We start from the raw sequence: 50,534 nt of genomic DNA on the forward strand, positions 1-50,534 counted from the left end.
CTAATTTCTAGACAGGTTGAAGACCTGAGAATTGCTCGTTGGTGATCCCACTTGTGACTCCCTACGTCATGTTTGCTTTCAAAAGCCCATTTCAAAGAGGTGGTTTTTTGGTCTGTCTTGAAAGTGAGAGGTTAAGGAGAATTAATATTGTATAATTTCGGATTTGCTTAAGATATGTTAATAGATTGTTGAGTGTTGATATAAATTATATGTGTGCAATATAAATTGATTTAGTAGACAAGTGGGACTGTGTTCTTCTATGTGCTTTTTAGAGGAAATTTGATATGCATTTATGTACTTGTTTCTCATATCATGTTTGATTTCTGTACAAAGAGTCTAGTTGGATTTGTTGCAACTCTGTGGATGATTCTTTTTAGTATGTTTCCTTATCCTTCTATTTACTACTATTTGTTTGGTTAATTATGTAACTTTGAGGATCTATTTGTTTGAGTTTGAGGTCTTGACATGGAGGCTGCATTACAGTTTTTTCTCTTAAACTTATTTGTTATTTGCTGTACAGTGAGGGGTTTATTTTCTATCTTAATTTCAAATGGAAAATTAAAAAAGCTCGTTGTACTTAAATAGAGGATTCTTGAATCCCACTGAAATTGTTTTCTAAGTGAACTAGAAAATGTAGTTAATTTTTAATTTAGTCTAAGAATACTACACTTAATTACGTAATTCTCTCATGTCTTTCAAATACTTCTTCCTTTTTCCACTGTTGCTTACTTTTCTCACCTTTTCTCTTGGTAACAATTCTCACACTCTCTCAAAGAAAAAACTTATTCTTCCCTTGTTTGATCCCACATGTTCTCATCAGTTTTATTTTTTTTTTTTTATACTTTCAAACTCAACCTTAATTACACCTCTACTCTTATTTGTGTTTCATTATCATACTTAAGGGTTGGAAACCTATTGTACCAGCATTGAGTAATCCACATTCTTCTACGTTTTACCAACTATTGTAGACTAGTCATTCTTTTTTTGAAATTCCCTCTAAGGTTTACATTTCTTACTTCATTAGTGTCTTTTCAAAGGCTTCATAGGTTCACTTTACAAATATCTTATAGAACTTGCTTGAGGTCAACAAACATTATTGCATTCCATCTCAATGATATCACAGCTTAAAATTAAACTTATATTGGCATACATATATTACAGACATACTCTCATACGTCCTATGTATCAATTTCACAAGACTTTTCTCCTATGAACAAGATTAAGATAGACTACATTCGCCGAAAACCAAAAGAAGATTAAGACATATTTCTTTTTATATGAACAAGACAATTAAAGATCTTTCATGATAGTACCCAAGCTTTACCCCCTTGTAAGGTGAACTTCTTTAGCCTCCTAAAAAACATCACAAGAATGAGAATAGACTTTCCCTTTGCATTCCACCTACCAACAAAGCCATACCATTTGTCTATGCAAACACACTCAGGTTCCAATTGTCGTTCACAGCTGTAACTGGTTGAAAACCCAACATTTCCATATGCACTGCAACATTAAGATACAATTCTTACATGTACTATAATCAAATTAAACTAATAATAATAACAATAAGAAGGAACATAACAAGGTTATCTCAATATTGGGAAATTTTGATTTATGAAAATCATCGAATTCTTGTACTTGGTATAATATTGTAATAAGATGTAATAAATTGACTACCATATTACCAATTGTTTGCTTTACTGTCGGATCTCTACTCTGTTTGCTTGAATTATGAAGTAGGAAAGTTGAAGTCTGCAATAATATTGATATTTATATCTTCAATTTTCTTAGTGTATTTATTTGTACCATTTTTTTTTCCCCAATAGAGAAAATAACTTTTCCAGATTTGCATTAAGAATGTTATGTTTAGGTGAGTTAAGGAGCATTTTAACAAGACCTTTTGATATTGTTAAGTAGTATTTTTGGTGCAATCTTTTATTCTTCAAACTATGACATATGTTTCCTTTTGTGGTATGCAATCAAATGCATATGACTGTATTAGAGCAGGAATACTAGTCGAAGTGAAAGTTTAAGAGAAACATACCTTACTATCTCAATGATGACGTTCAATACGTTGAAATTGAGTGGATCTTTCTTCATCTTTGCTCTCTATGTGATACAGATAAGAATTACAAATATGGCCACATAAAAGAGTGGTGGATAAGAATTACAAATATGGCTACATAAGAGAGTGGTGGGAATACCATACACTCAATGAAAGTTTTCCATCCTGAGGCAAAGTCGTTTTGTCTTCTGCTTTTTGATAACTTATTTTGATCGTTTGTGCTAAAAAAATGATATATATGGTGGGAGGTACTAGAAAAGATAAAGCACGCATTGATCAAATAGTTATACTGAACTATTATGATATTTTTCTTTTTTTGGGTAAATATTTTGTTATGACTCATTGACTCTCGCTAACTCGTTATGAAATAATATTATAGCTATCTATATATATATATATATATATTTTATAAAAGGTTTGGCAAAACTAATGCAATGTCATTGTGATGATTCAACTCAATCAAAGAATTATCCAAAATATTAATAGCACATGTATATATAATATAACGATGATAGAGAAAGTCCACTTGCCTCTTTCTCTCTCAAAGACCAATTAAATCAAAATATGCACAACTTTATCATTTGTATATACGATATGAAATTGTGGCTATGACTATTCATAATTTCATATTTTCTTTTTAACTTATATATGTATGCACACACATAAGGGAGGACAGAACCTGATTCTAGCATATAATTAGGCACTTCATTCAAAAGAAAATCTTGTAATTTGATCACTCTTTTGAAGATTAAGACTTTTCAAAAATCTTATCAAGCATATTCTAACCATCCAAAGATACCAAAGGTGAGAATCACCAAGCAGAGAAAAAAGCTTTCTATTTTTCTTTCTTATCGATCAATTAGTTTCTGCCTTTCAAACTTTCAATTCAAAGATAAATAAGAGAGAAACTGGATGGCAAAAAAAGAGTGAAATTTATTTCATAGAAGTAAAATATATGTAGTGCACCAAATTGTACTCCAGAATATCAAGCAACAAGCAACAATAATAGCTTTTTGAATAGGAGAGTCAATAGCAATCAGTGGAATGCGGACTGGACAAGCAACTGGACACCACATGTGAAGATTATTCTCTAGGACCGCACCTTTTCAAATTTCGCTAGTGGCACATATAATTTTTGTAACACTTTGGTATCTTTACCTACATTAGTTGCGTTTTATATGTAGAATATTATTATCCATCTCAAACTGTGAAAATTCACAAGAGGCAATATCTATCATATTATATTCTGATGCATGAAAAATTAAGAACCACCTTAGGTTAATTGTGAATTTCATTGTTCAAAATAGATAACAATGCTAAATTTTGTTATTATTATATGCAAAATCATTTATACGTGTAGCACTATATGGACTAGATATTTATACATGTATGAACAATGCATATAGGTAACTTATAAGGAACTTACATCATTAGGACAACAAGCACCAAAATAGGTGGAGTAATAGTGGAGAGACCGAAGACCGATTCGCCTGTACGTCTCGAATTCATTATCTCAAAACAAGGAAGCCATTAATTTCTGGTAAGGATTCAGACCATCCATGATTTCCAAGTTCCATTCTAGAGTACAGAACAGTACGAACTGCACTAACATGAAACCGAACATGGTCACTGCAAGAAGAGAAGAATGAACAGCAGATAACAAAGAACTATATCCCATCTCTTTGTAGTTTCTTAACATGTAATTGAACTTCGTTCTCTTTGTTGTTTTCCACAAAACCCATATTGAAAACCGAAGGCAACTTGGATACAAAGTGTTACCAAGGAGGATTTGAAGAATTAGGATAAGCAAAAGCCCAGAATTCTTCTTGAAAACGATCATCTTTTTGTTGGTGGGGATGAAACCGCAGTTTGCGAAGGTAGATACTATTGTAAAGGCTGCAAACGTTGGTATTTCGATGGCTTTGTTTTTGAGAACTCGATTAGCCGATGGAACCCAGGTTGTATACTTGGTAACCAAAATGTAACCCAATGTATGGACCACCAGAAGATAACCCAAAACCACAAAGCCTAAACATTCGATAGAATTGTACGTGGTAAAACTCTTATAATCAATAGAACTAGTACTACTAGGATCAGTGGCTTCAACTCTGTCACCATTACTTATGTGAAGCTTGAATCTTGAGAGTTGAAGTTCGAGCATGGAAACGAAGACCTCACCACCTGTTAACATCAAAATGGTCATGATAACAAGCTGAATGTTGGAGAAGACCTCCATTTCCACCGTTCCCATGCTCAAAACCATGGTGGAAGACACGGGTGTGAAGAAAAGATCAAGGTCTTTGGGTTTCAAAGAAGTTCTTGGTTTGGTGATTTTGAGAGCCACATAACCAAAGAAAGATAAGATTACAAAATAGGCAAGTTGGATCCAAAAAGGGTTTAGATCAAAGACTAAGAAGCGAAAGAACAACCTAATTAGATCCTTTATGGACTGGCGATTACGTGCTATTCTGTTGCATGAAGGAGAACTCTCAAGGTTATTGCGACAAATTAAACTAGTATCAAGGTTGTTGTTGTTCATCTTTATTTCTCTCTTTCTCACAAATGAGAAAACAAAAATGGAAAGACAACGTTCGTGTGTTGTTAAACTAGTATCAACATTGTTGATGCCTCCTTTTTTGTTATGGAGCTCCCCCACTATCGTGGAGTTTCCCTATTGATGGCGTGCTAGATGCTTCGACTTGGAAAGTGAATGGTGTATTATTTAAAACAACAACAAAAATTGTGCCGTTCAAGCACAGTTTTGTGATGTTAGATTTTGACTTTTATATATTTCAGTTATAGTATACCTTTCCTATACTATACCTTTCCTATACTATACCTTTCGGTGTGATTTGAGATTTTGACTTTTATATATTCTGGTCCTCATTAGGCTACATATCCCATTAGGGTGTGTTTTTTACACCGACTAGCCAGGTCAGGACAGCCCACAGTCTCAGTCAGGTGTTTGGTTGCTCAGTCTATCCCACTCGAAGGGGACTGGATCGAGCTGACCCACTGAGATATTTGGGTATCTTTTGTCCGACCTCTCTTCGAAGCATCTCTAGCCGACTGTTCACCATTTCTCCTCTGATTTCTCGTCAAACCGATCCATGGGTCTCTTCGATTTGAAAACCCCGGTGAGTACTACTCGTCTTCTTTGATCTTCCTTCTTCTTCTTCTTCTTCTGTGTTTATTTTCTTCGATATTCTTCTTCTTCTTCTTCTTCTTCTTCTTCCTCCTCTTCTTCTTCTTCTTCATTTTTCTAGTGATTTATTTACCTGAAAAAATTAGGGATTTTATTTGTTTTCATGTGATTTGTTGATCTGCGTATTAAGGCCTCCATCTATAAATTAGGGCTTGATATTCATGAGGAAGAAGGCTTAATTTCAGAGATGTAACTAGAGCTACAACATCTAGTTTGGAAGATAAGTTTTCTATTTTTTCCTATTGTTGATGTGTTGCTTATGATGTGTTGATTATGTGTTTGACGAAATACTCTGTGTGGGCTAGATTAATATAAACCGTTTTTTAATTGCTTGTGTTTGTTTCATATGTTGATTTGAGAATTCTGCATCTGTTTGTGATGTTGCTTTGAGATGTTGCTTTTCGATGGAAGGCACATTTTGATTTTAGGATTTTTTTTCTTTGTACTCCTATGTAAGATAAATGTATATGGAATGGGATAGATTTGTTAATAAATTATACAAAACTTGTTAATAAATACATAACTTGTTAATAAATTTAATAAAATTAACAATTCATATATTATACAAAACTACCATTGAGATGTTAGAATTTTTTTTTTTTTAAAGTCTAATAAGCATTCTGCAAATTCATTACCATATATGATTGGCATGCATATTGAATACCATTAGAAGACACTTTCGGTAGCTTGTCTGAAAATCGATGGGTGTTAACCATGTTAACGAGGTTTGACCTATGGTCTTAAGGGTAGGTTTGAAGTTGATTTGATGTTTAATGTATGTCAGGACTCGTCCAAAATTTCTCACCGGAACCCTAGACAAGTCCTGATCCCAGGGAAACCCTACCGGACCCTCCAATGGAAAATCCGGCAGAACCTCCCCTAAAGGTTGGACTTACCACAACTTTCCTGCACTGAAAACACACTTCTAAATTCATCCCCTTATTCCTCCCACATACTACAAATTGAATTCCACAATTTTACAGCACTTCACATGAATAACAGTAAATCAGTGCATAATTAATAACTAAATGTCCAATACAGTATACAGAGCATTATACAAATAAATATGAAATTAATACGATGACAGATAAAGAACTAATACAAGATGGAGAGGAAAAAGGGAAGAAATACTTCTTGGACTTTCGGCAATGAACTGAGACGTCGGGCTCGCCCCGGACAATCAACGTCTCCCAACCTGGACCTAGGGGAGGGGAATTGAAAAACATAAGATGCTAATCATCTCAGTGAGTGACCCTATCTACTGAACACTTTTAATATTAATAATATAACAAATGAAGGAAATTAATTAATACCAACAATTAGATAAATAATAAATAATAAACAATTGAAAGTAATAATTTCTCTCAAAACCCTCACTATTCACTCCGTTGGAAATGTTTCCTTTTTAAAACATTTTCACAAAACCCGATATTCGTGTTTTCCGAAAACTAAGGGATCAATTAATTTAATAAACAATAGATAAATACCCTAAATATAAATAAAATGTAATAAAATATAATAAATAATTTTTGAACACTTTGGGGTTTGAAATTTCCATCTGAAAATTTATACTTGACGCACCACACCATATACCAGTGATGCCCTCCGATACCCAGTGTCCCAAGCACCGACTGGCAGGAGATTAAAGAGAGAAACTTGCATACGGCACTTCGGCGTCCCGACAGTACCGCTGCTGAAACCGTCATCCCGGCCAAGGAGGGGGGCCGCTGATGCGCAATATATAAGACTTGCCTGCCCTCGGTCCAATGGCAACTCACGGGAGACATAATACTTGCGCACTAACCACATATACACCAGAACACCAATACTGTATAAGTGCGTCTAAAATAATTATTAAATTAATTATTACCGTACCGATTTTCCAAAATCACCGTGGAAAATATACCAGTTTTCAAATTCACCATCCCACATTTTCCTTTAACATTTCCGGTACGAAAACATCGATAATAATATAAAAATAATTTTTCTCGTAACACGAGATCCAACAAATAATATTCCATGGGCATAATTATAAAATTTAAACCACCAATTTAAACAAATAATTTCCTTAAAATATTTAAACCAATTATGCCCACAAAATAATATAAAAATCCAGACACAAATTAATTTATGAAAATACTTTGCTCATGTGTAATAAATACAATTAAATCACAATAATAATAATAGTCGAGAATTTCTTAATAACCCAAAATTCTGTTTAGCACCAACAACATATACGTACTTATAAAATAATAATTTTTCACAATTATAATTAAATTGCACCACATAAGCATAATTCTAAATATCAATTAAACACCAATTAAATATAATTAATTACCCAAAATATTTTTTTAAAGGTGGGTCACTCACCTGGAGCACGCAATTAATCCAAGATCCTCCATGGGATCAATTCCACGACTCACCCGTGCTCCTAGAACAACAACATTACACATCTCAAATAAATTAATATTTTATTCAGGTAAATAATACCCGGTACCTAGGGGGTCTAACACAAACGTTAACCAAAATTGACAAATTATATACCGAATCGAAGCTTGAGTGACGAGGATTATGAATCCGGTCTTACTTCCCGGAGATTGGACCCGAAGTGGCCGGAATCTCGTCGGAAAGCTTTTGGCCTTTAGAGACTCAATTCTCCAAAACCGTCGTGAATTGGAGGAAAAGGACACTGGATTTGGACTCAGGGGGTCAGAATTAGTGGAAAGGGACCGGCGATGCAACTGGGTACTCACCGGAACAGTGATTTCCGGTGAGCCGCCGCGGTCACAGGCAACCGTCACCGGCGGAGGCGCGTCCGGTGGCCGATGGCTGAGATTTTTGGGAGTTTTGTAGATCGAGGGGAGAGGGTTCCAATGGGACAGGCGGTGAGGCAAACGGAGGTCGGACGGCGAAGAGATCTAGGTTTGAAGATTTTCGGCCCCTCGCTAGAAAATACTCCGATCCCTGCTCGTCGGAGGTCCCGTGGCCGTGAAATTTGGTGGGTAGGCCGGAATTCCCATGGGTGAGAGACGGTCAAGCGCGTGTGGCTTGGGGTGGCCAGAAATTGGCCAAATCGGCGGTGGCCGGTGGTGGAGGAGAAAAATCACCGTCACCGGAAAACGCTCCGATCCGAGCCCGTCGCCGGTCGGTTGGCCGTGAGATTTGGGTGGTCGGTCGGAAATGGAGAGGCGCTCCTGCCTGAACGACACGTGTGGCCCTCGAGTGGCCGGACGGTGGCCAATCGATGGTGGCCGATCGTTTCTCTCTCTAGCTCTCTCTCTCCTCTCTCTCCTTCTTTCTCTTTCCCCCCATTTTGCCAAAATAAAAACCATCGTGGGTGACACTGTTCACCCACGTGGACCTCTCAGATGTCGACACTCGGCATTTCACTATTCATCGATTCAAAAACATTAAAATATTATGGTAGTCGGAAAACTTCGCACGTCCATAACTTTTTAACCAGACGTCCAATTTAAGCGTGCCGCTAGTCTATGAACTAGTATCGACGAGCACTTTACAACCATGTATGATTTAAAGCTCATTTCCCCATAAATAAAAAGTCAACTCCGGCACCCTTGGACAGTTTGGACCCCAATCTTGTTTTGCTCATATCTTTCAAACCATAGCTCCGTTTTCAACGTGCTACTAGTCTACAAACTCGTGCCAACGCGTACTTTGTAACGGTACCTCATTCAACCTAGAATTCCATCCAAGTCAAAAAGTCAACGGTCAACGGTCACCCTTGGTCAAATTTGAGAAAATTCTGGTGTACTTTGGGACGGGGTGTTACAATGTAGGTGAGGACAACAGATACCAATGAGACTGAAATTCCATGAGGAAAACGTAGGCAAAAGCGGATGAAGTATTTCAAGTAACTCGCTGCATCTTAGCTTTATACAAGTCCCTGATTCTAAAGCATGCTCCTACAAGATTCTGTTTTGGCTTTGTGTTTGTCTTCTAGTGGAGTATTATTAGTACTGTGAAAAAGTGTTTCGGGTTGCTACCAACCTATGATATAACTTAATCCTTGATTATGACGTTTATAGTAATGAAAATATGCTTGGCTCACGATCCCACCATTCTAAGCGTGCAACGGGGCTGTGCGGTGCTTACTCACCCCTCGCGGGTAGTAAGCCAACCGTTAATGTCCCTCATAAGCAAATAACCCACACGATATTAGTATTGTACAAGCACCAAGCAAGCAATAAAATAAAGCATGTAATCACAATCATTAGAAAATGGTCAGTAAACAAGGCAACAACATAATGAAATGGAAATGCGTTCGTTTTATTCGGTCTTGATGGAGAGAACAACAGAGAGGTTTACAAGCATGCTATCAAGAGTTCTCACCTATGCTAGTGGTCTAGTCCAACAATTCGCCGACTAGCCACCCCCCTCTAAAGAGCTTATTGAGCCATTTTCATTTCAACAGGAATATATATCAAAATATGCGAGGAATCATAATGGCACTATTTCGTATAACAAAAGCTAGAAATCCAAGCAAGTGACCATGGACTTGACTAATGACCCTGGAAGAACTTGGGCTAGTATTTACAATCAAAATGCGGAGGTGTGTGTGTCTCTTACATCTTCCCCCACTTATTTTATCGCGCCCTCGACGACTCAGCTGCTTTGAACTCCTCGATTTGCTACTTGTAGGGTGCCAAGTTAACTTCCTTCTCACAGCTGGTTTCTTCTTCTCCTAGCCCCCTCCACTTGATGAGGTACTCTCATACTAGCTGTCGATGCACGTGTCTAGTTCTTTCTGCAAGGATCTCCTCCACTTCCTTAGTTGTCTTCGGCAGCTTAGTTTTGACTTTGGCTCTTACCGAAGTGTTACGCGCTGGGTCCTCCTTGTCGGCGTAGTATGGCTTGAGATTGCTGATATGGAATACTGGGTGCACTCTCATCCATCCTAGGGTAGCCACCTTATATGACGCCCTCCCTACTTTAGCGATAATCGGCATTGGTCCCTCATATTTTCTCATTAACTTGGGGTCTCTATCCCTCAGCCAGCGAAATTGCTCTCGAGTTAGCTTAACCATCACCATATCCCCCACATTGAACTCTAGGGGTCTCCTGTCTTTCTCTGTCCATTTCTTCATCTGATTTGCCGCTTTCTCCAAGTAGGCCCTGGTTATTTCCATGTTGTTCTTCCACTTTTTGGTGAAGTTGAATGCCTTTGGGTTCTTGCCTTAATACTCATCGACTGTGTGTGGAAGTAAGGGCCTCTGGCCATTAACTATTTTGAATGGGCACTTACCTATGGGAGATCCCTTTTATGCGTTGAAGCAGAATTTAGCTACATTAAGGAGTTACGCCCAAATCTTCTGGTTGGCACTAACAAAGTGTCGTAGGTACTCCTCCAACATGCCATTGAATCTTTCCATCTGCCTATCCGTTTGCGGGTGATAACTGGAGGAAATGTTGAGCTGGGACCCAAAAAGCTTAAATAGTTCTATCCAAAAAGATCTTATGAACTTTGCATCTCTATCACTGACAATGTGTCGAAGCACACCCCAATATTTTACCGCAAACTTGAAGAATAAGTGGGCGATTTCCTCGGCCGTACAATACTTTGAGGCAGGGATAAAGGTTGCATATTTTGAGAATCAATCCACAATAACCAAAATACTCGAAAGATCCATGATCTTTGGAAGGTTGGTGATGAAATCGATTGACATGCTCTCCCATAGGCGTGATGGGACGAATAGAGGTTCCAACAACCCTGGTGGTTTCTACCTCTCAACTTTGTCCTGTTGGCACTCAAGACAAGTTCGAATGTAGTCCGTAATATCGTCGCGCATCTGTGGCCAATAATATCCCTGTTTGATTAAGACATACATCCTTTGCCACCCTGGATGTCCAACACACAGAGTGTCATGGTATTCTCGTATTAACATCTTCCTTAGTTCTCTAGCCTTTGGGACAAACAACCTATTTTCTTTTGTCCACAGTAAGCCATCCTCCTCCCAAAATTGATGAGTTTTTCCTTCCTTGCATGGTTTGAGGATATTCTATGCACACTGATCTCCCCTAGATGCTGCTTTATCAGCTCTCGCATTGAAGCCATGTTAGCTAACACCTTTAATGCTGCAAGCTTCGTCTTACGACTTAGGGCATCCGCCATCTAGTTTTTGCTCCTCGCTTTGTGCTCGAAATGAAGGTCAAACTCCCCAATGAATTCCTACCAATGAGCTTTTATTGGGGTTACTTTTGATTGTGTAAGGAAGTAACTGATGGCTAAGTTATCAGTCTTCACTATAAAGTTTGACCTCAATAAGTAGTGCCTCCAGGTTCTTAGACAATGAATTACGACAAGCATCTCCTTTTCTTGAGCCGCATAGTTTTTTTCTGCCGCTAACAACTTCCTGCTTTCGTAGGCGATATGATGACCATCTTGGAGTAGGACTCCACCTAAAGCGAAGTCGGATGCATCAGTTCAGACTTCGAAGGGTCTTGTGATGTCCGGCAGGGCCAACACCGGGTCTTTCATCATAGCTTCCTTTAGATTGTCAAATGCGCCCTCGCATTCCTTGCTCCACTCCCAAAGCACCTCCTTCTTTAGCAATTCCATTAGGGGAGTTGCTTTCTTTAAGTACCCTTTTACGAAACGATGGTCGTAATTTGCCAATCCCATAAATGATCTAAGTTCTTTCACATTGGTGGGAGTTTTCCACTCTTGGATGACTTTTACCTTCTCCATGTCGATACGGATCTTCCCCTCCTCGATGATGTGTCCCAGAAACTTGATTCGTCTCATGCCAAATGCACATTTTTTCTTCTTCACAAATAATTGATTTTCTCAAAATCTTTGGAATACCATTCGAATGTGTTCGGCATGTTCTTCCAAGGTAAGGTTAAAGATTATAATGTCGTCAAGGTACACCATCACAAATTTGTCAAGGAAGTCTCGAAATATCAGGTTCATGAGAGTGCAAAATGTTGTTGGTGCATTCGTCAATCCAAAAGGCATCACTAGGAATTTGAAGGCTTCGTATCATGTAATGCTGGTGGTTTTCTCTTCATCTCCTTCAGCAATTCTCACACGATAGTATCCCGATCTCAGATCCAATTTAGTGAAAAATTTGGCTCCACTTAGCTAGTTGAACAAATCGGCTATTAAAGGGATCGAGTATTTATTTCGTACTGTGACCTTATTCAACACTCGGTAATCTACGCATAGGCATAAACTTCCATCTTTCTTCTTCTGGAATAATACTGGAGCACCATAAGGTGCCTTCGAGGGTCTCAAGAACCCTGCTTCCAAAAGCTCCCTGAGTTGCTTCCGTAGTTCTGCCAGCTCAGGAGGGTCATTCGATAAGGTGCTTTTGCTGGAGGTTTCGCTCCCGATATCAGTTCGATTTTGTGGTCAATATCTCATTGAGGAGGTAGGTTCTTCGGTAAGTTGTCTGGCATCACATCGTTGAAAGATTTCAAGGCATCTAGCACTATAGGAGGGGTAGTTTCATCATCTTCACCCTCCCTTGCTACCACCAGTGCTACGTAAGAGGGTTATTTGCGTCTCACCCCTTTCTTGAATTGGAGAGCCGATAGAAGTTTGGGGTTGTTCAGTTGCTTCCTCTGTACAGGTATTACTCCCATTTGTTCCCCCATCATCAATAGGCTGTTAGCGGTGGGAGTAGGGATAGCCTTCTTCTTCACTAGGAAGTCCATTCCCAAGATGACATCAAAGTCATCCATTGGTACTACAATCAAATCCACCCAGTCCTCCTAAGTTCCCAGCTTGAAAGGCACTTGTTTTGCCAGACCCACCATAGGTAAGGCTTTGGAATTTACTGCTTTCATTTGCCCCACGTCTTTTTGCAAGCGTAGGCCTAACCTTCGAGCTTCAATCTTTGAACAAAAGTTGTGGATGGCATCTGTGTCCACCATCACACTTTTTGCGGCCTTCCTATTTATCGCCGCATCCATGAACATAAGACCTTTCTCATTGGTCTTCTTGGCCTGAACGACCTGTCCATTAAAGGCATTCAAGAATCTCAGCGCTCCCACTTGTGTGCCATCTTCTCCCTCTTCTACTGCCTCCTCTCGCCCTCCCTCATGCTCTTGAGAGCGAATAGATGCTTGTAGAGTACTAAGAGCAGTCCTGTGAGGGCATTCGACCACTCTGTGGGGATCATTACATAGGAAACATGTCATAGGTTGGGGTCTAAATCCGAATACATTGGGGTTCCACGGTGGAGGCTCTCTCATGCTCAAAGGTTTCTTGTTGTCGCCTCCCCCAGGTCTTACCCAAGTCTTATGAGATTGGTAAGCCTGAAGGGTCTACCGCTATTGGCATTCGAAGGAGGCGGTTGGGTCTTCTATTGATAGGACTTTCTGTTGAGTAGTCCATTAGGCGCTCTGCTGCCCCTAGCACTGAGGCTAAATCTTGTACTTTCTGTCGTTGAAGTTCTGTCCTGGCCCAAGGGTGTCAGCCCTTTTAGGAAGTAAAAGAGCTTATCCTTCTCAGACATGTCACGTATATTGAGCATGAGTGCCGAGAACGCTTTCACATAGTCCCTCACATTACCGGTCTGTCTCAACTCTCTCAAATGTCGATGGGCAATGTAGTCCATGTTCTAGGGAAGGAATCGGTTTTTGAGTTCCTTCTGTAGTTGGTCCCATGTGTCAATGAGGCATCTGTTGTTTTTGATATCTTCGTATTTAGATCGCCACCACAGCTTTGCGTCATTGGTTAGGTACATTGTAGCCATGGTCACCTTCGTTTCCTTTAAATCTAGTTTTATCGCTCGAAAATATTGTTCCATGTCAAACAAAAAGTTTTCAAGCTCTTTCGCATCGCGTGCCCCTCCATACGCTTAGGGCTCAAGCACTTTCATTCATCCATAGTCCCTGCCCATTGGGACAGCAGATCGATTTTCTACCGCTCGCATGGTGATGGCAAGCTTGGTATTTATTTGTCCTATTTCCATCTTTAATGCTTCCACGGTAGCTTGAAAGTCCTCCGTCAGTTCGTACACCATAGCCATCAGGCTGTCTATGGCCTCTTCCAATACTCCATCTCGCTCGCCCGCAGTGGAGCTTGAAGGGCCAGTATTCCCCCACAGGGTTTGTTTCCTCTCGAGTGCGCTCACTCAACTAGCTATGTCATTGATTGTCTCCATCTTTTCAAAGACCTCCTGCCAGTTGTGGCCTTTGATATGTGCATCTAGAACTCCAGCAAGCTCCCCGAGCTGCTGGTCGATGGTATCGAACCGCATTTTGTTTGTCAGCTTCGGCATCCTGTACGAGTGACTTCCAACCCTACTCTAATACCAACTGTCACGGTCCCACCGTTCTAAGCGTGCAACGGGGCCGTGCGGTGCTTACTCGCCCCTCGCGGGTAGTAAGCTAACCATTAATGTCTCTCATAAGCAAATAACCCACATGATATTAGTATTGTGCAAGCACCAAGCAAGCAATAAAATAAAGCATGTAATCACAATCGTTAGAAAAGGATCAGTAAACAAGGCAACAACACAATGAAATGGAAATGCGTTCGTTTTATTCGGTCTCGATGGAGAGAATAGCAGAGAGGTTTGCAAGCATGCTATCAAGAGTTCTCACCTATGCCAGTGGTCTAGCCCAACAACTCGCCGACTAGCCACCCCTCTCTAAAGAGCTTATTGAGCCATTTTCATTCCGACAGGAATATATATCAAAATATGTGAGGAATCATAATGACACTATTTCGTATAACAAAAGCTAGAAATCCAAGCAAGTGACCATGGACTTGACTAATGACCCTGGATGAACTTGGCTTGGTATTTACAATCAAAATGCTGAGGTGTATGTGTCTCTTACACTTGGCATACATAACCATCGCACTTTTTCAAAGTCATAGCTTTTGAGTTTGTTAGTTTACATGATATCAGAACTTTGACAGTGAAGTCTTGAGTTGTTTTCTTGTTATGCTTCTCGTATTGGAGTGTCATGGCTTTACCTCTCTTAATTTTCCTGCAGTAGACAGCTTTCCAATGCTTTTCTTGATTATTTCAACACATTCCAAGGTAAAGCGCTATATGGAATTTCAGACAGACATACATATTGAATCCTCAAAAGCCTTCAGTAAACTAAATCTCAGACTTCCTTTTCTTAAAGTTGAACGTAGATGCTGTATATGAGAATCATTAAAACCAACGTGTATTTAATGTATATTTAATATTTAACGTTCTACTATATGGCCTTTTCCTAGAAATATACATATTTCTTGCTGTAAGAAATATACCTATGTTGGATTCAAGGTAGCCATTTATTTTTTAGAAGAATGAGATCCAGGTCTAAGTATTAATTTCACTTTTCTGTTTTAATTATTTTATCAAGAATTTAGTGAAGAAACATGCTAAATGATGAACCTCCATTTGCTAACAAAGTATAATAAATTATCTTAAAAAAACATTTAAAAAAAAAGTATAAATCCAAATTCATCAATCTAAGAACTTGACCACTAAGATTTAAAACTAAATCTTATAATAAATTATCTGTAATGCAATTTTTTCTTGCTGTAATAGTGTTATGTTTGCTTCTTCACTATCTCATGTAAAGTTTGTAGTCCATGTTGAGCTGATGCTCTGCTTTCCATTGAAATTATCCTTGCTTTTCTTGCCATAATCATTGCTGTTACCAGCCAAAAGAGGAAAGCTGAAATAGCCTTCCCACGCCACTCCCTGTATTGGCAAATTATTGTAAACTATGTCTCTAACTTGAGCAATATAGGAAGATGCTGTGAAGGAAAAGGAGAGATGCTGTGAAGGGAAAGGAAAGATGACAACTTTTCCTCTGGCCCTTCATGTTTCTAAATACCGGTCTATCTGCTTCCAATTCAGTTGCTGTTTTTACCACTTTAGCATATGATATGCTGGCTTCGAAGTTTTTTATCAGCATGTGCTTGCTTTTCTCCACTTTCACCTGCTACCACGGGGATCACCTTCTCCCCATTCTCTTCCAATTTTAATTTTTTCTCGTCGTATTTCAGTATCTACGTTGAAAATAACTGTAGCCCAATTTTTGATATCATATTTGACTAATTTTGTAAGGATGATAATGCAAAATATGTTTATTAATGTGCAAAATTAAATAGTATTTTCTAGTATTCAGTTTAAAAGAAATAGTATTTTTTCTATATTCAAAATAATATATATGTGTGTATATATATATATGGTTCAAGCAAACAGGCAATGTTGTCGTGTAGAATGAGATTTTACATCATAAAGCTCATTTTTTAACAAACATCCCAAATGTGCCAGAGGAAATATGCATTGTGCAAGAGAACAAGTAAGCATCACAAGTGTATTGGAAATTAATATTACTTTGGACGACGATTAATTTCTAAATGCATATAGACAAATATTTAACTACAAAGTTTAATAATGTGTATATATATATATCAATATATATAAATAACGTTAAATCATTTTTATTTTTAATTAATTATTATTTATGGAATACTATGTTATAATTTAATTTTAATATATTTCTAAAATTATATATTAATATAAATTGTGGGTGTAAAAAGAATATTAAAATTTTGTATGTAAAATATAAATATACAAATTTACAACTTTAATTAAATATAATGTTTTTCTATAGCTATAAATATATCATTTAATAAATATAATGTTTTTCTATTACCATAAATATACCATTTAACTTTTTCATTTTTAAAAATAATTATTTTAAATAATTATAAAATAATTTAGTCCAGTTTGATCTTGCACCAAACATAGAATAACTAATTTACCATTCAATCCCAAAATTTACCAAATAAAGAACTGTAATATTTTGTCCTGTCCGATTCAGATTTATCCTGTCTGATTTGAGCCTATCCTAAACAACCCTTATAGTATATCTTTTTTTTAATAAAAAAATCATTATGGCATACTTTTTTTGCTAAGGAACCATTATTATACACTTCTTATTAAGGGTGAACCTATAAATTCATTTGTTGGTGGAAAGTTGTTGAGAAATGCCACTAAAACTTGACATGTCACATTTGATAAAATAGAGTTTTACTGCCCGGTTGAGCTAAACTAAGTTGGAATGGTAGGTAATAGGTTTTGTTATTACATTAAGAGTAATGATTGGGGCATGAAAAAAAATATATATATATGTTTATCATGATGATGTGATTGGAGATATGTTTTTATTTTATTGGTTGAAAAATTAATATAATTTAAAATTTAAACAAACAGATTTTTGAAAAGATGAATATAATTAAATATAAATCAATTAAACAATGAAACCTTATCACTTAGTAAACATGTTTATAGATTTACACCTCTAACATTACTTTTACATTAAAGGCTAGTGATTTTTGCCCCTTTTTTTTTAATCAACAATGACTCACGTTTGAAAGCCCCTATCTTTAATTAAAGAAAACAACAAGAAGAAAAAGGATATAGGATAATTTACATATATATGCTATGTATTAATTGCTTTGAGAGCTAAGCTTAGTTTTTCATAAATAATCCCATCTTCTATGTATGATACTTTTACACTATCAATCCGCTCAATTTTTCCAGTTTTAAACAAATATATTCGTATTTCTAGTTCTAGATATATAGGATAGTTTGTAACAAAGTTTAAAAAATAAAACTTTTCATAAAAATTTCATCAAAATATCCATATTTTCAAATGGTAAGTAAGAAATATTAGTGCCAATAGAAACAGATAATATTTTCAAAACTTCTATTGTTATTTCCACAAAATTTTCATTGAAATTTTCATTAAATATGTACATCAATTCCTTCATATTTTTGTCAAAAAATTCATAATTTTTATGATAATTTCTATTAAATTTAATTTTTTAAAGTTTTTTATCAAAAAATTAATAAGTATTATTGATGTTTAATTGTCATGTATATTATTTTTGTTACCTTAATAAATTTAATATTTCTATAAATGTTATACATTAGATATAAATTATAATAGCCAAAAATACAAATATGCATGTAAAATAATTGATAAATATTATAAAGATATTAAAAAAATATATTCGTAGAAAATGTAGTTAAATAAATTGATGAAATATTTATGGAATATCGTTAAGTAATAACTCACAGGTACTGCTTCAAAATCTACCATCAAAAGATAATAAGTTTGAATATAATAAACTAGTATATTTAATACAAAATTCATATTATTGACATATTAATAATTATATGCAAAATTATCAAAGATATGTAAATTTTATATCTCAAAATAAAGATGAGAAAAAGAACAATAATTTTTAATTATCGAGATATGATTTTGAATAACATTTTATGATATATATATAATATAATTATAATAGTTATTTCATTAATCTTAATCAATAAATATATTTTTATCAAATATGTATTTTTTTCATATTTTTTAGTGAAAATAATTAATATATATATATATATATAACCATTAATGTTTACTATATATTATTAACTAATACAAATATAAAACTTATTCAATACTTTTTTTTTGGGGGGGGGGGGGGGGGGGGGGGGGGGGGGGGGGGTGATGAATGATGGAGGCGGCTGGGATTCCTACCTCAAAACCTTATCCATGAGTGCCAAAGACTCCAAATATCATTAATGATCAAGCTTGTGATCCCTTTCTCCTATAATCTGTGAATCTCTTTCTCACACTTAGCTTTGTATATGGTTCCAGATAAACGAATATATATATATATATATATACAAATATATTTTGTTTCAAACAGTTAAAAATAAAAGGAAAGAAAGAAAAACATGAAGCAAATTTTAAAAATTGAGCATCCAGTAAATAAATAAACATCACATATATGTATGTAACTTTATTAGATTTTGTCATGTGTATGATTGGTATAATTTGGTGATCGAAGAGGCTGTGTGAACTGTGTAATTGTCTACAGCTGAGGGAAGAAAGAAGGTGGAAATAACGACGTGAAAAGACGGTGTTTGCCCTTGCAACACAGTCATGTGCACAACACGTGTTTATTATGTTACAACTTTTAACAAACACAGTAAAAGCACTAACAGTGCAAGGTTGAATCAAATTTGAGATGCATAAAGCCAAAAAAAAAGAAAATTAAATGCAAAATAGAAACTGTTATATAATTTAGAATATACTGGTGTAAATACCATTTTATTCAACAGTGGAAATAACTGCTATATATGGATATAGCAGCCGGATGGTAGTGGTCTTCTTTTTCTAAAAATAATGAAAGTGGGATTTGTAGCTTTTGTGTATTGCAGTATTCAGAAGAAAAATTAAAGAAAATGCTAGTCTGATTCAGTCAAATCTAGTACTATATGATATATTTTGTGTGTTTTATGTTCACTAGCCAATTTATAGGTTATAGAAAATTTTCTGGCGTTAAGCTGGAAATGGTAAAATTTATAATAAAGGGACTCTAGTGGAAACCAGCTTAGCATATACCAATGGTAGATGAGTTTTGACAGAAAAATATAATATCATCATTTGTCTTTATGAATCACAACATGGACACCACATATAAAAAGTGAATCCGTATGTTCGTGCGACCCTCAACATACCCTATAAATTACATGTTTATATATATAGGTATTCACCCAATTAACCAGCCGCATCATTCACAATTCAAAATATATATTATACCTAAATGTTGTTTAATTATGAGAGCAGTACTACAGGACTACCACAGACACACACACACACAGACACACACACACACACACACACACACACACATATATATATATTGACATAATGATGTAATAATATTTGTAAAATGCTCAAAACCACAAGATATTTTTTTAATTAAGGGTAAATAACAGAGGTATATATGATACTAACCTTTTAGTAATAATCAATTCAAATGGCAATGCAAGTTAAATTGGAAGACGAAGAAACAAGATAAAGTGACAAAACACATAATATTAGGAAAATATATATATATATATATATATATATGGAAATTCTATAGTGAGAACGGTCCGTATGAAAACCGCAGTATTAGTAACGGTTTTTCATAGTATTAACGACAATTTTTTAGAAAATCGTCACCAATATTATGAAAAATCGTCACTAATACTGTGGTCCGCATAAAGACCGTCCACATTATAGACAGACTGAATATATATATTATTTTATTTTTTTTTAGAAAATAATAATAAAGAAAATTGTCATTTTATCCAAATTTTGAACCTCGTACGTTTTGTAATAATATTAATACAATGGCAAAAGTGTAAAAAAGGGTAGAATTTGAGGCCATTTTTGCACTCTCACCCAAAATCCATGAAATTCGCACATTTTGTTTGTAACTGGTGTATGGGAAATAACACTATTGGTCCTGTAGAGACAGACTCTTATTTTCCTTTCTTTTGGTTCTCAAGAGAGAGGCGTTTAAGCCAGCTCTCGCCGGCAGGGTGTTCCCTCTGGTTCTCTTTTGGTTATAAAACCTTTATTCAAGCGAAAAAAAAAAAAAAAAAAAAAAGAAGTTACTCGAGGAGATCATATTCTCATGGGGAACCCTTTTATGGCGGCTGCAACATCCCGAGAAAGGTACAGCATGGATTTTTTTTTTTTTTTTTCCCCCCAAAGAAACTGTCTCTGCAAGGTGACAATGGAATCTTTTATTTTATTTTATTTTATTTTTTTAAGATTTCTAAATTGATTCTTGTTAACTGGGAACAATGCTTTAAGAAGTTAAAAAAAAAAAAAGTTAAATCCATATCGCTATTTTTATTTTTTCTACATGCAGCTAAATTTTCCCACATCAGAGAATTCTCTGAGCTTTGGGCACTAACACCTTTTGACTTTAAAACTCAACCATGCAAGCAGAGTGAAATTTTGTTACTATTATTATTGGTCTAGGACTAGGAGTGAAATTGATGTTCACATTTTATGCAATATGGGTGTTTATATGTCATCCTAATTACTATAAATTTTGGCAGATTGTTTGTTAAATTCCTTTTTGAGCTGTTTGCTTTCAAAAGGGGATTTTAAAGAGCGGATTTTTGGTCTGTCTGGAAAGTGAGAGGTTAAGGAGACTTAATATCGTATAATTTCGGATTTGCTTAACATATGTGTTAATAGATTGTTGAGTGGTGATATAAATTATGTGTGCAATATAAATTGATTTAGTAGACTAGTGGGACTGTGTTGTTATATATTTTAAAATATATGCTTCTTAGAGGAAATTTGATATGCATTTCTCTAGTCGTTTCTCATATCAGGTTTGATCTCTGTACAGAGAGTCCAGTTGGATTTGTTGCAACTCTGTGGATGATTCTTCTTAGTATGTTTCCTTATCCTTCTGTTTACTACTATTTGTTCGGTTAATTGTGTAACTTGAGGATCTATTTGTTTGAATTTGAGGTCTTGACATGGAGGCTGCATTTCAGTTTTTTCTCTTGAACTTATTTGTTATTTGCTGTACAATGAAGGGTTTATTTTCTGTCATAACTTGAAATGGAAAAGTAAAAAAAATTCGTTGTACTTACATAGAGGATTCTTGAATCCCACTGAAATTGTTTTCTAAGTGAACTAGTAAATGTAGTTAATTTTTAATTTAGTCCAAGATTACCGCACTTAATTATGTAATTCTATCATGTCCTTCAAATACCTTTTTCCTCTTTCCTCTGTTGCTTACTTTTCTCACGTTTTCTCTTGGTAACAATGCTCACACACCAAAAAAAAAAAAAAAAAACTTATTCTCCCCTTGTTTGATCCCACATGTTCTCATCAGTTTTATTTTTTTATACTTGCAAACTCAACCTAATTACATCTATACTCTTATTTGTGTTTCATTGTCATACTTAAGAGTTTGAAACCTGTTGTAGCAACATTCAGTACTCCACATTCTTACCACGTTTTACCAACTATTGTAGCCTAGTCATTCTTTTTCTGAAATTCCCTCTAAGGTCTACATTTTTTACTTCATTAATATTTTTTCAAAGGCTTCATAGGTTCACTTTGCAAATATCTTACAGAATTTGCTTGAAGTCAACAAACGATATTGCATTCCAACTCGATGGTATCATAGCTTAAAAGTTAGCTTATATTGACATTCATATCTAACAGACTTACGCTCGTCCTATGTACAAGTTTTAGAAGACTTTTCTCCTATGAACAAGATTAAGATAGGCTACATTCGCCAAAAACCAAAAGAAGATTATGACGCATTATTGTTCATATGAACAAGACAATTAAAGATCTTTCATGATAGTACCCAAGCTTTACCCCCTTGTAAGGTGAACTTCTTTAGCCTTCCAAAAAGCATCACAAGAATGAGAATAGACTTTCCCTTTGCACTCCACCTACCAGCAAAGCCATACCATTTGTCTATGCAATCACTCTCGGGTTGCAATTGTCGTTTGCAGCTGTAACCGGTTGAAAACCCAACATTTCCATATGCGCTGCAACATCAAGATACAATTCTTACATATATTATGATAAAATTAAACTAAAATAATAATAATAAGGAAAATAAAAAGATTATCTCAATATTGGGAAATTTTGATTTATGAAAATCATCGAATTCTTGCACTTGGTATAGTATTGGAATAGGATGTAATAAATTGGCTACCATATTACCATTGTTTTGCTTTACTGTCAGATCTCTACTCTGTTTGGTTGAATTATGAAGTGGGAGAGTTGAAGTCTGCAATAATATTGATATTTACATCTTCACTTTTCTTACTGTGTTTGTTTGTACCACCTTTTTTTTTATTTTTCCACAGAGAAAATAATTTTTCCAAATTTGCATTAAGAATCTTATATTTATGTGAGTTAAGTAGTATTTTAACAAGACCTTTTGATATCGTTAAACAATATTTTTGTTGCAATCTTTTATTCTTCAAACTATGAGGTATGTTTCATTTTGTGGAATATGCAATCAAATGCATATGAATGTATTAGAGCAGGAATACTAGTCAAAGAGAAAGTATAAGAGAAACTGACCTTACTACTTCAATAACGATGTTCAATACATTGAAATTGAGTGGATCTTTCTTCATCTTTGCTCTCTCTGTGATACAGATGAGAATTACAAAGATAGATATATAAGAGAGTGGTGAGAATACCATACACTCAACGAAACTTTTCCTCTCTGAGGGAGAGTGGTTTTGTCTTCTGTTTTTTGATAACTTGTTTTGATCCTCTGTGCTAAAAAATGATGTATGTGGTGGGAGATACCTGGAAAAGATAAAGCACCCATTGATCACATAGTTTTGATCCTCTGTGCTAAACTATTGTGACTTTTTTTTGGGGTAAATATTCTATTATGATTTATTGACTAGCTAACTTGTTATGAACTAATATTATAATTATATATATATATATATATATATGTAAATATATATTATAAAAAGTTTGGCAAAACTAATGCAATGTCATTACGATGATTCAACTCAATCAAAGAATTAGTCAAAACCAATGTTGTAACTTTTAATTGGTTTTTGTGCAATGAACAAATTTTGTGCACATGGTACAAAGCACTTCTTTTACGGAAAATTCTGAAATTATAATAATATTTGACCATTTTTTTTCTTTTGACTTTTTTCTGTTTCTTAGTGATAATTCTGACTTTTTCTGCTGAAGCCGGAAGGCGCTTGATAAGAAGATAATACTATTAATGGAACCTTATAGCATGAAATATATTTACAATCCAAACATTTAATAATATCAATATTTGTCCCGTTTTGTTTTTTGCCCATGATGCTGAACCTCTAAGGTTAAGATTGTCAGTGATGTCATAATGATGTTAATGAACCTTGTCAAAATTACGAAATAGAGAGATTTGATTTAAAAAAAAAAAAAATGGGAGGAGAAAATCCAGGAGGAAATATAAAAAGTACATGGTCCGCCCACTTACCAAAATGTTAATAGCACACGTATATATAATACAACGAGGATAGAGAAAGTCCACTTGCCTCTTTCTCCCTCAAAGGCCAATTCAAATAAAAATATACACAACTTTACCGTATATACGGTATGAAATCGTGGCTATGACTATTCATAATTTCATATTTTCTTTTTAACTTATATACGTATGCACACACACAAAAGAGGATGGAACCTGATTCTAGCATATAATTAGGCACTTGGTTCAAAGGAAAATCTTGTAATTTGATCACTCATTTGAAGATTAAGACTTTTCAAAAATCTTATCAAGCATATTCTAATCTCCTAAAGATACCAAAGGTGAAAATCTTACACTGACCAAGCAGAGAAAAAAAGCTTTCTACTTTTCTTTCTTATAGATCAGTTAGTTTCTCCCTTTCAAATTTTCAATTCAAAGATAAATAAGAGAGAAGCTGGATGGTAAAAAAAGAGTGAAATTTTATTTAACAGGAATAGAATATATGTAGTGCACCAAATTAAAAATCTCCTATGAAATTGTGCTCCGGAATATCAAGCAACTAGCAATAATAATTGCCTTTTGAATAAGAGAATCACGTACGGTAATAATTGCAATCAGTGGAATGTGGACTGGACTGGACAAGCGATTGACACCACAAGTGATGATTGTTCACTAGGACCGCACTTTATCCAAATTTTGCTAGTGGCACATAAAAATTTTAGTTACGCTTTGGTATCTTTACCTACAATAATTGTTCTATATGTAGAATATTATTATCCGTGTCCAACTGTGGAAATTCACAGTCTGAGGCAGATGGCCCCTGTATCAAAGGCTATATCTATCATATTATAGTCTAATGCATTAAAAATCAAGAACTGCCTTAGTCTAACTGTGAATTTCATTGTTCAAATTAGATAACAATGCTATATTTTGCTATCCTTTGTATTTAAAATCATGTATACGTGCACTATATGGACTAGATATTTACGCATGTATGAACGATGCATATAGGTAACTTATAAGGAACTTACATCATTACAACGAAGAGCACCAAAATCGCTGGAGTAATAGTGGAGAGATCGAAGACCGATTCGCCTGTATGTCTCGAATTCGTTATCTCAAACAAGGAAGCCATCAATTTCTGGTAAGGATTCAGACCATCCATGATTTCCGAGTTCCATTCCAGAGCACAGAACAGTACGAACTGCACTAACATGAAACCGAACACGGTCACTGCAAGAAGAGAAGAATGAACAGCAGATAGCAAAGAACTATATCCCATCTCTTCGTAGTTTCTCAACATGTAATCGAACTCCTTTCTCTTTGTTGTTTTCCACAAAAACCATATCGAAAACCGAAGGCAACTTGGATACAAAGTGTTACCAACGAGGATTTGAGGAATTAGGATAAGCAAAAGCCCTGAATTCTTCTTGAAAACAATCATGTTTTCGTTGGTGGGGACGAAACCGCAGTTTGCAAATGTAGATACTACTGTAAAGACTGCAAATGTTGGTATTTCGATGGCTTTGTTTTTGAGAACTTGATTAGCAGATGGTACCAAGGTTGTATACATGGTAACTAAAGTGTAACCAAATATATGGACCACCAACATATAACCCAAAACCACATAGCCTAAACATTTGATAGAATTGTACTTTGTCATACCATCTATGGGCATGGAATTTTTGTTGTCTTTTTGGATTTCAATATCTAGATTCTTATTCTCTTTTATTGGAGTAGGAACAGAACTCAACTCAATCATTTGATGATCAGCAGTACTAGTACTACTAAGATCGGAGGCTTCAACTATGCCACCACTACTTTTGGTGAGCTTGAATCTTGAGAGTTGAATTCCGAGCATAGAAACGAAGACCTCACCACCTGTTAGCATCAAAATGGTCATGATAACAAGCTGAGTGTTGGAGAAGACCTCCATTTCCACCGTTCCCATGCTCGAAACCGTGGCGGAAGACACGGATGTAAGGAAAAGATCAAGGTCTTTGGGTTTCAAAGAAGTTCTTGGTTTAGAGATTTTGAGAGCCACATAACCAAAAAAAGATAAGATTACAAAATAGGCAAGTTGGATCCAAAAAGGGTTGAGTTCAAGGACTAAAAGGCGAAAAGACAACCTAGTCAGACCCTTTGTGGACTGGCGAAGACGAGCTATTATGTTGCATGAAAGAAAACTCTCAAGTTTATTGCTACTAATTAAACTAATTAAACTAGTATCAAACTTGTTGATCTTCATCTTTATTTCTCTCTTTCTCACAAATGAGAAAACAAAAGGGGAGAGATAATGTGTGTTGTTAAAGTTGGATGTAGGGGTTTTATAAGGGGAGTACTAGATGCCTTTCGGTTATGGAGCTCCCCAACATAGTGGAGTTTCCTGTTTCCTGGTACTAGATACTTCGACTTGGAAAGTAAAGGGTGTATTATTTAAAACAACAAAAAAATGTGCCAATCAAATCAGGGCTAAGTTTTTCATAGATAAGATGCACGTGCTTTCGATGTGAGATTTTGACTTTTATATATTCTGGTCGTTATTAGGCCATATATCCCATTATAGTATACCTTTTTATTATTATTATTATCATTTTCAAAAAACCATTATGGCATACTTTTTTGCTGAGAAACCATTATTATACACTTCTGATTAAGGGCGAACCTATAAATTCATTTGTTAGTAGAGAGTTGTTGAGAAATGCCACTAAAACTTGACATGTCACATTTGATAAAATAGAGCCTTACTGCCTGGTTGAGCTAGCCTAAGTTGGAATGGTAGGTAATAGGTTTCGTTATTACATTAATGGCTCATTTGGTATGCAATATTGAATTGTATTGGTATAAGTTATATTATATTGGATTGTATTGAAATGTATTATATTATATCTATGCTGTATTTATGCTGGATTGTATAAAATAATATAGTATTTGGTACAACAGTGTATTGTATTGTATTATTTTTTATTTCATATATTATTGCTATTAAAAAAATATACATTACAAAAATATCTTATATTCTTCTTTCCATATTATTTTCATTTTTGAAAAAATAAAATACTACTTTGAAAAAAACTTAAAAATTACTAAATTGGCAATTAAATAAACACACACACACACTCTCTCGCTCTCTCTCTCTCCCTTCCTCTCACACACATATGGCAGAAGGCACAATTCACTGATTATTATGCTTTTCTTCTTCTTTTTTTCCCTCAATTTTCTGATAATTTCATTCATTTGAAAAGAAGAATAGAAAATGTACGTGAAATATTTAGTTTAAAAACAGAAAAGAGAAGATAAAAGAAAAAAATATGTTAATAACATTCTTTTTCCTTTAAGTACTATGGAATTATATTTTTCTTACATTCCATTAAATCACAAAAACTATTTCTGGGCAATTAGTCTCCATTAAAAAAAAAAAAAAAGTGTCAAACAGTTAAAAGAAATGAAATGACCAGCTCACATGAGAATTAAAGTGGGTGAAATACACATGTTTTAATAAATTTGACTAAGTTTAACCAAGTTTGATCAAGTGAACAATATGTGGGTCCAAGTTGACTTTTTTAATGGTCAATATTTTTTATTTGACTGAGGTACCATTGTGTATATCTCATCGATACGAGTTCATAGACTAGCGGCATGCCAAATTTTGAGTTACGGATAAAGAGTTATGGTTTTAAGAAGTTTTTAAGCATAAGTTTTATATCAGTGTACAAACCAGTCCTTATTTTTTGTCTATTAGTGACCTAAGGCTCTATATAAGCCTCGATAAGTATGCCAAATAGGAAACCAATTTCCAAAACATCCATTTCATCCCCAAAACTCAAAAAATTCTTCCCCCAGATCGGTGGATCCGAACTGGATCGTTTTGACCAGTTTAACGTCAAACTGGGTCATCACTGTTTTTGCCCATTCCAGCCACCAACCTATTACACGAGTCATCTAGGGAGGACGCCAACATTGAGACGAGCTCGATCATGAAATTTCAAGGCGAACGGTGGCCGGACGAGCCCGGATCTGGCCGGAGAAGGCAACGGTAGCCGGCGAGGTGGGTCATCCAATTTTCATGTTTTTTAGCCGTTTCAAGCAAATCCATAGACCCTTCCAACCATTTTTGGACCCTCTAAACTCATTTCCATGGTTCTTTTTCTAGATTCCTACCGTTTTGGAGATACAACAACGAGAAGTTTAACCGAAGTTTCAACGGAGTATTTCGGCCACCGGAGGAATCTTTGGACCAAGATAAGCATACTAGTGGGCTCCTTGTCTCTTGGGCTTTCTGTGGATATAAATTTTATGAATTTTGGAGGTTGTTTGATAATTTTTCCATTTTTGGATCAATTAGTTAATTTTAAGATAAATTCAGACTGTGTTTGGACAAAATTGATCAAATTGGTTAAAATTAGAGTTGGATTAGTGAAATTGGATATTATTAGGACCCATTAGGAGGTTCAATTTGAAAATATTAGTCTTTGGAAGAAAATCCCCAATTTTGGATGTCGGGTCTTAAGGATATACAGTATAATTGGACCGTTCGATGTCCAATTTATGTAATTTTATAGTAGTATAAATCAATTTAAGACATTTGGGTCATACAAGTGTCTTTGGTTTAGTTATTTGGAGCCTGAGCCTAGAGACGCTCCTGTAGGAGAGCAAGAGTGAGCATCTACAGTACTGTGAGTGGTTATTATTTTTAAAATGTTTTGGATATATAGAATAATATATGTGTTTGGTTGGATATTTTACGTATATATAAATTGATTGAAATGTTTGCTTTATGCATATATAATATCTGCTTTCACTTATATAAGTTATCATTTTATGTGGATTTTAATAAGGTTTTTAATGATTTCAAATTTTGATGAGTTCATAGTGAACTTGTGAATTATTTTAATTAAATACTCTAGTATTTGAATTGAGATTTTAGATCATTTTGGAAAGTATTATAATTTTTAAGTGCTTAAAATTGGTTTATTGGTGAATATATTTCACTGTGGTATTTTTGGTTTTTGCATGGAATGATGATTTGAATTTTCTTTTTTTGAAATATTTAAATAAATGATTGAATTTGAATATTTATTCTGAATTATAATACAGTATTTGTTGGAAAAATACATATGCTTTACAAGGTTGTTTTAAGGATACTTTATTGGTTAATTTCAAAGTGATGTACCATGTAGTGCCCATATCTTGGATCAGTATTATATTATATTATATTATAGCGCATTGGGTTTTACCATGGTATCGTGAGGTTGGGTTCAACCCACAGGATATTATTGTCACGAACCGTGATGTTGGGTTTATCCCACAAGTTATTATTGCCACGGTATCGTGAGGTTGGATTCAGTCCACAAGATATTATTGCCACGAACCGTGAAGTTGGATTTATAACACAGGTTATTATTGTCACGGTACCATGATGTTGAGTTCAGCCCACAGGATATTATTACCATGGATCGTGAGGTTGGGTTTATCTCACAGGTTATTATTGCCATGAAACCGTGAGATTTGGTTCAGCCCACAAGATATTATTGCCACGGACCGTGAAGTTGGGTTTATCCGACAGGTTATTATTGCCACGGTACCGTGAGATTAGATTCAGCCCATAGGATATTATTGCCACGGACCGTGAGGTTGGGTTCAGCCCACAAGTTATTATTGTCATGGTACCATGAGGTTGGGTTCAGCCCATAGGATATTATTGCCATGAACCATGAGGTTAGGTTTTTATCCCATATGTTATTATTGCCACGGTACTATGAGGTTGGGTTCAGCACATAGGATATTTATTGTCACGGACTGTGAGGTTGGGTTCGTCCTAACGGTTTACGATTTCCATGATACCTTTCATTGATTGAGGGTCGTGAGTAGTTGGATTCCACGGTTTACAGTTTGGTATATCAAATGGTATATTGTATACATTTGAATAATTGTTGGTTTTCAAATATTGTGGTTATCACTGCACTTTCATATTTATTTTGTGGAACTGCATTTATAATATTTTATGCTTAATAATTATATCTTGATTAAGACATTTTATAATATTACAATGATCATTCACTTTATATTTTTGAGTATCGGTTTTATGATATTAAACTAGGGTACAAGTTTGGATTTTGTGAAATAATTTTTAAACAGAGAACTTTTCAAATGAGTGGAACGAGAGGTTTTGAGAGAAATATTTTTATGGAAATAAATTATTATTTTTCTATTATACTATGTCACTCACTGAGATTTCTTTATTTCACATTTTATTTGTTTTAAATTTGTTCCCCTAGCTCCAGGCAGTTAGTAGCAATCTACCTCGCGCACCACTTATCACTTCGTTCTTTTCACAGCAACAATAGTACCTATCTTTCCTTATCCATCCTTATCTTTCTAGACTTATTTATTATTTATTTATATTTCTAAACTTTACATATACTCTTAAAATGTTCTGATCTAAATATTGGACTCAGTAGAGATCATATTATATGCATGTGTAGTTATGGCCTGTGGTACAATAAGCCGGTTGTGGACTTTTGTACTGTTGTGGATATATTATATATATATATTGAGGTATTATTGATAATGCATGTGTTCGTTGTCCACGTCTTACAATGGGGTTCCATTGGCTAGCATATACGAATTGTCCAGTGAGACTTCATTAGGCGGGACCACCCGAGAGATCCTGAAAGGGTTCCCGGGACGGATCTTGTCAGGGTGGGTCATAATGCTTTGCAATTGCAAGTACCTTCCCGTGAAGTCTTCTCTCACTCTCTCTCTCTCTCTCTTTCACACACACACACACACACAAAGGGCAGAAAGCCAAGTAAACAAGCCACTCTCACACACGGCAAAACTTGGCAAAGCATGGGATTGTCATAGACAATTTATCAAACAGCTTGCATGCAATATTAAACAATTGCTATCACTCATATTACATGGTTTTCTTCCTCCCAGTAGATACAAAAAACAGTAAGAAACAATAAAATACAACTGAAACAATAATAAAAGTAATGCTTTAATTCTATTGATGGTTATGAGAGAGAGAAAAAAAAAATAGTGGTTGCAACCAACCTAGTCGGCCAAAGGAAAAGAAACACAGATCGGCAGTTACCCATGAAGAAAGGAAGAAAATGAGAAGACTTACTTGCAATCGATGTGAGATAGGTCACGAATATTCCACAGATCAAAAAAAGGAAAAAATTTAAGATGAGAATGAGAAAAAAAAAATACAAAAATTTTTGTTGAAGATAGAAAAAAAAAAAAAAAAAAAAGGGGTGAAATTGGTGAAGAGAGATTGCATATAGATGAGACTTGAGAAAAAAAATTAATACAAGGAAAAAAGAGAATCTGAAAATAACAGATTGATTAAAGGAAAAAAAAATATATATGGAGAAGACTTACCAGAGACAGAGAGGGAGAAGCGGCTTAAATGGAGAAAAGCTGTGTATTAGGTTATGAAAGGAAAAAGAAAAAAACACGGAAGATAGATAAGATGTGAGAAAATAAAATAATACAAGGAAAAAAAAAAACAGATTGATTGAAGAGAGAGAGAGAAAAAAAATGGAGAAGATTTACCAGAGAAAGAGATCAGTGGGGGAGGAGAAGCAGGGAAAAACGGCATAAATCGAGCGTTGTATTAGGTAATACAAGGAAAAAGCTTTGTATTAGATTATACAAGGAAAAAACACGAAAGGGTATTATGTAATACAATACCCTTCGTGTGTCATCTATCACCAAACACTGTATTATGTAATACATTACAACACAATACATCGTAATACAGCATACCAAACTTGTCCTAAGAGTAACACTAGGCTCGTGGCTTGAAAAAATATATATATATATGTTTATCATAACGATGTGATTGGAGATATGTTGTTATTTTATTGGTTGAAAAATTAATATAATTTCAAATTTAAATAAATAGTGTTTGAAAAGATAAATATAATTAAATATAAATCAATTAAACAATGAAATCTAATCACTTACTAAACATGTTTATAAATTTATACCCCTAACATTACTTTTACATTAAAAGCCAGTGATTTTTGACCTTTTTTTTTTTTTGTAATCAACAATTACTCAAGTTGGAAATCCTCTATCTTTAATTAAAGAAACAACAAGAAGAAAAAGGATATAGGATAATTTACATATATATGCTATTTTCTTTGCTATGTATTAATTGCTTTGCTTTGAGAGCTAAGATTAGTTTTTCATTTATAATCTCATCTTCTATAATTTTTTTCTTTAAAATAAAAACATATATGATACTTTTACACTATCGATCCGCTCAACTTTTCTAGTTTTAATACAAATACTTTTACACTATCGATCCGCTCAACTTTTCTAGTTTTACACAAATAAATTTGTATTTCTAGTTCTAGATATATAGGATAGTTTACAACAAAGTTTAAAATATCGAAAGTTTTATTGAAATTTCACTAAAATGTCTATATTTTTAAATGGTAAATAGAAAATATTAATTAGTTTCAAATAGGAACAGATAATATTTTCAAAACTTTCATTGTATTTTCACAAAATTTTCATTGAAATTTCCATTAAATACATACATTAATTCCTTCATAATTTCAACAAAAATTCATAATTTTTATGAAAATTTCTATTAAATTTAATTTTTAAAATTTTTTTATCAAAAAATTAATAACTGTCTACCTTTTTATTATTTTTTTTACCTTAATAAACTTAATATTTCTATAAATATTATACAATAGATATAAATTATAATAGCCAAAAATATAAATATGCATGTAAAGTAATTGATAGATATTATAAAATCGATAAATATTAAAAAGATGTTAAGAAACTTTATTCTCTATAAATGTAATTAAATGAATTGATGAAATATTTATGAAGTACCATCAAGTAATAACTCATGGGTACGGTTTCAAACTCTAGCATCAAAAGATAATAAGTTTGCATATAATCAACCAATGGATTTAATACAAGATCTATATTGTTGATATATTAACAATTGTATACAAAATTATTAAGGATATGCAACTTTTAATAATTAACACTTACATGCAAAATTATCAAGGATATGCAATTTTTAATAATTACTTCTCATATTTTACATTTTAAAATAAAAATGAGAAAGAGAAAATAATTTTTAATCACTAGGATGTGATTTTGAGATAACATTTTATAATATATAATAGAATTATAATAATTATTTTATAAATCTTAATTAAAAAATATTTTTATCAAATATGTATTTTTTTTATATATTTTTATTGAAAATAATATATTTAAAACCATTTATGCTTACTATATATTATAAACTAATAGAAATATAAAATTTATTTAATACTTTTGTAATTTTCATAGTAAATTTGATAATTAACTGATATTAAAAAAGATATAGACGGGTGGCTGGAGGCAAGAAAACTGGGGGCAAAAAATTGAATGAGGGAGGCGACTGGAATTCCTACCTCAAAACCTTATCCATGAGTACCATAGGCTCCAAATATCATTAATGATCAAGCTTGTGATCCCTCTCTCCTATAATCTGTGAATCTCTTTCTCACACTTAGCTTCGTATATGGTTCCAGATAAATGAAAATATATATATATATTGTTTCAAACAGTTAAAAATAAAAGGAAAGAAAGAAAAACATGAAGCAAATTTTGAAAATTGAGTATCCAGTAAATAAATAAACATCACATGTATGTATGTAACTTTATCAGATTTTGTTATGTGTATGATTGGTATAATTTGCTGATCGAAGAGGCTCTGTGAATTCTGTAATTGTCTACAGCCGAGGGAAGAGAGAAGATGGAAATAACGACGTGAAAAGACGGTGTTTGCCCTTGCATTACAGTCATGTGCACACACGTGTTTATTCTGTTACAACTTTTGACAAAAAATAGTAAAAGGGTAAACAGTGCAAGGTTAAATCAAATTTGAGATGCATAAAAAGAAAAAAAATTAAATGTAAAATACAAAGTGTTATATAATTTAGAAATATTTGTGTCAAAACCATTTTATTCAACACCGGAAATAACTGCTGTATATGGATATAGCACCCGCATGGTAGTGGTCTTCTTTTTCTAAAAATTAATGAAAGTGGGATTTGTAGCTTTTGTATATTGCCATGCTAGTCTTATTCAGTTGAATCTAGTACTATATTATATGTTTTGTGTGTGTTACTTTCACTAGCCAATTTATAGGTTATAGAAAATTTTCTGGCGTTAAGCTGGAAATGGTAAAATTTATAGTTAATATAGGACTCTAGTGGAAACCAGCTTAGCAAATGCCAATGGTAGGTAAGTTCTGACAGAAAAATATCATGGCATCATATCATTAGTCTTTGTGAATCACATCATGGACACCACATATAAAAAGTGAATCCATATATTAGTGCCACCTCAACATATCCTATAAATTACATATATGTATATATATATATATAGGTATTAACCCTATTAACCAGCTGCGTCATTGACAATCCAAAATATATGTAATACCTAAATGCTGTTTAATTATGAGAGTACTACAGGACTACCACATATATATATATATATATTGACATAATGGTTTTTTTGAATATATATATATATATATATATCTCCGAGCTTATCATAAGCGACATGATGTTGGTGTGTAAGTAGATGTGTAAATTAGTTAATAATTTCATATTCATTTGATTATTTTAATTTATATTCTTGAACCCATTTGATTTTATGTACCGATTTTCTTTTTTTTTCTTTTTTTTTTATAAAGAAAAACTTAATATGTGAAAATGAATGTTTAAAGTAGCTGACCAATTAAGTAACTGTAAGCATTATACACATTTATCATATCTCCTTAAGCTGGAAGAAATCTCCAAGAGATTAATTATATACATGTCAAAATATTTATTAAATTTTTTTATTAAATCAAACAAGTTAAAATATGAATGAATAAACCTTAAATAGAAAAATAAATTAAAAAATTAAATCAATTAAACATTACGATATCATCTATCAGGTCATTTTGATTAGTAAATTTGATAAATATTTTGATATATCTAATATTATTGTATATGCATATATATATATATATATATATGTATACATATATATATGCATGTTGTGCTCTGAGTTCCCAGGGTCAAAAACTCGCATTTTATTAATCCCTCTTCAAAACTAAGGAGAAGGGTCGGTCCAGAAAGGAAAATGAGAAGGGTGTTATATGGAATGATGGTGGTCCATGCAGAAAAGTATAAAACAGCAATAACCTAATTTTCTTAAGACACTTTTAGAATCCTCACACCTCCAATATTATTAAAAAATAATAATAATAATAAAACTACTAAAGGCAGGATGAACGTAATATTGGTATAGAAGTCGTCCCATAAAATAACGCGAGAGAATTCGCCAGCTGCCAAAAACAAATAAAAAAAAGCGTGCAAAGAACTACAGATCTAATCTTGTAGATAGTGACTAAAGAAGAGAAATTGAAAGGGTGAATTGAGTAGACTACTAGGCCCTCCACTGTGATGGTGTGGTGATGATGCTGAAAGTGGATGGCGCAATATTAAGCTATTACTCAAAAGAGATGCAACTACCACTATAATTTGGCATATATCCTCCAACTTGTATTGAGCATTTTACATTTCCAACCAACGCTTCTCACTATTAGACATCACTTTTCACCATTTTTGTCCATAATTCAGAATAACAGCCTCACTAAGATATATCTTTTTTCTGTACATGTAAAGCATGTATTAGAATTATGATTTGGTGGCCAGAACTTTGTCCAAGTAAAATGCGGGCATTGGTTTGAAGGATTCTAGAAAAGAAAAACCGATAAAATAGTGCTATATCTGTGGTTATCTAGTACAGAGTCATAACTGATGTGCTTTTTTTTTATTATTATTTTTGTAAATAATTGATTCGCATATGTAATTAATTAATTAAATCTTATAAAGATAATATATAAATATATTGTCCTATTCAAATTAACTGTTGAATATTAAAATTAACATTAAATTTTTTTTATTTTTAAATCACATTAATAATTAAAATTTAAAAATTATATTTATTAATCATTGATCTTAATAGGATTTATTTTTCATAAATAAAATCTTAATATATTATTAAATTCATATTTAAAATATTTTTAAATTTTAAATGCTAAACATTTGATGTGATTAAATGGTCAATAAAAAAAATTAACTGCTAAAACAATTATGTTTCATCATGTAAGCCTTATTCTATATATATAATCTCTCATATAACATGTTATGAAATACATGCTCAACAAACTTGTATATTTATATGAAGAAATTTATTTCAAAATTTACAATCTATATTGACATTATGGTACCATTCATTTTATTATAATATGCAATTTGACCATAAATTAATTATATATATACATATATTTATACAGGTTTAATATAGTAAAAAATTTATAAAAGAAAACAATGAAAAACAGTTATTTATACCCTGACTATAAAAATCATATAAATCATACAAATTTAACAATTATAAGTACACTCTTTCACAATCTCTCTTATATATAATTCCTTCGTTGTATCAAAATTAATCATTTACGAATGACAAAAACTACACTAGTGTTTGCTGCACAACTAAACCCAAAAACTATATTAGTTTTTGCCTCACAACTAAACCCAATAACCTCTAAAAGGAACAGAGATAGGGAAGGAATGTAGTATATATAAGTGTGTGGGTGGGTGTGCACGCGTTATATGTGTATGGGTGAGCGTGTGTGAGCGCTTTCTCTAAAAGGAATATGGGGAATACATTTACGGTATATATAAATCCGCATAGTTTATTCTATATAGATATCAAAAGAGATTACGATTTTTATAAAAATAGTTGTCAATGTTTTATAAACATATAAAAAAGATGATGATGTTTTTAAAAAAACTAATTTCCTTATGTTTGCATAAAAAAATCGTACGAACATCAACATGGCAGACAAATTATATATATAGTATGTGGTTCTAATTTGTTTTGCTTTTGGATTGTCAATTGTTTATTGGCTTCTATAAATTCCTATTGCTCCTAGAATTATAATATATTAACGTACACTGATTTTGGAACTGATTCCAAATATTTTATTTTTTTATTGGTCAACGCAAGTAATGAGATTTTTTTTTTTTTTTTCAAATGTGAGGATCCAAATTTAAGAACATACAAATTAATACTTAATAAATATTATCATGACTCAGATTTAGAATATGTATTAAACTCAATTTCTAGTAGTTCAAGTTTATATATATATATATATATATATATGTATAATTAGCTTCAAATTAGATGTCTAAAATCAAGATTAAAAATGAGATTTTCTCTTTTAACATTTAATTGGGATTTAAAATAACAATTATTAATTATTAAATTATAATAAAATTTACTTTTTATAAATAAAATTTTAATATATCATTTAAGCATATTTGATTTTTTTTAATTTTTAATTCTAATAGTTATTGTGATTAAAAACTAATAAAATAAAATCTGAAATTGAAATTATTATATTGTTTTAATATGAGTCTCACTCTTTCTCTCTCTCTCTCTCTCTATATATATATATATATATATTATACACGATACAAACAAAGATAGCAAGCTTCTAGCGAAGTTGTAAGTCACGACAATACGTCACAACTTTTTTGTGATTAAAATATTTTCATTTCCTTCAAAAAATTTGTCACTAAAGATCATTTTCTCTTTTTTAACGAGCCAAATGTGGTAATTTTTCAGGTGGAGGATGCTTAAATATATGGTGCGTAGAATCACCCGCATATGGATTTTTAAATGCACGGTATTAATTATAGCCATATCTTAAGCTTCTGGCTAGTAGGTAGCCAGATATCAATCTTTTGGTTCTTTTGGTTCCCGCAATGGTGTCAGTAGAAAAATGACTAATGAATATGTCAAAGAAAATAAAAATAGAAGAATATAGTTGTCAAGGATTCCAATTAAGTGCGACATGATAATTGATGAAAATGGTTAAAAATATATTTAAAAATATTTTCTGACTTTTGTTACAGATACCTTTTCACTTACTTTACCATATTTCACATGGTGCTATTTATATAGTACTTGTGGAACACTATGAATACACGTTGGTTACAAGAAGAATATCTCATAACTATAACAGCTTTACCAAAGCTTTACCACTAGATAATGCCTATCCCTTACCAGTTTGCATATCATGAGGATACTTCTTATCACATTGGAGTAGGAGATGTGGAGAAGTAATCCTCTGTTGCATGTGACTTTGTGAAGACTCTGCTGACACAACTATTTTAGGACAAGCTGCAGCAGTAGCTAACTTATCATCCCCCCTCAAATTGGTGAGTGGTAGCGGGCGAACTCCTAGTTTGGCTTGAAAAAGAAGGAATTGAGATTTGCTGAGTGCTTTGGTAAACAGATCTGCAAACCTGACGAGGAGAAGGAAGATAGAGTGTGTTGAGGTCACCTGATGCAACTTTTTCTCGAATGAAATGGTAGTCAAGCTGAATATGTTTAGTCCTGTTATGAAAAACTGGATTGATAGTGAGATGAAGAGCACTGAGATTGTCACAATACAGCTTAATTGGACGAGTATAAGCCATCCCAATTTCTCGCAGTAAGTTAGATATCCAGGTCAACTCAGCTGCAGCAGAAGCCATTGCTCGATATTCGGCTTCGGTGCTTGAACGTGCAATGGTTGGCTGCTTTTTGGAGGACCAGGAGACCAAGTTAGCGCCAAAGTAAATACACAAACCTGTGGTACTTCACCTAGTTAATTGACAACCGGCCCAGTCAGAATCAGAGCAGCCTTAAAGAAAATTAGAGCTTTGCTTGAAGAAACAGAGACCATAGTCTAATGTACCACAAACATACCGTAATATACGTTTGACCGCACGAAGATGCTGCTGTGTAGGAGTTTGAAAGTGCTGGCAGACTTGGTTCACAGCATATTGAATGTCTGGCCGTGTGAATGTGAGGTATTGAAGTGCTCCCACTAGGCTTCTATACTCCGGTTGCATTGACAAGAAGGTGATCATTAGAATGAGCAGTTTGTTCGACAGACACAGATGTTGCCATAGGTGTAGCTCCTATCAAATGTGCACGCTTGAGAAGATCATGAGCATACTTGGTTTGGAATAATAATAATCCACCATGAAAAAACCAAACCTCAATGCCCAAAAAATAATGAATGCAACCAAGATCCTTTAAAGCAAAGTCTTTGTTCAAACGATAAATTAGTTCAGCAAGCAGAGAAGCATTGGACCCTGTCAAGATTACATCATTGACATATATGAGGAGAAGAATAATGTCAGTATTATTTCTAAAGAAAAATAAAGAAGGATCAGCTCTGCTGCACTTGAAACCCAAACTAAGCAAGCTTTGAGACAAATGATCAAACCAAGCTCTAGGAGCTTGTTTGAGGCCATAAAGAGACTTCTATAAAAGACACACATAATCTGGATATGTGGCATCAACAAACCCGGGAGGTTGCTCCATGAATACTATCTCTTTAAGATGTCCATGTAAGAAGGCATTTTTTATATCAAGTTGCTTAATTTTCCAACCATAGGAAACGGCAATGGAAAGAATTAACCGAATTGAAGTTGGTTTTACCACCGGGCTGAAAATTTCTTCATAATCCAAGCCTTCAATCTGTGTGTAGCCTTTTGCCACGAGACGTGCTTTGTAACGATCCAAAAAGCCATCTTCTTTATATTTCACACGGTATACCCACTTAGAGCCTACTACATTAACATCAGCTGGTCGTGGTACTAACACCCAAGTAGAATTATGATGAAGTGCAGACAGTTCTTCCATCATGGCATTCTTCCATTCAGGGAATTTGAGTGCTGTTTGAACAGTTTTGGGAATGGAAATAACATTGGTTTCGGTTAGAAGACTGGTGTTTGTGTTATTATTTGGATGGAGCTCAGTGATACGATGTGGGTTCTGTTTAAGTTGATGCCGTGTGAGCATTGGATGATGAGATGAGTTGGATAGGTTAGAAGGAGATGGTAACCGTGAAGGAGATGGCAACGGTGGGAAATCCAGATCTACAAAAAATTGGGAGGAGAGGTCTTGAGTAGGATGTGAAGGTACTGTTATGGCTATAGGAGATTATGATGATGTGACATGTGAGAGAGGAGTTGGTGTATGAGAGATGTCATGGCTAGGTAGGATCGGATGTGGTGTGGAAATAGGTTGAGATGAAGTAGTTGGGTTAGGTAAGAATTCATTTGAAATTTGCAAGTGACGGGGGACATGGTGCAATGGAGTTGTTAGGTTAGGTGAGGAGTGCTCTTGTGAAACATTTGAGTGAACCGTTTCTTCATAAGGACCAACGGATAATGAGCTGTTTTGGTTGGAAGAAGAGCTGTTTTGTGGAACATATGATGATACTGCTTCTTCACTGCAGTTGGCAGATAAGGAGCTTGTACACGGATCTATTCTTGAGGTGGTGGAAGAGACAATTTTCTTAGGTGTGTCATACCATGCATCAGTATTAGAAAAGGTAGTAAGCCTTAAGGGTTCCTATGAAATTAAAAAAGAGTTAGACTTGAAGGAAAATAAAGTCTCATCAAACACAACATGCCTTGAAATAAATACACGATTTGTTTTTGGATCCAAACAATGATACCCCTTGTGAGATGAACTGTATCCAATAAAAACACATGGATAGGTTTTGTTCATGAATTTATTGCTTCCTGATTTTCGAAGGTATGGATAACATCTGCAGCCCAAGACTCTAAAATCCATATAATATGGCATTATACCATAAATTTTTTTATATGGGATGTCCATATTTAAAGATGAAGAGGGTAATCTATTTATCAAATAGACTGCAGTTAAGAAAATATCTGCCCAATATTTTTGCAGTATCTCTGCATGAAACATCATAGCTAGACCTGTGTCAACAAGATGGCGATGCTTTCTCTCAGCAATACTGCAGTGTCGCTGCACATGAAATTTGATGAAGAATACCACAGTATTCTAGATGAGATATGAACATCTTAGACTGAAATTCACCACCACCATCACTTTGAAAATTTTTTATTTTTTTATCAAACTGATTTTCAACTAATTTTTGAAATTTAATGAAAGTCTCATAAAAATCTGATTTCTTTTTCAAGGGATATAGCCAAATGAATCTGCTGCAATCATCTACAAAGATAACATAGTATAGGAAACCTTGATTAGAAGGAATGGGAGCAGGATCCCACAAATCACAATGTATCTTATTTAATGGAGCCAAAAAAAACATTATTTGAATCACCAAAAGGAAGTTTACACTGTTTTCCTAATTGACAGCTTTCACACAGAAAAATTATTTATCCAACTTGAAACATAAATATTATTATTTTTATCCAAAATCTGTAGGAACCGATGATTTGGATGACCCAATCTTTGATGCCATATTTCAGATGAAACACTCCCATCCTTTATTGCTGCTAACGCCTGTTCAGCATCATCCAAAACATATAGTCCACCTTGTCTATGCCCCTTGGCTATACTTGGTTTTTGAGATCCTTAATCAAAAAACCAGATGATGTGAATTCCACACTACAGGCATTATCATCGGTTAATTTACTAATTGAAAGGAGATTCTTTCTCAAACTCAGAACAACCAAAATATTTTTTAGAGAAATATTTTTCTGACCGGTTTTAATGGTAGCATTTCCAATATGAGAGATTGGTAGAGCTTTTCCATTACCCACTTATATGACACCTGTTCCCTTATACGGTTTTGAGTGAGATAATGTACCTGTATTATTGGCCATGTGGGACGTGGCTCCAGAGTCTGCAAAGAACACGGCTTTTTCTTGAGGTTTATACGCTGTATTGGTTTCATTAATCGCATCAGCTTCATCAATTGGGTCATATCTGTTCCAATAGTTTGGGGAAGTATGGTAAGGTTTGTCACATATTTCGCATATAACTGTTTCCCTTTGAGAAGATTTTGAGTTTTGAACAGCATTTGAAGATGGTATGCCAGTTGTGTTGCGTAAGGAGAAGCTGCCACGACCTGGTGAAGAAAAGCCTCCACGGCCTTGCAGTGAATAATTTAGGCTTCCACGACGTTGGACAGAATAAGCTGCTGGACCAAAGCCTCTCTCACGTGAACTAAATCTGCCACCATGTGCTCTACCTACTCCACAACTTTTTTGTCCAACAAAAGCATGCTCTTGACTTAGATCTTGTCTTTCTTCTAAAAAATTAGAAGAAATTATTTAAAACCTGTTTATGACTTTTCAAAGAGAGAATAAATTGTGTGAACGTTGGATATGGAGGTTTTGACAACATAGCCAAACTGAAATCATGATATTTATGACCTAAACCTCTAGATAAATGAAAGCATTTATCCAAGTCATTAACCGGCTTTCCAATAGCAGAAAGATCGTCACAAATTGAGTTAAAAGTTTTGAGATACCCATCTAAGGTTGTTGAACCTTTCTTCAATCCCATAAGGCGATCGGTAAGGTAAATTTCCTTGTCTTTTGTGGCTGGCAACAGATGCTCTTCAATGGCATGCCAAACACTAAAGGCTGTATCCAGGCCGAAAGTAAAACTCAGAACATCTATTGTCATGGTTCCAAGCAGCCATGTTGTAAGAAGGCCATAACTGTGGATCCACAATTGATAGTTTGGTTTAAGTACTTTACTGCCTCCACTAGTTTCTATTTGAAGCTCTTCTAATGCACGTTCATCATCAGTTATATGATGTAGAATTCCTAGACTTCGAATTAAAGGAAGCATTTGTGATTTCCACAGCAAGTAGTTTGCAGAATCTAGCTTCAAAGACATTAAGCTGGAACATTAGTGGAAGGATTGTATGGTTAGTCTCGGTTCAACTTCAGAGACTACATTCAGGTTGAACTTTGAAGCCTTTCCAATCTCTCATACCATGATGAAAATGGTTAAAAATATATTTAAGAATATTTTCTGACTTTTGTTGCAGATACCTTTTCACTTACTTTACCATATTTCACATGATGTTATTTATACAGTACTTGTGGAACACTATGAATACACGTTGGTTACAAGACGAATATTTGATCACTATAACAGCTTTACCACTGGATAATGCCTATCCCTCACCAGTTTGCATATCATGAGGATACTTCTTATCACATTGGAGTAGGAGACGTGGAGAAGTAATCCTCTGTTGCATGTGACTTTGTGAAGACTCTGCTGACACGGCTACTTTAGGACAAGCTGCAGCAGTAGCTAACTTATCAATAATTAGCTAGCACGAAAAATGTCATTTCTCATCATTAATGATCCATCATTTGTGGGATATATAAATATATATATTTGATAATTTAATTGGCGAAATAGGTTCAGATAAAATGAATTAATAGTTTTAGAATCAAATCCTTTTTTTTAATTAAACATTAAATCATATAAAAATTAATAATAGACTTGAAAACAAGAATATTTATGAGGGGGCCCATGTTGTAACCCATAAAAAATGTTTAAGTACACAATATAAAAGAATTCTGTATGATTCTTTTAAAAAAATGGTGTTTTTTAGAACATTATACCGATTTATTTTTGGATAGATTAATAAAACGGAAATAAGAATAATATTAGAGATTATTTTTTTATATGTCATGTTAGGGAACGTATTTATTTAACTAAATGCAAGACAGTCACAAATATTAAATATTAAAATAGAAACAGTACAATAATAATAAAAAAAAAAGTGTCAATCCAACAAAACCCTTATTTTTTATTTAAATTTACAATATTTTACTTTTTTCTAGTTTTCCATAAAATTCTTTTCTCAAATACCCATATTAGCAATAATGTATCGAATAAATATAATTCAATGGTGGATAAATGGATGAAACATAGTTATAATCAAGATAAAAGCTCCATTAAAAAAAATACGATTAATTAATAAGCAAATTAGAAAGTTCAAAACTTCAATTGAAATGCCCAATGTTACACTAAATAACAAATAAAATAAATATTAAGTATTACATTTAAAAACAAGAATACTCATTTTTTTAGATAAAAAATAGTCACTTAATGCATAATTATATTGATATATTAATTAAACTAACTAAGTTCATCATTTAGAAATACTCACAAAAAAAAATTAATGGAGATAGAAAAGATAAATATTTTAGATGGGGGGCCAATAATTTAATTATGGAGTTAGTTTCATAATTTATTGAAAAACCCCTACATATATCTTTAAAAAAAAAAATGCTTAAGGGGCCATGGCCCCCATTCTAAAGCATGGCTCCTTCACTTGTTAAGATTTAAAATTTAAAAAAAGATAAAATATAGATTTGATAACATATTAAAATCTTATTTAGAAAAAATAAATAATATCATAATCCGATAACTAATAAATATAGTTTTAAATCTTAACTCTTAATATGATCTAATTGCTAAAAAATAAAATTTTAGTATTAAAGATCTAATTTGAACTTAATTATTTAATTTGCTACTCTATAAAGTTGATCTTTCCTAATTAAATTTTTAATATAAAAAATTAATGCATAATTAAAGGATCCAATTAGTATTTGCCATAACATAGGTCATGCACAATTAGTATTTACTCTAGTAAACTACTTAGGTCAATTTGTAATGCATGATATAAATGTGGTATAATATTAAATGAAGGTTAAATAAAAAAAAATTACATAAATTTTTCTTTTATTTTTAAAGACAAATCCAATCTATATGCTAACAGTTTAATATGCTATCATTAAAAGATATTTTTTATCAGACTTTTAATATTAAAATATATAATAAAATGTAAGTTAATATTGTTATTTGTATTTTATCAAACCCCTATATAATCAACCACAAAATATATGAAAAAATGTAAATTAGTATTATTATTATTTATATTTTTTCAAATTCCTAAGGTTTATGATCACTAAATCATAACTATATATATATATATGGAGAGATTCTATAGTCAGGTCCAATCTGACCAAAATGGTGCGGTCCAAAAACATGAAAAAATGACCAGTCACTAGATTTCAACGTATCCAATGAACGGCTCAGATACTTTTTTGTTACACGTGAGAAAATTGCAACTTCAAAAAAATTTCATTCAACCTTCCCGCTTCAAAATATCATTTCCTTTCCCGCTCACACCATTGTTTCATAAAACTTTACCATTTCAAAATTTTCAAATAAAATCCATCATCTCTCACCGTTTTAAAATTTCCAAATAAAATCTACCATCTCCACCGTTCCAATCCCAGATATCTTTCTATTGCTTCCACCGCCTAGGCCTTCTCCTTGACAATCCAAAATCCATTTAGAGTTTGGGTTAAAGATTAGTATTTTTGAGCCATTGGCTCCCCCCCCCCCCCCCCCCCCTTCCCTTTAAGTGTGAACAAAAAAACCGAAAAAAAAAAAAAAAAAAAAAAAAAACAATGACATCGATAACATGCAAAACGTCACTGGGTTATGTTCCAAACAAGTGGGCATTTTCTTGCAGATTAGAAGCTGCTCTTTTTTGGTGATCCAGAGTAGTCTCGACGTGGCCGAAAACAAAGTTTCAATAGTGACTGTATCGCTGTCCAGAGTAGAAAGGGCATCTATGGCCTTGATAATTAAGTCTCGTTTGGCTGTGTTCTTTTGAGTCTTGAGGCCTTGATCTTGATCGAATATGAGATTGAGGAGTTCCTACTTGGAGAGTTTCGATTGAGATGTGAGGGACAAGCAGGTGATCATAAAGGAGTTAGAGTGGTGGGGTTTCAAAGAACAAAAATTGAGAGTTCTGGAAGCTTTAACGCTTTTGTAAATTTTTTTAATTTTTTTGTTTTTTTTAATTCCTTTATAATTTTTTTTATATTTTTACAAATATCATTCAAAATAATAAAATTCAAACTTAATAAAAAAAATTAAACACCAATTGAAAATTACAAAATTGAAAAGATAACAAAAAAAAAAAAAAATAGGGGACCAAAGCCAACGCTTTTACATCCCAACAGCATTGGCTTTGGTCCCCCAATTTTTTAAATTTTTTTATTATTTTCTTTTTTACTTTCTTTTTTTTAATTCCTTTGTAATTTTTTTTTAATATTTTTGCAGATATCATTCAAAATAGTAAAATTCAAACTTAAAAAAAATATTAAGAACTAATTAAAAATTACAAAATTGAAAAGATAATAAAAAAAAATTGGGGGATCAAATCCAATGCTATTACATCCCAGCAGCGTTGGCTTTGCTCCCATAATTTTTTAAATTTTTTTTATTATTTTCTTTTTTTTAATTTCTTTGTAATTTTCTTTTTATATTTTTGCAAGTATAATTTAAAATAATAAAATTCAAATTTAACCAAAAAAATTAAGAATCAATTGAAAATTACAAAATTGAAAAGATAATAAAAAAATTGAGGGACTAAAACCAACGCTATTACATCCCAGCAGCGTTGGCTCTGCTCCTCCAATTTTTAAAATCTTTTTTTATTATTTTTTTAATTTCTTTGTAATTTTTTTATATTTTTACAAGTATCATTCAAAATAGTAAAATTAAAACTTATCAAAAAAAATTAAAAACCAATTGAAAATTACAAAATTGAAAAGATAGTTAAAAAAAAAAAAATTGGGAGACCAAAGCCAGCGCTATTACATCCCAACAGCGTTGGCTTTGGTCCCCCAATTTTTTAAAATTTTTTATTATTTTGTAATTTTTTTTATATTTTTGCAAGTATCATTCAAAATAATAAAATTTAAACATAACCAAAAAACAATTAAGGACCAATTGAAAATTGCAAAATTAAAAAGATAATAAAAAAAATTGGGGGACCAAAGCCGACGCTATTACATCCCAACAGCATTGGCTTTGGTCCCCCAATTTTTTTAAAGTATTTATAATTTTCTTTTTTTTTTTAATTCCTTTGTAATTTTTTATCTTTTTACAAGTATTATTCAAAATAATAAAATTCAAACATAACAAAAAAATTGAGGATCAGTTAAAAATTACAAAATTGAAAAAATAATAAAAAAAATTTGGAGGACCAAAGCCAACGCTATTACATCCCAACAGCGTTGGCTTTGGTTCCCCATGATTTTCAAATTTTTTTTTAATTTCTTTATAATTTTTTTTATATTTTTAGAAGTATTACTCAAAATAATAAAATTCACACATAACAAAAAAAATTGACGACCAATTGACAATTACAAAATTGAAAAATAGCAAAAGAAAAAAATTTAGGGACTAAAGCCAACGCTTCTACATCCCAACAGCGTTGGCTTTAGTCCTCCAATTTTTTAAAATTTTTTATAATTTTTTTTATAATTTCTTTGTAAGTTTTTATCTTTTTACAAGTATCATTCAAAATAATAAAATTCAAACATAACCAAAAAAAAATTGATGACCAATTAAAAATTATAAAATTAAAAAGATAATAAAAAAAATTTGGGGGACCAAAACCAACGCTATTACATCCCACAGCGTTGGCTTTGGTTCTCCAATATTTTCAAATTTTTTATTTTTCATTTTTAATTTTTTTATAGTTTTACAAGTATCATTCAAAATAATAAAATTCACACTTAACAAAAAAAATTTACGACCAATTGAAAATTATAAAATTGAAAAAATAGCAAAAGAAAAAGATTTGAGGACCAAAGCCAACGGTTCTACATCCCAACAGCATTGGCTTTGATTCCCCAATTTTTTAAAATTTTTTATTATTTCTTTTTTATTTTCTTTTTTTAATTACTTGTAATTGTTTTTATATTTTTACAAGTATAATTCAAACTTAATGAAAAAAAATTGGAGACCAATTCAAAATTGCAAAATTGAAAACATAACAAAAATAAAATTGGGGGACCAAAGCCAATGCTTTTACATCCTAAAAGCCTTGGCTTTGGTCTCCAATTTTTTATTATTATTTTTTTTAATTTCTTTGGTAAAAATATGATAATGAATAAAAAAAAAAGTTTGTGTTTAAAATTGGACCCAAAAAACAGAAAAAAATACTTTTGATAAAAATATGATAATGAACACACAAAAAAAAAGGGATTGTCTTTAAAATTAGACCAAAAAAGAGAAAAAAAAAATTTTGATGAAAATATGATAATGAATACCAAAAAAAATTTGTACAGGCTTTAGCGACATTATTTTAAAATAGCGTCATTAAAAAGCGAATACATAAATTTATATATTTGGTTTTAAAGCTTGTACAAAGCCGACGCTTGTTTTAAAAATAGCATTGGCTTTGCTCCTTTTTGTGACAGATTTTTTTCTTCCCCTTTTTTCTTCTTTTTTAGTCCAATTTTAAATACAAATCCTCTTTTTTTTTTTCTTCATTATCATATTTTCATCAAAAAAAAAATTTCCTCCTTTTTTTTGGTTCAACTTTAAAGACAAACCCTCTTTTTTTTCTATTTGTTCATTATTATATTTCATCAAAAGTTTTTTCCTCTTTTTTGGTTCAATTTTCATCAAAGAAATTAAAAAAAGAAAATAATAAAAAAATTTAAAAAATTGGGGAACCAAAGTCAAGGCTTTTAGGATGTAAAAGCGTTGGCTTTAGTCCTCCAATTTTTTTTTTTCGTTATCTTTTTAATTTTGTAATTTTCAATTAGTTCTCAATTTTTTTTGTTAAGTTTGAGTTTTATTATTTTGAATGATACTTGTAAAAATATAAAAAAAAAATACAAAGGAATTAAAAAAAGAAAATAATAATTTTTTTTAAAAAATTGGAGAAGTAAAGTCAACGCTGCTGGATGTAATAGCATTGGCTTTGGTTCCCAAATTTTTTTTTTATTATTTTTTCAATATTGTAATTTTCAATTGATTCTTAATTTTTTTTGTTAAGTTTGAATTTTATTATTTTAAATTATACCTGTAAAAATATAAAAAATTACAAACAAATTAAAAAAAATTAAAAATTTTAAAAAATTGGGGCACCGAAGCCAACTCTGCTAGGATGTAATAGCGTTGGCCTTGGTCCCTCAATTTTTTTTATTATCTTTTTTAATTTTGTAATTTTCAATTGGACCTCAATTTTATTATTAATTTTAAATTTTATTATTTTGAATGATACTTGTAAAAATATAAAAAAAAATTACAAGAGAATTAAAAAACAATAGTAATAAAAAAATTTTAAAAATTAGGGGACCAAAGCCAACGTTATTGGAATGTAACAGTGCTGGCTTTGGTACCCCAAATTTTTTTTTTCAATTTTATAATTTTCAATTAATTCTCAATTTTTTTTTTTGCTAAATTTAAATTTTATTATTTTGAATGAAACTTGCAAAAATATTTTTTAAAAAATTATAAATGAATTAAAAAATAAAATAATAAAATATTTTAAAAAATTGGAGGACCAAAACCAACGCAGCTGGGATGTAATAGAGCCTCAATTTTTTTTTTATTATCTTTTTAATTTTGTAATTTTCAATTCGTTTTCAATTTTTTTGTTATGTTTGAATTTTATTATTTTGAATAATACTTATAAAAATATTAAAAAAATACAAAAGAATTAAAAAAATAATAAAATAATTTTAAAAACTGGGGACCAAATGGGATGTAATAGCATTGCCTTTGGTTCCCCAATTTTTTTTATTATCTTTTCAATTTTGTAATTTTTAATTGGTCCTCAATTTTTTTATTAAGTTTAAATTTTATTATTTTGAATGATACTTACAAAAATATAAAAAAAAAATTGCAAAGGAATTAAAAAAAAAAGTAAAAAAAATAATAATAATAAAATATTTTAAAAAATTGGAGGACCAAAGCCAATGCTGTTGGGATGTACAAGCGTTGGCTTTGGTCTCTTAATTTTTTATTTTTTTTTTGTTATCTTTTCAATTTTGTAATTTTCAATTGGTGCTTAATTTTTTTTCTTAAGTTTGAATTTTATTATTTTGAATGATACTTGTAAAAATATAAAAAAATTACAAAGAAATAACAAAAAAAATAAAAAAAGTTTACAAAAGTGTTGAAGCTTCTAGAACTCTACGTCCTCAAACCGCCTTCTTTCCAATATTCAATTCAACCCAGAATACCAGCATTTCAATTCTTGTTCTCTAAAACCCCACCATTCTAACTCCTTTATGATCGCCTGCTCATCCCTCACAACTCAATCAAAACTCTCCAAGTAGAAACTCCTCAACCTCATATTCGATCAAAATCGAGGCTTCAAGTCTCAAAAGAATCCAACTAAACGAGACTCAATTATCAAGGCTATAGATGCCCTTTCTGCAGTGGACAGCGATCCAGTCACCAATGGGACTTCCCTCTCTGCCACGTCAAAACTACTCTTTACCACCAAGAAAGAGCAGCCCTTAATCTGGAAGAAAATGCCCACTTATTTGGTACCTAAGCCGGTGACGTTTTTTAGGTTATCGATGTCATTTTTTTATTTTTTCTTGTTCACACTTAAAAAACAAAAACAAAAAAATAAAGGCTAAAAAAAAAAAACAATGGCTCACAAATACTAACTTTTAACCCAAGCTCTAAATGGATTTTGGATTTTCGAGGAGAAGGCTTAGGCGGTGAAAGCA

The 50,534-nt window shown here is 32.8% G+C and overlaps 2 protein-coding genes, 2 long non-coding RNA genes and 1 pseudogene across 6 annotated transcripts; 1 reads left to right on the forward strand and 4 right to left on the reverse strand.

The window, feature by feature from the left end:
• Nucleotides 1-1,230: 1,230 nt before the first annotated feature.
• Nucleotides 1,231-4,601, reverse strand: LOC107426079 (sodium transporter HKT1-like; annotated as a pseudogene).
• A 7,108-nt stretch (nucleotides 4,602-11,709) lies between these two features.
• LOC132799493 (uncharacterized mitochondrial protein AtMg00860-like) lies at nucleotides 11,710-12,971 on the reverse strand. Its single transcript, XM_060811495.1, has 2 exons — nucleotides 12,798-12,971; nucleotides 11,710-12,051 (listed from the first exon to the last, which is right to left on the reverse strand). The coding sequence occupies exons 1-2, from the start codon at nucleotides 12,969-12,971 to the stop codon at nucleotides 11,710-11,712; spliced, it is 516 nt and encodes a 171-aa protein (XP_060667478.1).
• A 7,538-nt stretch (nucleotides 12,972-20,509) lies between these two features.
• LOC125419434 (uncharacterized) lies at nucleotides 20,510-21,843 on the forward strand. Of its 3 annotated transcripts, none has more exons than XR_007238393.2 (2): nucleotides 20,510-20,768; nucleotides 21,161-21,843. It is a non-coding gene; the product is annotated as an uncharacterized LOC125419434 (long non-coding RNA). The 3 variants fall into 3 exon arrangements; XR_007238388.2 differs by having other exon boundaries at nucleotides 21,443-21,843; XR_009635913.1 differs by having other exon boundaries at nucleotides 21,460-21,843.
• Nucleotides 21,844-21,978: 135 nt separating this feature from the next.
• Nucleotides 21,979-26,395, reverse strand: LOC107426704 (sodium transporter HKT1). Its single transcript, XM_016036987.4, has 3 exons — nucleotides 25,101-26,395; nucleotides 23,169-23,402; nucleotides 21,979-22,624 (listed from the first exon to the last, which is right to left on the reverse strand). The coding sequence occupies exons 1-3, from the start codon at nucleotides 26,315-26,317 to the stop codon at nucleotides 22,426-22,428; spliced, it is 1,650 nt and encodes a 549-aa protein (XP_015892473.3). The 5' UTR covers nucleotides 26,318-26,395; the 3' UTR covers nucleotides 21,979-22,425.
• An 11,632-nt stretch (nucleotides 26,396-38,027) lies between these two features.
• On the reverse strand, nucleotides 38,028-40,790 carry LOC125419689 (uncharacterized). Its single transcript, XR_007238575.2, has 2 exons — nucleotides 38,920-40,790; nucleotides 38,028-38,814 (listed from the first exon to the last, which is right to left on the reverse strand). It is a non-coding gene; the product is annotated as an uncharacterized LOC125419689 (long non-coding RNA).
• Between the last annotated feature and the right edge of the window lie 9,744 nt (nucleotides 40,791-50,534).

The sequence above is a fragment of the Ziziphus jujuba genome, chromosome 1 (genome assembly GCF_031755915.1).
Source record: "Ziziphus jujuba cultivar Dongzao chromosome 1, ASM3175591v1".
Taxonomy (NCBI): Eukaryota; Viridiplantae; Streptophyta; class Magnoliopsida; order Rosales; family Rhamnaceae; genus Ziziphus; species Ziziphus jujuba.

What these genes read in the sequence shown, in the direction of transcription:
- LOC132799493 (XM_060811495.1), bottom strand. Translation starts at nt 12,971, where the DNA reads ATGGATGACTTTGATGTCATCTTGGGAATGGACTTCCTAGTGAAGAAG. An exon ending in CTCTCCAATTCAAGAAAGGG is followed by an intron (nt 12,052 to 12,797) that starts GTGAGACGCAAA and finishes TTATTTGTGAAG; the next exon opens with AAGAAAAAATGTGCATTTGG.
- LOC107426704 (XM_016036987.4), bottom strand. Translation starts at nt 26,317, where the DNA reads ATGAAGATCAACAAGTTTGATACTAGTTTAATTAGTTTAATTAGTAGC. An exon ending in GTGCTCTTCGTTGTAATGAT is followed by an intron (nt 23,403 to 25,100) that starts GTAAGTTCCTTA and finishes TATCTTTTCCAG; the next exon opens with GTATCTCCCACCACATACAT. An exon ending in ATCGTTATTGAAGTAGTAAG is followed by an intron (nt 22,625 to 23,168) that starts GTCAGTTTCTCT and finishes TTGATGTTGCAG; the next exon opens with CGCATATGGAAATGTTGGGT.